Source organism: Cupressus sempervirens, chromosome 9 (genome assembly GCF_028749045.1).
Source record: "Cupressus sempervirens isolate cs-2001-9-10 chromosome 9, ASM2874904v1, whole genome shotgun sequence".
NCBI classification, from domain to species: domain Eukaryota; kingdom Viridiplantae; phylum Streptophyta; class Pinopsida; order Cupressales; family Cupressaceae; genus Cupressus; species Cupressus sempervirens.
Genome location: NC_143126.1, coordinates 438,673,773 through 438,745,861, shown reverse-complemented (window position 1 = coordinate 438,745,861; position 72,089 = coordinate 438,673,773). Strand labels below are relative to the sequence as shown.

Genomic DNA, 72,089 nt, shown 5'->3' with positions numbered 1-72,089 from the left:
TTCCCATTTATCATATGGTTGCAATTTTGGAGGCAACATTTTTTATTTGTGTAGGATGTGGAGGAAGAGTAGTGTTACTGGAAAACATGAAAATTTAATAATGTGAAGTCACCTTGAGGAACTTGTCTATGCTCTTGGCAAACATGTCATTGAAAATGTTGATCATAAATTTTTTGGCTTCTACATTTTTTTGCATAGAGCCTTCACACACCTAGTGCTCACAAATGTCTACTTAAGAATGTATATGAACTTGCAATGCACTGCCATGTGGTGAAATATGTAGAAAATCATATAATCCTTCATTACACAAGGTCTTTCTCTTGGTGTGCTCATTCATTAAGTTAAGCACCCAAATTTGCATTTCAAACCATGATTTATGTACTTTGGGCTTAAGAATTGGTACAATAGCCTAGAAAGTGCACCTAAGAAGAGATGGATCTCACATTCTTTCCTTAATAAAATATAGCATTCATTCATTATCACAAGTAAAAAATAATTACATATGAGCATCCATAAAATAATCTCATAATGTCCAAAGCTAACATCTAATATTAGTTCATCCTTTAACATTCATTAATAGTAGCACATAAACACATAACATTCAATAACATGTGAAATAAGGTATTGAAACATGCCTCAACCAATTATGATTTGATTTTAGATCACTTACTTGATTAGTTTGGAATTTTTTTCTCACCAAATATCATATAATGTTAAGAACAACTATGCCAAAAAGAGCATAAAAAGATGATTATTGTGCACCAATCATGTTTTTTTAATCGCTTTTGGCACAATTTTTTGGCTCAATCTCCAACTGGTTTGTATGTGTTTTGAAAAATTATTCTTGTACTATGAGTTAGGAAAAAGAGAAATATCAAATTTGAAAAAGATGTACATAAAAGAAAATAATTTTTAAACTTCAATTTTATAAACTTACAAAGAGAACCATAGAATTATAAGAAACTATTGTCATTTGTACTATTTGATATTATAGTTACAAGTGATAAAGTTGTATGCCTTTGATTCAAAGAGCACAAATAATAGAAATGAAGTATTGCAGAAGGTGCAAACTTAACTCCCACCCTCCCTCGCCTGCCCGCCCACCCACTTGTGTGGATGACACTGTTAAGTAGAGAATAGTTACATCCATACATACATAGATGGTTAAGTGCTACCTAACTATGTCCAAGGCATCTACACACTAGAGGCACACTTCGCCTATCAGGTTGCCTACATACCTGTAACCATGGGATCAAGACCCTTGAACTACTCACTCTAATGAATATGCAGTTTTGGTTTCTAATTGTTTTGATGTAGCTATATTTCTATAACCACTAGTGAGCTTTACTCACCTAATACAACTCTTCGCCATCATACACCCACTTGAGCAAATAAGGTAGTTTTCTATAATTATAATATTGTAATACCCTGGTGTAACTTTTGTGTTGTAGTTTATAGTTAATGTAAGGTTAACCTATATACGTCCTAACTCACTCCTTATATAGTTATGTTTAAAAGATTGTGACAAGAATCAATGCGTCTAAATAGACCAGTCAAGTTAATGCCACAATACAAAGTTTAGCCTTCTATTTTCAAAAGCCAGGTACACTAGGTACATATAATGTCTTAAAATATAAGCCTTGTGAGTTAACATATAATGTCTTAAAATAGTTACATTTTACCTAACTATGTCCAAGGCGTCTGCACATTGGAGGCATACTCCACCTACTAGGCTGCCGACATACCTATATCCACAGGATCAAGACCCTTGAACTACTCACTCTAACAAATATATAGTTTTAGTTTCTAATTTTTTTGATGTAGTTGTATTCCTATAACCACTGGTGAGCTTTACTCACCTAATAGACATATTCTCCATCATACACCCACTCAGGAAAAATAGGCGATTTTCTATAATTAAAATACTATAATATCCTAGTGCAATATTTATATTGTAGTTTACAATTAATGTAAAGTTAACCTATATATGTCCTAACTCACTTCTTATATAGTTATGTTTAAACTCTTGTGACAATACCCATGGCCACGCTACCTGTTGAGTGAGTTTTATGGTTTTCTAATGTGCCAAGATCTCCTTGTTTATATACATACATACATACATACATATACATACATTCATACATGCATGCATACATACATTTATAGATATCACAAGGGCACGACAATAAATTGTAGCGATGACAAGGGCATGACAATAAATCCTAGATCTCTACTGATCTCCATAATCCACAAGATCTCTCTTTATATACATACATACATATACATACATTTATACATATATACATACATACATATATACATACATACATACATTTATACATATATACATACATAGATATACACATACATACACACACACACACACACACACACACACACACATACATACATTTGCATATGCAATTTTATCACCTTGGAAAACTGTATTTGTTCCTGCTAGCTGATAACAACTGATTGTTCATTTCAGTATACCAAATCTAATGATAGTTCTACAGGAATTCATAATCAACCTAGCTAATCTATAACTAGACCAATTTAACTAGGTTATGGCTTGTTATAACTAGACCAATTTAACTAGGTTATGGCTTGTTTCTTTCTAAAAATATTTTCTATGATATGTTTTTCTAAAATTTCTTTCCCATTTTTCCTAGTTTGCATTATTTTTGTGTAGGACCTTGAGCTAAGTCACTTATCATGGGTTGAGTGAGTTTTACTATTTTATTATTTGGATTCTGGAATATGAGCTTTGTTTTATCTTTGGCTTTATTCAAGTCCATATTTTAATGAAGTAACAAAGTTATGTTTAGGGTGGAAAGGACTATATAATGAAGAGGAAACTTGAAAACTTGGATGTTAAAATGTTAAAATGAAAGCTATCAAGGATCAAAAACCTATGGTAGAGTTACAACATAATGTGAAGTTGATTTTCGATATTAAAAAAATAATAAAAAATACAACATATCATTCTCCATTTTTTTTTTTATTGTGGAGAGTTGTGTGTGAAAGAGGGTGGAGAGCTCTGAATGAGGGAAAATAGCTCTAAATGTTGGGGGAGATTTCATTGTTGTGCCCTTGTGATTGTTGTATTTCATTGTCATGCCCTTATGATCTCTACATTTTCTTTTCATTCCCTTGGTGGAGATTAGTGGAGATCTAGGATTTCATTGTCGTGCCCTCGTGATCTCTGCATTTCATTTTTGTGCTCTTGTGACCTCTATGGCCTCGCTTTGCAATTTAGTTGTCATGTTGTGCCCTTGTGATCTTTGTCCCCTTTGCAACACTACAACATTTTGGGTCAAATTGCAACAACAATTTGTGATGACAGTGTAATTTGTGGTGTTTGGGCTCAAATGTAGTAGTGCTTGCTCTGCAATTTTCTTCAAGGGGAGAAGTGGTACCTATGTAAATATTCTCTTTTTTCATTTCTAAACATGTATCTCTTTATATTTCCCCTAGCAGGTGATTAGAGAGGCTTCTCTTTATGTATATATGTGTGTATATATAGATACACACATATGTGTTTCTATGTATGTATGTATGTATATATACATAGATCTCTTTGTTTATATACATACATAAATATATAGACACACACATGTCTATACATACATACACATGGATATATATATGTATATAAATACATACAAACATACATATATAGAGATCACAAGGGCATGCCAACAAGATGCAAAGATTCATTTGTGATGCCAATATATCCTCCTCCACATTGAATTTTTATATCATCAGTTTGCTAGATACAAATCACTAGACTTGGTCTTCTGAAATAGTGGGACAAAGATATAAACCTCAAACAAGGGTTGCATGCTATGGTGGGGTAGGAGGAAGATGGTTGTGTGAATGGATGATCAAGCAAGTTGCAGGAAATCAAGGTGTCAGTTGCAAGTAGCTTCATTAATTTGATAAGGGAATCAACTTTGAAAGTGGGATGATCAAAATTTGTATGTCCATCCTTATGATAGATGTCTCTATCTCATAATAGAAAATTCCCTCAAATGACAAGCAAAAAATTAATAAACATATGGAAAATCAGAAGAACATTCACCTATAATATTTTTGAAGCACAAAAATATAATAAAAATATAATTTGGTGGAAAAATCCATGAGCTATATGGCTCCACATTGTGGCTATTCCACTATCGAATAGTGGAAAATCTTCATGTTAAATATGAAGATCTTGAAACTAAAAAAGATAACTATCAAAGATCTATATTTGTGTTTTAGTGATAACAAATATATAATCTAATTTTAAGAAAAATAATCATCTTAAATGTATATGATTAAATAAAATAAAAAAGATTACTAGTTGTAGCTGTATAATTCTAGTATTACTAATTATGTTAAGAAAAATGTTCAATAAAACAAGTATGAAGTAACATAAATGGATCATCTTCTTGATCCTATTATGAATTAATGCGAATGCATCCAATCATCACTTGGATGATATTATGCACAAGATCTTTACTCAATCACCAAGAGATAATATAATCTATAAGTACAATTTATTGCATACTTAGTTTGGTATGAATAATTTTGGTTAAATGCAAGGATAATTGCTTGTGTGAATTCAAGACATGAATGATTAATTTAATTTAGCACAAGTACTATGCAAGTGTGTATGTATGCATGTAAATCAGTTCACATAGTGAACTGATTTACATATATACATGCACATATGCACACAATCATCATAATTAGTTATCCTTGAATCTGGCCAAAGCTATTATATATGAACAAGAGATACATGTTTAGAAGGAAAAGAAAAGAAAATTTACATAGGTACCTCTTCTCCCCTTGAAGAAAATCACAGAGCAAGGGCACGCAGATCACAAGGGAACAACAACAAAATCTTAGATCTCCATTGATCTAGACCACCAACGTTTAGAGCTCTCCACCCTCGTTCGGAGCTTTCCACCCTCTTTCATGTGCAACTACCCACAATCAATCAAAACAAATGGGGAATGATTAATGCCATCTTTTCTTTTCTTTTTTTGTTTATAATCAATAATCTGCAATCCATAAGATTTCTTTGTATATATACATACATACATACATACATACATGAAAACAACAATGCACTTTCTAAGAGTTTACAATTGTTCAACAAAATTAATGTTTACAAGAAAATGCATTTGAAGAATAGTTGTAATACCCCAAAATTGGCACATTGCCATATTAATCAATTTTGGTTTATTCAACTATTCCTAAGTCCAATTTTACTAGGCAATTCTAATTCTAATAATCACTACTTGACCTAGGTGTCAAATGTAGAAGACCGTAATTTTCATTAATCATATTATTTATTTAATTCCTAAGTATTGACTCAAATTAGCTACACAAACCCATTGATTTAAATTAATTTAATTATAAGTGTTCTACTTTAATTAAATTAAAAGTACCTCTTTAGCTAATGTAGAAAAGAATTAAATACATTTAATTTAATAAGATATCTCCTCTTTTGAGTTATTGAATTTAATTATTCAATTAGTTAAAGTTATCCATTAATGAGGTCATATTCTATTTTATTAAATTAGATATTCATTCAATAAAAGGAACCAGTCAGCTCCTTTTATCACTCAAAAAGGACTCAGTTAACTCCTTTTATCACTCAAAAAGGACTTAGTTAACTCCTTTTATCACTCAAAGGCAACCAGTTAACTCTCTTTTCATGAGGAAGTTACCTTTATGACTGGCTCTTGTCTTCAATCTTGACCATCCATTTTGGTTAATCTTGACCGTCGATCACCTCTTGGATTCTATAAAAGAAGCTCTCCATTCCTCATTACAGAGGATGAATTTTGGAATTTGCATCGAATTTATGCTGAAATTCTTACTCACTTTTCTTACATTTGCATAACTTTATTTCTTTCATTGTAATACCATTTAGATTTTAAATATGCATCCATTTAGCATACTATGCTTCTTCATTTCTTAGATTAATAATTGCATCTCTCATCTAGATTAATTGCACTTTCATTTAGCTACATAAATCCTTTGTTCTAGAGGTCTGGTTGCCTACTTCTCATTCTAAGAGAAAAGGCATAATCCTTCTAGTTAGAAGGCAACAGGTCGCTCTGTTAGACTTTTTGAATAAACAATACAATATTTATTTCAGGATGATCTCACAGATAATGACCATGTTGAAGTGTATGTGAGGATCAGAGGCCCCCAATTTCACATATACATTTCTGGTGCCCACCGTGGGGCTCGAAAAATCAATTTTTCTAGCCTCATTTTCTATATTTTCTGCATTTTTTTATTGTTTTGTCCGTATAGGTTTCTAGATTTTCGCGTGAGAAATCTAATTTTTTGCATGAAGACCTAAAGATTTTGGCATCTTCCTCTACACTTTCTCGAGTGAAAAAGTGCATAATCACACAGATTCTTGCATAGTTCACATCATTGTTTTGTGTGGGTCTATGCATGATTTCGCACGAAATTTTGCAACAGTAATGCAGAATATAGTTTTTCAAATTCTAGTTTATCAAGCTATTTTCTGAAGCATTTTTATTTCTGATTTCTTCTTTTTTCTATAGTTTAACAGTGGTTTGTAGGACATTTTGAAAAATCTATAATAATAATTTTTTTTTTAAAAAGGTATTTTTTTGAATTTTGACTTTTGACTTTTTCATAGGTTTTAGCTTTTTTAAAGTTGTTTTATGGGTATCAAAAAGAACAAAAAAAGTTAAATTTTATTTTCCCATAGTTAAGCTTCCATTTGGCTAATGTTGTTTTTTGAAGCATTTTGTTTCTAATTTTTGGTTTTCAATAGCTTAATTGTGGTTTGTAGGACGCTTGACGAAGATACCTTTTATCCAAATACTTGAAACATGTACTGACTATGTGAATGCAGGACGCTTGTCAAAGATATGCATGACGAAGATTTGTTTCAAACCCACATAAATGTTGTGTCTTCTTTTATTGCTTTTCACACATAGTATGAATAGGGCTTGTGAACTTCATAGGGTGCAAGACAAGGGAATAGGGGAGTATGCTCTTTACCACTTGGAGGTCATGACCAAGGGTAAATCAAAAACCTAGAAGCCTTTGAAAGATGGCATTCGAGGGAGGCAAGCAAGTTAGTAGTTCTCCCAAATGAAGCCTTTAATGGAGAGATGATGATTTCCTTTTAGGGGATCAAAGTCTTGGAATAGGACAAGGTGGGATTGATTAAGCTAACTTAGTGATTAACATGTCTTGCATGTTTGGGTGAGGAAACGAGGTAGAGGAGTATGCTCTTTCCCCTTCAGGGAAATCATAAACTTTGACCCTTAGATCTGAACCACCAGTCTAAGTCAATCCTTTAGAGGGCCTACCAGAGTGATCCAACCTCCGGGAACAACCCAAGTGAGCACACTCCTTTCATCGGAGATTCCACCTCACTATAATAAAGAATCTTTATTGAGAAAAATACTCCAAAGCCATATTAATTTCCTCTTCTTCTTTCTAATATCACATATCAAGAAGAGGCTTTGTAAACTGCATTGGTCAGTGCCGACCCCAGTCTTGCTAGTTAAGAGTGTGCACTTACAGATGCTAGTGTGGGCTGCTGGCCTCAACTTCACTTGTAAAGCCACCAGGGATTAGTATGAAAAGAAGCCAACTAAAAACCTCTTAGTTAGTTGCCACCCGGTTCACTTCCAAAAGGAAGCATAATCTTTGTGGAAGGAGGGGGAAGAATCTCTCCTATAGAACTCTCCATAGGCATGCAACTAGGTGTTTGAAGGTGGTATACATGCTTGACCCCTGCCACAAGAGTGTTCATTCAACATAAATGTTATTGAGCCCTTTGAATACACCAAAAACATGGGCACCCTCTAGGGGGTGACACGGCTGTGTGAGGTGTGTGCATGCACATAAGATGTGGGACAAAGGTTTTGCCTTCTCTACCAATTTTCTATTTTAGGGATAAAAGTGTGTTTGTTATTGAGTCTTTAAACATTGTCCAAACCTATCAAACAAACTAAACCTCAAGACTCCCCCACCTCTTCGAGTTTCTTTGTCCTCGGTTGGGTTGTTTGAAACTACTGCTTGCTTCTTGTGTTTATCTGGAAACCAATTGTCTTGTTCAAAACAACCAAAATGTTGTCCAAAACTTGAAAACAGTCTTACTACCTATCTGAAATCTATCAAAACAACCAACAATTTGTCCAAAACAATCACTTCAAAATTTAGTATCTACTTGTGCTCTAAATCTAGTCTATTATCTATAGCATTTTACCTCTTTTATATTTGCAAACAATGTCAAACAGTGGATTCCTACTTAGCTAATGACTTGTGACCTACACACAAACTAGTCTTGTCTATTTCACTTTGTCTTTGGTCTTTGGTGCTTGTCATAATCTGTGTCACGATAGTCATAATCTTTGGTTGTTCTAGCCATTACTCAGATGACTCGTACCTTAGTATACAGTACTCTTATCTTACTTTGTTTTGAGACTATGTTCTAGTGTGGTCCTTGTTTAAGCTTTAGCTTTTTGTCCTTGTCTATGACTATGGAAACAAGAAGTGGCAAAGTGTTTTATCCCCAAAGACCTAGATGAGGTAGAGCTATGGTTACTAATCATGGCAGAGGTTGCTCTTTAGTCCATACATGGTCTATCTCTAGTTCATCTAGTGAGGAATCTTCACGATCTCCCTCACCTGTTCGATCATCTTAGTTCCATAGAATGTTCTCTATAAAATTCCAACAAACCAAGAATCCCTTGTATCAAGAGGATCCTAAAACTAGCAAAGGTCCCACATCTCCAAACAACATATCTGAATTCTATTTCAAAGGACCTTTCCAATCACATCATACTGAAACTAAACGCGTTCCAACAATGGTTGATTACAAACTTGAACATGGTAAACATAGCAGAAACCAAGACCAAACTAGGAATGACAAAGAACAAAACCATGACATTGATAGGGAGTAGGAATAGGTGGAAATACTTCCTAAACACATAGCAAAGTGTCATACAGACAAAAACTTTCAAAAGGTCATGGAAATTCTACTCAACGAAGAGAAAGAAAAATACTTTCTCAAACTTGCCCAAGAGGGAGCTAAGCTACCCCATCATTTTAGTGTGGAAACTATCATCACACCTGAAGAGGAAACTGAGACCACCAAACTCCAAAAACAACTAAAAATTATGCAAGACCAACTGGCTTAGATGATGCATGAGAAAGACAAACCCACGAAAACATACACCTTAGACGCTCTTTGTCTATTTCCATTTTACAAGAGCATAGACATGCCTCCTTTTCCAAGAGGAGTAGAGTTACCGAAGTATGATAAATACTTTGGAACTATCGATCCCCAAGATCACTTGTAGGAATTCAGTGCCTTGTCTATGGAATTTATGCATAATCAGATGTATCTCATGTGCTTATTCCCAAGAAGTCTAGGTGGTTAGGCTATGGAGTGGTTTTCACACTTGCCTCTTGGTATCAAAACATTTGATGAAATTGTCAACTTGTTTGTCCATCAATATTCTCATAACATTCAACACCCTATTAACATTCGAGATTTGTGTAATCTTAAGAAGAAGATTGGGGAACCTTTCTTCACATTCCTTTAGAGATGGAGACAACTTTATACTAAATACTCTCTCAAAATCCTAGAAATAGAGAAACTTGACATCTTTATGGATAACCTCCTACCTAATTTTGGGTATAGAGTCCAACTTCAAGGTCCATGTACCTTTGAAGACATGGTCACATAGGCTATTCACATAGAATAATTCATGATCAAGAAGGGTGAACTTGCTTTTCAAAAGGACACAAAACAAGGCTCCACCTCTAACAAGGACAAACCAAAGTATGTCAACAAGAACCGAGAAATTGTACATGATGGGGTTGTTGACAATGTAACTCCTAAGCTTGCTAAGGAAGCCTTTAATCTCATGGATAGTCTCAATGCACCATGAATACTGAGAAACCTCCTCCTGACAACAAGACATCTGAGAATAGATCGAGAAACTCATGGGCTACACGCCCTAAATGAGAGTATACACCCTTGGGTGAACCTTTGGATGTGGTTTACAAAACATTGCTACAACACAAGCTTATTTCACCACTGGACAACCCTTCTCCCTATGATCCGCAACCACGCCCACCATGGTGGAATGAAACCTCATTCTATGAGTATCACCTAAATAAGTGACACAAAACTAGCAACTACATAAACTCATGCCATAAAGTCCAGGACATGATTGATGCTAGTAAACTTGTAGTAGATGGACATAACAAGAACTCAGATCACAAGGCATTCAAAGAGCCTTTAACAACCAAAACTCAACAACAAGGTCAACTATGCATACTCTAATGATGACAATGTGATCAACATGGTTGAACCTATGGATTCTAAATACTATAATGTCATTACCATTAAGGAAAAACAAGATAAGGATAAACCCAAGACACCATTTGTCTTGAGGGGCCCTACTTCCAACACAATGGATAACACACCTTTGCAACATTGTGCTAATGTTGTTACCTGCTCTTGTGCCAAGTTGGTGCTCAAAGGCCTTGTGCCTTCTACTCCTGATCTTGAACAACATAAAGACAAAGCCCTTGCTAGTCCATCTGGAGAAGGTGTAAAACTCATAACGAATTCAACAGCAACCAACTATAGTGTTCTCGATATACTAAAATGAACTAATGCTCAAATCTCTATATTCGAGTTGCTAAAAATCTTGCCTATTCACAGGTAGATTCTGGACAAAACCCTCACTGAGGCAAATGTTCCTCAAGATCTTGATCTTGAGCAATTTCAATCCATGGTAGGTCACTTGACCTCACCTTATCTTATGACTTTCCCTGAGGAGGATGATAACTCACTGAGTCACCCACACAATCAACCTCTACACATTGATGTTATGATACATCAGACACGTGTTTGTCGGGTACTCATCGATAATGGTGCTAGCTTAAATATTGTCTTTGCTACTTTACTTAGACAATTGAATTATTCTGAGGACTCTATTGATCCTTGACACAAGATCACCATCAAAGCATATGACGAAGTTGAACGAAAGTCTCTAGGTCTTGTAGTCTTACCTATTTGTGTCAGTCCTATAGAAAGAGATGTCACCTGTCAAGTGCTTGACATTCCCTTAGCTTATAACATTCTATTAGGATGGTCATGGATACATGAGATGTGCATTGTGCCATCCACATTTCACCAATGCATCAAATTCCCATTTCATGGCTCTGAAGTTACTATTCCTGCCACTACTAGCTATACCTGCAATATGCTCAAAGCTGCTGAAACTTTCGTCCCTGCTAACCGAGAATCCACTGATTATCATGACAATAAGCTGAAACAAATCAAGCAGTAATTCAAACTGAAAGAAATTGGCATGGGAGAGTATCATATTGAACCAATATTGTCATTAACATCTCTTCCAGAGTCTCCTCGTCATTATGGGAGACCCCTAGAGGCAAAGAAGTCGTTTGTGCTGACATCTCAAACCAAGTATATTGGCACTTTTTTCAAAGCTACAGTTCCCCTAGAGGATGAAATTGAAAATAGAGCCATTGCCGCATGGCTTTATAGAGAAGAGACTCTAGTAGACTTAACAAAGCAAGCTCAAGAAATCACTCCTGAAAAATATGGACTTGGTCTTAGACTCATGAAGTGCTTTGACTACAAGGGAAATGGCCCTATTAGGTGTAATAACAATGGCCTAATTGATCCTATCAAGTCAACAACTCGAAGCAACAATGATACAATTGGTCTAGGATTTAAGAAGGTTCCTTTCCATTTGGACCTAATAAATTCATACCAAAACTGAGAGTTCATCTGGAAATGAGTCACAAGCCGAGTTTGATACTTAAGGGGAACAATTTGACCATGAGGATCCCTATCCTTATCCTATTCCTCATGATCTTGCTAAATTATTTGTTGAGCTAGATGACTTTGTACCATGTGTCAACACTATGGATGGTACTAGTGATTCTTCTGAGGACAATACTGATCCACACCGTGCCCATTCAGAACAAGGCAAGTCTAGATAGGTGTTACATATTGAGTACCTATGTAAAAATCTAGAAGATGAAGGAGAGTATGTCCCTATCACTATTGGGGAGTTCTATAATCTCTCGCTATGTAGCACTAATTCTAAGGAATATGAGTTTGACTCTCTTTCAGAAGAAACTATTGATAAAGACATTGACCAAGTTCATGTATATGAAAACCAAATTGAAGTGGGTGAAACATCTAGGTTTAGATCAAATGGGTCTGATCCAACTAGTGTCCTAGAGTAATCAATTACTGACATTAGTACTTAGAGGCGTTCGAACAAACTTGTGGATGAAGTCGCTGTAGGTCTCAAATTGCTGGTCCAAGCACTTAATGACTATACTATGAATGCAATCGAACCTGTCACTACTATTTCACTCACACATCCTGAGCTTATAGACTGGAACCCTAATGCATCTAGTGAAGTCCCCACATTCTAGAGCGACTATGCTCTTGCCTACTACCTAAACATTGTCAAACTTGTAACATCTTCCACCAATGAACAGAGTGTCAACATGACTGAAGTTGACATTAAATATCTTAGTCATCAAATAAAAAATAAAAAATGTAAAAGGTCCGATGGTGAAAACCACATTGTGGCAGTGTCGAAACCCAAAAAAGTAAAAACAAAAGACATATCCAAGGGTGAAAACCTCTTTGAGGTGCTTGTAGATGAGATATTTGATGCTCTTCCAAGTCACTTTCAAAAGAGATCATCGGTGCTGATAGAGCCAACACAAAAATTCAACTTAGGCACAGAAGAACATCCTCATATGATACATCTAGCACAATCATTGTCACCTAAAGAAAAGGAAGAGTTCATTACCTTTTTCTGAGAGAAGAAGATAAATTTTTCTTGGACATATTCTGACATGCATCACTTGTCCATTACACTAGGCATCAAACCAGTGCATCCTCATGTTGCATTGCTCATCAAAGCAGAATTGGAGAAACTTTTGAAACCTAGTTTCATCTGCACAATTGATTATGCTGAATGGATATCCAACATTGTTCCAGTCTCCAAGCACAATAAATCTATCACAATTTGTACTGACTTCCATGATCTCAAATTGACATCTCCTAAGGATGATTTTCCACTTCCCAACATTGATATGATAGTGGACATGACATCAGGATATGAGATTTACTCACTCATGGATGGGTTTTCTGGATATAATCAGATAAAAATTGCACTAGAAGATCAGGAAAATAGTGCTTTTACATGTGCATGGGGAACCTTCTATTGGAATGTAATGCCATTCAGTTTGAAAAATGTTGGTGCAACTTATCAGAGAGTAGTAACTACAATTTTCCATGACATGATGCATAAGACCATGGAGGACTACGTGGATGATACCTTGGTCAAAAGTGTTAAATGCAATACTCATCTGCAAGATTTGGGACCCATCCTAGATTGCATGGAAAATTTTAGTCTCAGGCTCAATCCTAAGAAATGCGCATTTGGCATCACATCAGGGAAACTACTAGGATACATTGTGTCTGCAAAAGGAATCAAGGTGGATCTAGAGAAGGTTCAAGAAATCATGGATATGCCTTCACCTCGTAACATTAACTAGATGAGAGGCCTACAAGGAAGACTCCAATCTATCTGTAGGTTCATCTCACAATTGGCAGATAGATCACAACCTTTTACAAAGACTTTACACAAGGGTGTCAAATACAATTGGAGTCAGGATTGTGAGCAAATCTTAACATAGATAAAACAATATCTTGCTAATCCACTGATCTTGATGCCTCCTATCTATGGGAAGCCTTTGATTTTGTACATTTCAAAAACTAAAACATCTCTGGGAATCTTATTAGCTCAAGAGGACAATGATAATAAAGAGAGAGCTATTTATTATTTGAGTCACATGCTAATCTCTTATGAGAAGAATTACAACATCATTGAGAAAGCTTGCTTGGTAGTTGTCTTTGCTTCCTAAAAGTTGAGACACTACATGCTTGCCCACACTACATGGCTAGTGGCTAAAATAGATCAAAAAAAGTACTTGCTCAGTAAGGTGGCTCTCACAGGATGATTGGCTAAGTGGGTCATGATACTTAGCGAGTTTGACATTCAGTATGTTGAATGAAAAGCTATTGAGGGACAAGAAAATACAGATCAGCTAGCAGATGCACCTATGCAGAGTCTTCCCCCGATGAACCTCGATTTCCTTGATGAGTCAATCCTAACACTCACACACCAAACATGGGTGATGTTCTTTGATGGGTCCTTCACACAATAGGAATCTGGAGTTGGATTACTCTTCATAATGCCACATAGATATTCATTACCCAAAGCATACAAGATTTTGTTTCCTTGCACAAACAACATTGCTAAATATGAGGCTTTGATTAATGGCATGAAGATTGCAGCTGAATAGAGAGTTGATCAGTTAGATATCTTCAGGGACTCCCAACTCATAAACAACCAGGTTAATGATGTGTATCAAACAAAGGATGAGAAATTGATCCCTTACAAATGCATGGTTGATGACCTAAAGAAGTATTTTATGCACATCACCTTATAGAAAATTCCTTGAGCAAATAACATAGTGGCTGATGCAATGGCTACCTTGGCCTCCTTGCTATAGATGCCTGACAATTATCTCTGACATGAGTTCCTGGTGGAAACGTTACACTACCCAGCCTATAATACCCCTAATTCTAGGATGATCTGTTCTATTGTAGGACAAGACTCATCTTTCTACCATCACATTTACTCCTATCTCCATAACCAAACCATTCCAAATGATCTAACTTGGAATGAAAAATGATACCTTATCTATAATGCTTCACAATATGTCATTATCGTTGACGACTTGTTTAGGAGAGGTCTCAACGGAACACTCCTTAGGTGTTTAGAACTTGAAGAGTCCAAATGCGCATTAATTGATGTTCATGAGGGCATTTGTGGATCCCACTCAAATGGCTTGATACTAGCTCACAAACTCATTAGAGCTGGTTACTATTGGCCTAAAATGGAGAAGCAGACAATCAAGTATGCCAAGTCCTGCAAGCAATGCTAGCTCCATGGGAATTTGATTCATGCTCTAGCCAGGGAGCTCATTCCATCTACTAGAAAGTGGCCATTTCAACAATGGGCCATCGACTTGGTGGGTCAGATTCACTGATCTTCTTCTAATGGACATAAGTTCATTATTGCAGCTATAGACTACTTCACGAAATGGGTAGAGGAAGTACCCCTCACAATAAAAAATGGAAAAATTGTAGTTCTTTTTATCAAAAACTACATCATATGTAGGTATGGTGTACCATCCTCCATCATTATCGACAATGGAGGACAGTTCAAAAACAAAGACCTTAAGGAACTATGCAAATGATTCAAAATCACACAACATTGATCTTCTATCTATTACCCCCAAGGTAATGGTTAGGCAGAGGCATCTAACAAGGTGATCCTCAAGATCCTCCATCGCATAGTCAGCAAATCTAGGAGGGACTGACACCTCTAGATTAATCCAACTTTGTGGGCATATAGGACAAGCATCAAGACTCCAACAGGTATGACACCCTTTGCTTTGGTTTATGGAGCAGATGTTATACTTCCAATAGAGGTCGAGATTCCTACCTTAAGAATCTCTATGAAAGGCCTTGTTACTGATGAAGATTATAGAATAGCTCGGCTTCAAGAGCTAGTCTTACTAGATGAATGTCAACAAGTGGCCTATGATCACCTATGAGCTTATCAGCAGTGAATGTCAAGAAGCTACAATAGGAAAGTTAAGCCACATGATTTCCACCTAGATGATCTCGTCCTGAGAGAAAATCCTAGGAATCAGCAACAATGAGTCCAAAAAGGAAAGTTTGAACCAAATTGGCTTGGTCCTTACATAATCACTGTAGTGTATGGATCTAGTGCTTACCAACTTTCAACAGCTGAGGGAGAAGCGCTCAAGGAGCCTATCAACACTCTCCACCTGAAGCGATTTTATAGCTAATCTAATATTAGAAGCTCTTTATGCATATCTAAATGTCCTAAAAAAATCTAAAAATTGCAAAAAGTCTTGAAAAAATCATTACCCTGGTGAAAACCTAGCAATAGGCACCTTGGTAATACCAAAAAATTTGAAAAGTTTCAAAAATACAAAAAAAAAAGTACAAAAAAAATTGAAAAACAAGAAAGTGCCATTGGTGAAAACCTAGAAATAGGCATCATGGTAGCAAAAAAAATAAAAATAAAAATGAAAGCCCTACCAAGAAGGTGAAAACCTGGCAAACAGGCACCTCTTGTTCCTAATGCTCCAACTTGCAGCACATCTTTTAGCTCCCTGTATAGTTGCTTTCCTACTTTAGTTTATTGTTTTTTGCTCATGTATCCATGGATTGATTCTTGTCATAGCTCGGGGGCAAGAATATCTTTCGCAATAGTCACTAGTTGTTTCAACTGTGTCTGCCTACTGTCGCTAGTATCACTCTTTGTTGAGATTCTCCTCATAGAATCTCTTTCGCGATAGTCACCAGTTGTTTTAGCTATGTCTGCCTACTGTCGCTAGTGTCATGCTTTGTTGAGATTCTCCTCATAGAATCTCTTTTGTGACAGTCACCAGTTGTTTTAGCTGTGTCTGCCTATTGTCGCTAGTGTCATGCTTTGTCAAGATTCTCCTCATAAAATCTCTTTCACAATAGTCACCAGTTGTTTCAATTGTGTCTGCCTACTATTGCTAGTGTCACTCTAAGTCGAGATTCTCCTCATAGAATCTCTTTCATGATAGTCACTAGTTGTTTCAACTATGTTTTCCTATTATCGCTCGTGTCACTTTTCAAGATTCCTTAATGGTAGATCTCTCTTGCATCAATCACCAGCCATTCTGGCTATGTTTGTCTACTATCGCTCGGTCCTCTTTAGGTTCTTCTTATTGAAGAATCCTCTTTGACCTCAGTCACTAGTTGTTTTGGCTATGTTTGTCTACTATTATCACCATACTAAAGAGATTTCTTTCATCTATGTTCTAGACATTGACACTTGACATCAATCCCAAAAACATGAACTCAAAATGACATACTTATTTAGATATACTAAGCATTTTCTTTGTTTGTTTCATTTTCACTTCATCATGTCTCCTTGAGCAACTCAATGATGTCATTTTTGACTAGAGAAGCAAGGACTGGGGGCATGATCTTTTCTTTGCTTTCTGTTTGTGGTTTAGTTCCAATGATATGAGGCATACATATAAATGGGGTGTCCACTATAAGAGCCTCCATCTTGTATTGGATGGTCGTGTGTACCTCGACTCCTTTTATATGAATAAATCAATGAGGTTGGTTCTTCTCCTTGCTTGTTGGAGTGAACTCTTTATGCTAAAGTAAATATTGATACTCGTCCTGCTAAGTGAACATATGGGTCACTGCGAGTGTATATGGAAACTTCTGTCTCAAGTTACAGACACAAGGGTCATTGTGGATAGAATACTTATTGATTAATTAGCATAAGAGGGATCTCCCGTGTGTCTGGTGTGTCTATATGCAAGAAACATTCTAGTCATCCTAGCATTTACGCTCTGATGCTTATGTTCACTTGCTATATTAGAAGGGACAAATGTTCTAGTCATTCTAGCTTCTTGTGCCTCGAATGCTTACATTTAATCCCGACAAAACTAGAACAAATGTCCTATTCATATTCCTATGATTGCAATGTTAGTAGGGATTGTATGACATCTGGGATTCACTATATGCTCAATGATGATAATTATTGAAGCTTGGTAACCAAACCTAGGGGTGCATCTAGTTTAAGATTGTATCTAGCATAAGATTGCATTCCATAAGCACATGGTTCGATTGTAGATCCACTTACATCATTTGCGATGAGGAATTGTTGGCTTATTCAAAGTATCATGTTTCTTCATGATTGCACAAATGATTCATTCATCACTCTCTTGGCTACTTTGATTGCTTTGAATCCAATTTCAGGATCAAATTCAAAATTTGACACACTTAAACAACTCAAAATCACATTTTAAAATTTTGGGACCAGCGTGATTGAATGCTTGTGCAGTCCATTTTTTTCTTCTGATACTTTATGAATCTTAAAATCTTGTCAAATCACACTTTCTTCAAACTTTCCAAGATTTCTTCAAATTGGCTTCTATATTTCTTCTAATCATTCTGATCTTTTATATATTTCTTCAGATCATTCTGATCTCTTCATATTTTCTTCTAATCATTTTGATCCCTTCTACATTAAATTGAATCTCATATTTCTTCTGCATATCTTTATCTACTACTTTACATCATATTTCTGGTGTGTCATCTTTTGATTTCGCTCCCAAGGGGGCAAGATGATTACATCATTGAAATAGAATTTCAAATCAATCTGAATTTTCATCACTTGGGGCATCTTGTTCCCATCTTATGTCCTCATCATTTGGGGCATCTCACCACTAGGAGCATCTTGTTTCCCTCTTTTTGGCATCATTGCCATATATCTCATTATTTCAAATCTCAGGTATCTAGAGTATCTAGACATTCTATTTGGATCCTTAAAGATTAAGCTCTATTCTAGAGATAGTCTTTTAAATGCTTATCAATCCCAAGTATCTAGATGTTTTATCTAGATCCTTAAAGATTAGGCTTTGTTCTGGAGATAGTCTTTTAAATGCTTATCAATCCCAATTATCTAGATATTTTGTCTAGATCTTTAAAGATTAAGCTCTGTTCTGGAGATAGTCTTTTAAATGCTTATCAACCCTCAGGTATCTAGGTGTTCTATCTAGATCTTTAAAGATTAAACTCAGTTCTAGAGACAATCTTTTAAATACTGTCGATCTCGGCTATCTACACATTTTGTCTAAATCCTTAAATGTTAAACTTCATTCTGATGGAAACCTTTATAATGCTTATCATTTTGGGTATCTAAGTGCTCTGCTTGGATTCCTTGGGATTAATCTTTGTTTTGGAGATAGTCCTTGAAAGCTTATCAATTGATCTTCATATCATCAATTTCAAAACCAATCTCATTTCTTCATCTTCGCATCATGCTTTCTGATTTTCTTTGAATTGAATGTGTTGCTCACACATTCATTCAAAGAGGGGCAAAATGTACCCCAAAATTGGCACATTTTCATATTAACCAACTTTGGTTTATTCAACTATTCCTAAGTCCAATTTTACTAGGCAATTCTAATTCTAATAATCGCTACTTGACCTAGGTATCAAATGCAAAAAATCGTAATTTGCATTAATCATATTATTTATTTAATTCCTAAATATCGACTCAAATTAGCTACACAAACCTATTGATTTAAATTAATTTAATTATAAGTGTTCTACTTTAATTAAATTAAAATTACCTCTTTAGCTAATATACAAAGGAATTAAATACATTTAATTTAATAAGATATCTCCTCTTTTTAATTATTGAATTTAATTATTCAATTAGTTAAAGTTATCCATTAATGAGGTCATATTCTATTTTATTAAATTAAATATTCACTCAATAAAAGGAACCAGTCAGCTCCTTTTTATCACTCAAAAGGCAGTTAGTTAGCTCCTTTTATCACTCAAAAGGCAGTTAGTCAGCTCCTTTTATCACTCAAAAGGTAGTTAGTCAACTCCTTTTATCACTCAAAAAGGACTCAGTTAACTCCTTTTATCACTCAAAAAGGACTCAGTTAACTCCTTTTATCACGCAAAGGCAACCAGTTAACTCCCTTTTCATGAGGAAGTTACCTTTATGACTGGCTTTCCTCTTCAATCTTGACCGTCTATTTCGGTTAATCTTGACCGTCGATCACCTCTTGGATTCTATAAAAGAAGCTCTCCATTCGACATTATAGAGAATGAATTTTGGAATTTGCATCAAATTTATGCCAAAATTCTTACTCACTTTGCTTACATTTGCATAGCTTTATTTCTTTCATTGTAATACCATTTAGATTTTAAATATGCATCCATTTAGCATACTATGCTTCTTCATTTCTTAGATTAATAATTGCATCTCTCATTTAGATGAATTACAATTTCATTTAGCTACATAAATCCTTTGTTCTAGAGGTCTAGTTGCCTGCTTCTCATTCTGAGAGCAAAGGCATAATCCTTCTAGTTAGAAGGCAACAGGTCACTCTGTTAGACTTTTCGAATAAACAATACAATGTTTATTTTAGGATGATCTCACAGATAATGACCATGTTGAAGTGTATGTGAGGATTAGAGGCCCCCAATTTCATATATACAACAGTCCTCTTAGAAGCAAGAACATGGTGTTGAAACAGTACAAAAAGTGCTTGACATGAGAAGTTTGCAAGTGAGGGTGTTAACCAATCTTGAAAACTTGAATGCTAAAATGAAAGCTATCGATGATCAAACATCTATGCCATAGTTACAACACACTATGGAGTTGATCTTAGATAAGGTAGAGGCAAATATTCAGAAGTTTGATAATCAAAATTTAAGGCATAAGAGTGAAGGAGAAGGAGCATATTTAGAAAGAGAATGAGAAGGAGTGACTTTAGAAAGAGAATGAGAAGGAATGACTTTAGAAAGTGACTGCACAGTAGAAACAACAACTAGACAACATAGAGGATATTACAGGGGCCACTGGATAGAATCTAGGAAAGTGTTGTTGTAGGTAAGTGATTTTTGATAATTTACATTCCAAATATCAAATGCTTATAAGAGTGTTACAAGTATTGGCACAGTCTCCCTGTGATGATCCCAAGTATCAAATGCTTATAAGAGTGTTTCAAGGTTGGGAACCACTTCACCATCCTTTGCATGGTTTAGAGGCAATATCACTGTGATAGAGGCTTCTGCAAGGGAATGAGCCTCGTGAGTATGCCATTTACACAAGTAGAATTTTTTTCTTCAACTCCTTACACTCAACTCTTCACTAAAGTTATTCTTTAATTCCATGCATATGAAGTTTTATCACCTTGGAAAACTGTATTTGATCCTACTAGTTCAAAACAACCAATTGTTCATTTTATTGTACCTAATCTGATGATTAGTTCTATAGGAATTTGTAATCAACCTAGCTAATCAGCAATTAGATCCATTTAACTAGTTATGACTAATTTCTTTCTAAAAATATCTACTATGATATGTTTTTGTAGAATTTCCTGCGAACTCTACCCATTTTTCCTAGTTTGCATTATTTTGTGGAGGCTCTTGATATAAGTCACTTAGCACGAGTTGAGTGAGTTTTATTTTATTATTATTTGGATTCTGGAATATATATGCAACTGGATCATTTTTCTGTTATGTAGCTAAGATGTAATAAACACCTTAAAAAAGATCTCTAAGTATGCATGTTTGATCAAAAGGATATATAAAGAGATACCTTTTAGAAGGAAAAGAAACCAACATTTACATACCCTTGAAAAAAATCATAGAGCTAGGGCATGGAAACAAAATCATAGAACAAGGGCACAAGATGACAACGAAATCGTAGAGCAAGGGCACAACAACCAAATCGCAGAGCAAGGGCATGCCAATGAAACATAGAGATCACAAGGGCATGACAACCAAATCACAGAGAAAAGGCACAACAATGAAATGCAAAGATCACAACAACACAATCACAGAGCAAGGACACAACAATGAAATGCAAAGATATATCACAGGAACGAAATGCACCAAGCACAAGGGCACGATGACGTTCAGAGCTCTCCACCCTCATTCAGAGCTCTCCATCTTCTTTTGTGTGCAACTCTCCATAATCAAAACAAATGGGGAATGATTTATGTTATTATTATTTTTTTTTGGTTTATACTTATGTAGGCGTTGCAATTACGACACTTATGTCGCTATTGTGACGATGTTGGGAAAAAATGCAAAAAAAAAAAGGAAAACCACCACAAATTAGATCATCATCACAATTTGACCCCAAATGTTGTAGTGAGACAAGGGATGTGAAAGGTATATAGTGCAATATGGTACAGATGGAGTTTTCCCCCAAGTGAAAAGTGAAAGGGAAGAGGATAGGATAATGGACAAGACATGATAGGTATGATAGAAAATGAATGACTAGCTAAAAGTGATGAAGACATGGTTGAATGCAAGAGTTCATCTTCTCCTTGGCCAAACCTATTTAATGATTGATTTTATAACTTAGTCAAACTTTGGCAAATAAAAAATATTTAATTCATTTGGGATGCAAATGTTGGTCCAAGTGTTATTCTTTTTAGTGAATCACATTTAAATGTTGTTGTTGAATGCTCCTTGATGAACTTGGATTTTGAATAATTAAAAGATATATGAATTAATGTTCAAATGAATGTTTTAAACATCAAGCTACAAATAATCATCATAGAAGCATGCTCTACAGTAGTTGGCTCCCAAGGATATGATGAAAGGATGGTAGCTAGTAATTTAAATTTTAAACACATGAAAATTTGGATTGAATTTATATCATGCAAGACCTCTCTAGAATGTCGACTAAACAACTAAGGAATATGAATACAAATTTTAAGATAATAATTAAGTTTACAAAATTTGTAGTTAATAATAAATAAAATATATGAATTTTAATACGAATCAAACAAAAATAAAACCTAATAAATAATAATATATATAAATGAAAATAAAAACTAATACATTAAAAAATGAGAATCATAATTATATAATTTCCTTAAGATAGTCCAAATAAACCCATAAGAATAAAATTTGACATGTCCATAATTTTGACAATTACTTAGTATTCATGCATGTTTTTGGCAAAGGTCAAGAGAGGCCAAATGTGTCCTAAGTCTATGATACTCCAATTATACTTAAAATGTCATTTTCATGCATGTTCTCATGTGGTTGCTTAAGTATAATTTTTGCTTGAATGTTCCCATGCAAATTTGCAATTTCAGGAAAGCAAAAAATTGGAATATTTTCCTACATTATTGGAGAGACTATTGTTTAGGAATTAAAAACAAGCTATAAGAGAAAAGGGAGTGCTTAAAATAAGCACCAATTCCCTATTTTAAAAACCTACACATGTCTTCATAACAAAAATATCTATTTTTTCAGTGGCCTACAATTTTGCAATTCCACTTTATTTACAACAAATAATATTAAATTTTATTCAAAAATATATTTAAGAACAATACTTAAAAATAAGCAACAAATTCTATTTTTATGAGGCCATCAACTCCACAAATTACTTCTAAAAATATTGAGCAATAATTGTTAATGAAGATAAGCCTAGCTATTACATGAGAAATGGTCTAAGTTTGCCACATGACCCCTAAAAAGACTTAACACCTTTGTGGATCACAAGTAAATGGTGGCACAATTTGCATTTTGCATTTCTTGAAATCATACTTCTATCAAGCCTTCTTCTTTCTAACCATGAGCTTCTATGGCAATGACTTTGGGGACAACCACACCCACTATGAATCAATCTAATGAACACAATTATTACCCAACTTCTCTACCTTTCTCAGTCTCTTCTAGCAGGCATTTTGCCCAAGTAAAACATGTAAAGCTTGACTTTGAGTAGGCTTAGTGATTGGTGAGTTTTGAACCCATGATCTTGCCAAATTGAAATATTTATGTTAGGAAATAGTCATTTGGGTAAAAATTAATATAGCTATTAGGAAAAGTTCTTTTGGGTGACGAATTCTAATGTGGGGCTTAAGTTCTTCTAACATTTAACTGACCTCATTGAGAAAGTGGGGTGCTTTACCCTAGAACTACCAATTCTTTTGTTGTTTAGATCGTATATTTTCCAATACTTATGTGAGCCCGTCCTTTGAACCTTCACTAACATCTCTTAAGTAATTTAAGAGCTTTTGTCACTCATAAAACATTAGTTGATATACTACAATATGTCCAAATTTTTTTTTCAATCTTACCATTCAACAATGAATTAGAAAAAGAAAAGCAATATTTTTTCAATCTTACATTGCACTGTTCAACAATATTTTAGCACAGAAAGAAAATCTTACTTATGATTTAGACCCCTTCCAATTGTTGTAATTTAGCAACTCAATCACATTAGGATGCCAATACCATAGATGCTTATGATCAATTAGAAAATTATTAGTTCGTATACCTACAATAAGCTTAAATGTTTTCAATAATTTAGTTAAAAGGGGGCTTGGAAAAATAAACAAACATTAGTTGGTCTCAAGTGAGTGTAATTAAAATCTCAAATAGTAAAATCAAAGCCAAGTGAACAACCATGAACACACACATTGGCTAATGTTCATTTCTATCAACTCAATTGATATAGAAAACAAAATCCATTCTTCTCTAGTAAATGCCATTGAAAAATAAAATCAAGGACATCAAACAAAACTTCCCCAAATAGAGTACAATTAAGGCAATCTAACTCTCTGTCACACACACACGCACATGCACACACACACACACACACACACACACACATGCACATGCACACGCACACACACACACACACACACACACACACACACACCCACACTCACACTCTTTAAGAAATGTATATTATGTTAGTTTTTTTTTCAAAAGGATGACCTTGGATAACAAATTGTATAGGGGCATTTGAAGATCAACATCCTGATTCGTAGATGCTTCAACTTGCCAACAATTCAAAAAAATAGAACTAGGCAATTATAATTTATCATAATTTTTCAATTCATTCAATTTGTATACCAAGAAATTTGTTTATAGTGCATTGTTATACAAAAAATGCAGCGAAATTTAACATATTTACCATAATGCTTTTTTCTTTTAGGCAAAGTGGGCCAAGCCACATGATATATTAGTAGGCGAGAGTAGAACTTAAGACCTCCCATATGGAGATCACCCCAATTCACTACTAGATCTTGGGTGGGCTCTCTACCATAACGTTCATTGAACTAAAAAATTGGAGCTAGATGACATTGCTAAAATTGATTTTATTCAATTGCAGAATATTAAGCCTATACTTCTTTTCATCCTGTGTAGTTACATCCACCATAGAGGCTCATCAAATTAGTAGCCAACAATGCTACAAATATTGTATTGGGTGGGATGATAATGGGTGAGATGATTTTAAAATACAAATACTATATTGGGTGGGATAAAATTGTATGGCTGATTTTAAAATTTAAAATTTCAATATCAGTTTTTGGTTTTTTCCAATTTTTATTAGTGTCTCTGTTGTCTATTAAATCTGTCATCCATATAATCTATTGTCTATTTCCATCTTAAGTGGGTGACATGTTATGATATTTTAACATACATATTAGCCATATAGACACATGTTGCTTTTTATGTCATAATAGTTTTTTCCCATGTGTTTGGCAAGGGTTCATAAATGCCAAATGTGTCCAAACTCTATCACACTCCAAAGATACTTAAAATATCATTTCCAAATTCTACCAACTCTAGTGGTGTACAACCTAAGTTAGTTTTTGCCCATGTGTTTGGCAAGGGTTCAAAAAGGCCAAATGTGTCCAAACTCTATCATACTCCAAAGATACTTAAAATATCATTTCCAAATTCCACCAACTCTAGTGGTGTACAATCTGAGTTGGCCTAGTGGTGGAGAACTTGTACTCTTGAAAGAGAGATCACAAGTTCATATCCCAATAGGGACATATGTACATCTCGTTTGTATCACAATTAGGTGCCTCTCAAAAAAGGGCAAGAGAGAGTTCCATATCATGACATACAATATGTCAAATCCAAAACCTATAGTTAATACTTATGGTGGACTATAAAAGATATTTATCTCACCTCCTCACCTCCACACCAACGACTCTCAAATAGACTATAAAAGATACCTAACTTTATCTCACCTCCACACCAAGGAATGTAAGTTTGTCACATGATCCCTGAAAACGCTGACACCTTGTGGCCCGGAAGTAAATGGTCTTGTCTTTTAAGTCTTCCACTAAGACAAATGGGCAATTGTTTCCATTCAAGAGGGCTTCGAGGAACTGTCCCCAAATAGAAACTAGACCCCACAAAACATTACTAGCCTAACCCAAAAAGTTATGAGTTCAACCAGATGGTGTTACCTTCCATGCACTATACAGTGGGCATCAGGCAAAGTAAACTTTTTAAACATCTGCCACACACGCTCGTAGTAAGATTTCATAAGTAGATAGCGAGGAGAACAGAGCACTTAGATTTAATGGTGATGGCTATGGTGGCAGTTACGCCCACATTGATTCAATCTAATGCACGCAATTATCACCCCACTTCTCTGCCTTTCTCACTCTCTTCTAGCTCAACTTTGACCAGCCTCGGCGACGGGTGAGATTTGAACCCATGATCTCGCCAAATCGAAATGTTTAAGTTAGGCAATAGTCATTTCGCTTACTTAGGAAAAGTTCTTTTGTGGTCTAGGTGGCTTCTAACTTGAACGTAGAGTGATATCTATCTCATTTTATCAGATAGGCAACTGTTTGTCATACCGAGTGTTGGATAGAAATGTCAAATAGTTGGTGTTATACTGAGTCTTGTGAGTTTTAGTTATATTTGCATGCTAGTCTAATACTTAAACGTAGGGAAGATTTGTGTAGACATAAAGAACAACATTGGCTACTTCCTGTTTAAGGGCTTTTAAGTTTAACTCGAGAAGATTAGTCATACTGCTTACAAGTTAATGTACAGTTGAAAGGCTTTTAATTTGAGGGAAGACTCCTGTAGACAAATGGGCATGTGCTACAATGGGCCATGGATGTAAGGAGCGTGTATTCAATTGAGAATTTTATTTGGGGAAATGAAGTTTGGGAAATGACTTGTAGTCGATTAGGCTAGTTAATCTGTGGGCTTTCTTGCATTTATGACTCTTTGTAGAACTCACAGAGTGCAAGGTGGTCTAAAAGTGTCATTTTAAAACGTTTGCGCAATATCTATCACTAAAATTCCATGTAACAGTTATATCGCTTTTGCACAAATAGACTAATCAGTAATCAAGAAAACTAAAAGATGACAGCCTTGCATAGATGATAGACAACTGACTCTTTTGCTCTTGCTTCTTCCAATTGTTCCAACAGCCGAAATGCAACGGAAGAACACCATTTCAGCCGTTGAAACGCGTCTCCCTTGCTAAAACTCGTTCATAGCCACGTAAAAGGCTGCCGATGCTTTGCAAGTAAATTATGTACAAATCACTGCCAATAGTAAACTTTTTATGGAGTTTAGAGGTAGTTACTGTGCAGAGATTGTCAGGAACTTTGACTGACATTCACTTTACAATTTCTTTACAATTTGTTTTTAACTGGTTAAATCTGGATTAACACTTCTTTGGATGTGGATATCCTCTTTACAAATTGTACTATTGACTAAATTTTTAAAAAATATATAAATGCAATGATTAAATTTTTTTTTTTTCAATATTTTGTGATCGAAAACAACAGAATTTTTGAAATTTTTTTGTTGTGTATAATATTTGACTTTTATTTATTTATTTTTAATCTTTCGTGCATCCAGCGCCCACTTCTAATAGTGTCCAGCTACCATTGCATTTCTATGGAATATCTAACTAATAATATTATATTTCAGTATTCTTAAATATAATTTGATATAAGATTAATTGTTAGTCTTTATACTCCACAAGATTTGATTCTTGGCGAGCTCTTTCTCAACCTTTCAACTTTAGGCATAATAGATTATAACTTTATTGGATATATCTCTATAGAATTGCGTTAATTTGTTTTGCTTCAATTGTTTTAAAATTAGTATTTATTTTATCAAAAATATAATTAACAATTGATATATATTTTAATTTTAATTATTTCTAATTTATTATGTAGTTTTAAGTATATTTTGTAATTTTTAATACATGAGAATTTGAAGTTAAAATTACATATTATATTATTTATATTTAAAATTTAATATTTCAAAAAAAATTTGACATATAACTATTATTTAAAATTATATATATTGATATATAATATCATATTATGTTTTGTATTTCTATACATATTCTCTTTCATTTCAAGTAGCATAGTGAATGCAATGTGAAGTCCACATCAAATGTCTTCAATGTCACTAGGTATGTCAAAACTTGCTAATTTTTACAGTGAACCTTTATAGGTGACTAAAGAGCTTAAAGATAAGATTTAAGCATTTGACAATTGACCATTTACATTTTCCTTTTGATCTTTGAGGCACAAGTTCGATTTGTGCGAGCTTATTATTATTAATCATTGTATTTGATCTGGAACGTTTTCCATTTCAATTTTAACATCCCCATTGTAGAAATTTAGTTTTCATCCATAATTGATTGCTTATATTTCAATAATTTATTGTGCTAAGGTAGACTATTGGTAATACAGTATTTACTTTCAGCTGAGGCATGAATGTTTAGTCATTTAGCTCTTGTTAGGTCTCGTTTATTTATTGTTATTTGTCATCAGATATGTATGGGCTAATTTTTCAGTGTGGGAATGAATAAGAGAATAGCACGCCAGATATGTATAAGCAATTCATGGTTGTTGCAGATGGGTAAAACGTACCCATCTCTTCCATCTGAGAATGGAGAATACTATTCGGAGAAGCCGCCAATTCCTTTGCTGGACACAACCAAATATCCAATTCATATGAAGAATCTGTCGAGACGAGTAAGAGGTTTAGATTGTTAAGCAGAAAAGTTTTGATAAAAGATGCAATTCTTTTTATTTCATTACGAATAAGAGAAGATAAATATACATGAGAAATTGTCTTTCATTTTGGTGGATTTTACTTTACAGCATCTCATGAACTCTTCATCTAGAGTCTATTGATAAAATATATGTTTCTATTTTGACCTTTGTCAAATTTTAAAAAATTGTCACTTGGGTCAAAAGTAAGTAAAAGAATGATAAATTTCAAGCTTTACTATTTCAAGCATAATTTATTCAACGAAGAGTACATTGAGCAATTGGGTGGACTCATCATCATCCTACACAAGCAACGAACATTGTTACTTAAGTCTGCTTGAGTTGTCTTGCTGTCCCATAAGCTATTTTTAGCCTCGTAGACGTTAAAATTTTATCTATCTATCTATCTATTAGGATGTCATACTCTTAAAACTTCTGACTAGCTTTGTCCTACATTTCAAATTTTCAAAAAATTAGAATCAAAAGTTATGCTTAGAGAATTTTTCAAATATTTTGATTTTTGAAATTCAAAAATTTAAAAAGTTGAAAGTGAACTATTTTGCAGGGTGATCTTATATCCCTCGACTTTTTTTTTTGTGAATTATAAGCTGAGTATATTTTATTAATAAAAAAGGTAACTATTCATCAAAAAAAATTGGAAAGTTAGAAAAAGTCCCATCAAAAGAGTCAAACATCAATTTTCTAATTTTTTAGATAGAATAAACCTTGACTCCTCAAAAGTTAACATCATAAGTTTCCACAATCCATTTGAAATGTGTTTAGTTATATTTCTGGTTTCGATTGTGTAAGTTTTTTGTTAACATCAATATTTCTGATCACACTCCACTAAAAACACTTACACAATCATTCTAAAAATATGATCATTAAATGTGATCCCAAACTTTACGCTAAAAAAATCTAGACAATAGAATCCAGAAATATAAGTGCACTTCTCAAAAGTTACAAAATTAGAATTGTAACTTTCACGAAATGTTTGCCCCTAATTTCTCTTTTCAGTTAGGTAAGTACCAGCCGAAAACTATAGAAAACACAATGGAAGCCAAGGAATCGAGCAATGGGTTTATGCCTGTATTTGTTCTACATATATGAATGTGGAGACACGGGAGCATCTAGACATAAGTGACTGCAGCCATTGCAAGATATGGACTAAAAGTTTGATCTCTCTGGGTTTATCAGGATTAATCGGTACCAATCTATTTGTTGAGCGGAGAAGGGGAGTCTAGCTCATTATGAGATCTGCCCGCTTCATCTACCTCTATTATCATCTTCTCGTGCTTCTTGTTAATCGTTCCTCAAACATCAAAATTTGAAAGCGAAAGTTTCAACCAATATAATAGCAACATATTGTTTCATTGAATCTGGTTCGAAGACACTGTGCAGTTCATCTATTTGACAAAATACCTCAAATTCAAGGGATTTCGTGAACGATGTCAAAATGTTTATTCTCTGTATACTTGCAAACCAGAGTTGGAGATTTCAATATAATCTGCAAAACAATCTGCAAAATACCATAGAGGCGTGAATTGTTTGATAGAATGCTCCCCAGAGATTATTGTCTTCAAATGCAAAATGGGAAGTAATGTGATTGCATGGAATGCAATGATTGCAGCATCACCTAAAGCGGTCAAGTATCAAGAGAAGTTTTGGTTCCTATTGAAAGCACGCTTCATGTTTGATAGAATCACATTGGATTAATGCTCTGTCACGGTTTAATCGTCGACATGGTGTAATGTCCCCATTTTAGCAGTTGACCAAGTGTGTGTGCGTTAGCCTTGTTCTACATGGTCCCGAGGGCTAACGAAGGGTTTAATCGGATCTTGGAGTGTTTTGGCCTAGTCATTTCCAGTTTGGGCCAAAACGAAGTTGATTTATTCACTTTCAGGCATACTTACTGTTTTTAGTAAGTCGGCAGGATACAGTGTAGGTCAATTTTGGTGATTGGATTCAATACTCCTCGGTGAGAGCTTTCCGATGAGCTATCACTCGCATTATTCAGAGTCCGATTGCTAATACATTTTAATGCCTGAAGTTTTATTAAAGTAACGTCTAATTTAATTGTAAAATATTAAAGTGTTACTTTAATATTTATTTTATGGTGATGTGTACCCAAGGGAGACATAAGGGGTATTTTAATATATGTTTTATATTACACATCTTTATCCCACATTGCCCATATGAGTTGAGCGGACCCGTGGGAATAGAATAAAAGGAAGCATTTGTAGCTTCATTAGACAGGTTGAATATGAGAAAAAATTGGTGTGTGAGTTGTAGTTCCGTTCTTGGCATTTGAGGACGTCTATCCTCTCTTGTAACATTCCTTGTAACATTCTAAACGTCATTCCCTTGGGGTTTGGCTTTTGGAATTCTTTGTTATTGGCTTCATTATCAGGCAGTTTAGTCGCATTTCCGGCTACAGGCAGATTTGATATTTTGCTCATATCTTCTTCACTACTTGTCCGACGCTTATGCCGTTTGGAGGGAATGGTATTATGAAGGTAGTGGACTGATTGGAGGACAAAGTATTGTAGCAGCAAGTTCCTAAGCATGGGCTGGAGTATTATGACAATATTGCTGAAGTAATTAGCGAGTTGATAAATCTGCCATGTATTTGGTTTTATGAATTCTGAAAATAACAATTTATTAGCAGCAGTTCATTTCCACTTTGCATATTATTGTAGTTTCTTTCTTGTTTATGTTGTATGATACCAATTCCATGCACGAAACACAACAAACAAATAAACATTTGATTTCCAGAGTTATAAGGGGTTTTAAGAAGTTGAATGCAAACTGTTTGACATAATTCCTTTCAGCAATTTGGTTTAGTTTTTGGGACATCCAAGGGTGTCCATTACAGTGGTATCAGAGCTATAAGTCCTGCCATCCTGTGGAGGTCTTATAGGGAATTTGGAACAGCCAGATAGAGGAAAAAAGTAAGTAAAAAACACAGGCTAAGCATTTATGTTTGAGCATGCGACAGGGGTCTTATAATTTCCGCGATACCAGAGCAAGACAAAATAGGATTTCAAACTTGCAAAGCAAACAGTCTAGTACATCCATGCAAGGGGACATTGAATTCAACCATACAGACACAGAGGAGATATTCTGTGATCAGGACAATAATATGGGTGATCGAGATGACAGGAATACAGAATTAGGCGGAGGCAGAAATGCTGGTCTAGATCAGGGGGAGGTACTGTTCCGACAGTTACTGGATACATTAGAGCAGGGGCAGCGTATGCAGCAGGAGCAGAATAGGCGAATGGACATGATGTTGCAGCTCATGGCTAGACAGATGGGTGTCAATATTAATCCAGGTGATGCCAACAACAGAAACAATAACAACGAGGGAAACAATAACAACGGGGGAAACAATAACCATGAAGGCCAAGGCAACAACAATGGTCCTGAGAATAACATTAATGGTAATAATGGACACGGCAACAATGGGAATGAGGCTGATAACTTTAGACACGTTGCACGCCCAGCACGGACTGCAAGCTCGAGACCTCTTCTACCCACTTTTCCACCCAGAGATCCGGTTCAACCAGTAAACGAACCGCAGATTACCGAGTTACAGGATCAGTTCAGGAGGGACTGGGAGGCTAGTGGACCAGAGTTTCAGGCGGATATTTCTCTTAAAGATCATATGGACTTGAGGATGAGACACATGCCTAAAGCAGGAGGGAGGAATCAAAACTTTGAGCTGAGGAAGAAAGTTGGAAAACTTTCTTTACCTTATTATGATGCTTCAGGGAAGATGACTGCACGAGCTTGGGTGCAGAAGGTAGATACATACTTGCAGCTAAATCCTATGCCTGAGGAGGAGGCTATCAAGTATGCGGCTATGCACTTGGATGGCGTTGCACACGAATGGTGGCATCATGGCATGGTGACTTTGGGGCATAATCAAATTACATCCTATGAGGAATTCACTGAAACATTGATTGGGAGATTTGACACTAAGGATCCTGAGTTACATTTCAAGGAGCTAGCACAGTTAAAACAGTCAGGTTCTGTGGATGCTTACATTGCCGAGTTTCAGCGCTTGTCTGTACTTGTTACTGATATCTCTCCTAGGAGATTGGTGGTGTTATTTTGTGATGGTCTTGCTGATCCATTACGAGGTTGGGTGAAGGGACATGATCCACTCACGTTAGCTGAAGCAATTAAAAAGACACGAGATTTAGCCCCTTCAGTATACAAAGGAAAAAACCATTCAACAAGATTCTTCCTACCGCAAGGACAAAGACAAAAAATCATTTCAGAAAGAGTATAGCAAACCCAAAGAAGGATCAAAAAGACTAGACAATGAAACCTTGAATGAACTTCGAAAGAAGAAGCTGTGCTTCCATTGTAGAGAGCCTTGGGACTTATCTCATAAATGTTCTCTCAAGGCTAAGGCAAATCAAATGGAGTATTTTTCAGCAGAAGAGTCAGAGTCAGAAAGGGAGGATCAGCACTCCGATTCAGATGAGGGTAACACTATAGAGGAGAGCAACATTCCTAAGGATGATAGATCGTTGGCACGCTTGACAGGGGCCCAAAAGGCAATCACATTTAAGGTCAGGGGTACTATCCAGGGGCAGAAAGTGATATCTCTTATTGACACTGGGGCTACACATAACTTCATAGATGCACAGTTGGTAGCTAGGAGAGGGTTATAGACAGAGGAGCATGATGGGTTTAGAGTCATGGTGGCTAACGGTGATAAGTTATTATGCACTCGGAAGATATCTAATCTTCGCATCAGGTTTGGAGATGGCTACGAGTTGGAGGATGAGTTCTATGTTGTGGACATGGGAGATTATGATGTCATCCTCGACATGACATGGATGGCTTCACTAGTTGAGTTCACACTCAATCTAGCGAAATTGGAGATGAGATTCCAGCATGAGGGCAGAACTGTGGTACTTAGAGGGCTTTCAGATGGAGGTTGCAGAGTAGTGTCCTTGAGGAGAATGCAGAGACTTTTTCGTCATGATGACATAGAGTGGGCAGCAGAGTGCCACATTATGCCAACTTCACCAGAGCCACAAGAAAAGAGTCATCCACTAGATGTCCAAAAGATACTTGATAGACACGCTAAAGTATTTAGCGATATTCCTCATGGGGTTCCTCCTGACAGAGGGATGGAACATGTTATTGAGCTCGAGGAGGGAGCCAAACCAGTTATGATTACTCCTTATCGTCATCCTAAGAAACACAAGGATGAGATAGAGAAGGCGATTAAGGATTTGTTGGAGATGGGGCATATCAGGCCCAGTAAGAGCCCTTTTGCTTCAGCAGTAGTATTGGTAAAGAAGAAGGATGGGACGATGCGCATGTGCATTGATTACAGGGCACTGAATAAGAAAACAATTAAAAACAGGTATCCCATTCCTAAGATTGATGAGCTGATTGATGAGTTGCATGGGGCATGCTTCTTCACCAAAATTGATTTGCGATCCGGATACCATCAGATCAGGATGAGAGCAAAGGACATTGAGAAAACAGCCTTCCGATGTCACTATGGCCACTTTGAGTTCATGGTTATGCCATTTGGTCTAACCAATGCACCTGCTACATTTCAAAGTTGTATGAACCAGGTATTCAGGAAGCAACTGAGGAGATTTGTCTTGATCTTCTTTGATGACATCTTGGTCTTCAGTAAGACCTGGGAGGAGCACTTACATCATCTAGAGGAGGTGTTATCTATTCTAGAGAGAGAGTCATTGTATGCCAAAGAATCTAAATGTGAGTTTGGCATGACTGAGCTCCTTTACCTGGGGCATATCATTAGTGCAGATGGCATTTGGGTTGATCCCGAAAAGATTAGAGCTATTGTAGAATGGCCTACTCTCACAAACCTTACACAGCTTAAGGGATTCTTTGGTTTATGTGGTTTTTATAGGAGGTTTGTTAAGGGATTCTCACAGATTGCTACACCCTTGACAGATCTTACCAGGAAAGGAGCCTTCGTGTGGACAGGGGCAGCACAGAGGTGTTTTGAGCATTTCAAGCAGGTAATGTCTTCATGTCCAGTTCTAGCTCTACCGGATTTCACGAAGCCTTTTGAGCTTCATTGTGATGCATCGGGTGATGGGATTGGAGCAGTATTGATGCAGGAGAAGCATCCCATTGCATTCGAGAGTAGGAAGCTCCGAGGAGTTGAGAAAAGTTATTCTGTCTATGATCGGGAGATGTTGGCCATAATGCATGCATTGGCCAAATTTCGATCATATTTGGTAGGTGGACGTTTTGTGATCAAGACTGATCACAACAGTATTAAATACTTCATGAGCCAGCGTGATCTTAATGACCGGCAACAAAAATGGGTGACTAAATTGCAGGCTTATGACTTTGACATAGAGTTTGTCAAAGGTAAGAAAAATGTGGTGGCTGATGCCTTATCTCGGAGACCTCACTTATGTGCTCTGGTAGAGATTTCAGGAGATTGGAGAGATCGGATTATAGCAGAGTATGTCGGAGATGCTTGGGCTTCTGGATTGATTTCAGGTACCATACAGGATGATCGCTATGAGGTGATAGATGGATTGATCAGAGTTCAGGACAGGGTTTATTTGATTCCGTCATCACATTTGAGAGAGGCGATACTGAAGGCATTTCATGATGCACCCACAGCTGGACATCCGGGGGTCTTCAAGACCTACAGGCAGATCCGAGAGCGGTTTTGATGGAAAGGGCTCAAGGATGATGTTCAGAGGTATGTCAGGGAGTGTGTGGTTTGTCAACAGAATAAGGGAGAACACACATTTCCTGCAGGTTTATTACAGCCCTTGCCCATTCCTGATAGGAAATGGGAAAGTATTTCGATGGACTTCATCACTGGTTTACCACGAGTGCAGGGAAGGGATTGCATCTATGTGGTGGTGGACCGCTTGACGAAGTTTGCTCACTTCATTGCTATTCCGTCCACTTACACAGCAGCACAGGTGGCAGATCTTTTCTTTAAAGAGATATTCAGGTTACATGGGTTGCCCAGATTCATTGTCAGCGACCGGGATAGTAAGTTTATGAGTGTTTTTTGGCAAGAGTTGTTTAGGTTGTGTGGTACAGATCTTACACCTAGCACTAGTTATCATCCGCAAACAGATAGGCAAACAGAGATTGTGAATAAATGGGCGGAAGGATATTTGAGGAACTATGTAACTACACAACAAAAGGCTTGGATCAGATGGTTGCATATGGGAGAGTATTGTTATAACACCACTTATCATATGTCCATCAAGATGACTCCTTTCATGGCACTCTATGGTTATGAAGCACCTAGCTTCATGGATTTAGTTTTGGGGGACAGTAGAGTGTCCAAAGCCAAAAACTTATTGCAGGATAGTCAGGACATCCTGAAAGTGCTCAAAGAGAATATACAACAGGCCCAGAATCAACAGAAATTGTATGCTGATCAGCACCGAATAGAGCGCAGTTTCGAGGTAGGGGATATGGTTTACTTGAGGCTACAACCATATAGACAGTCATCGCTCAAGAAGAGTGGAGCTGAAAAGTTGAAACCTAGATTTTATGGTCCCTATAGGGTGATTCGCAAAGTGGGCAAAGTCGCCTATGAGCTTGAGCTTCCAGAGGGCAATCGAGTGCACAATGTGTTTCATGTGTCTAGGCTTAAGAAAGCCATTGGTCAGAGTGTAGTGCCTTCTGTAGATTTACCCCTTTTGGATGAGGAGGGGAAGCTTGTGTTAGTACCTGAGGCTATTCTGGATACCAGAGAGAGGAAGCTTAGAAATAGGATAGTGAAGGAGTATTTGGTTAGATGGAAAGATCTGCCGGAGGAAGATTCTACATGGGAGAGTGAGCAGGTTATTCAGCAGGCTGGACTGAGATTGCTTGAGGACAAGCAATTTCAAGGGGGGCGGACTGTAATGTCCCCATTTTAGCAGTTGACCAAGTGTGTGTGCGTTAGCCTTGTTCTACATGGTCCCGAGGGCTAACGAAGGGTTTAATAGGATCTTGGAGTGTTTTGGTCTAGTCATTTCCAGTTTGGGCCAAAACGAAGTTGATTTACTCAGTTTCAGGCATACTTACTATTTTTAGTAAGTCGGCAGGATACAGTGCAGGTCAATTTTGGTGATTGGATTCGATACTCCTCAGTGAGAGCTTTCCGATGAGCTATCACTCGCATTATTTGGAGTCCGATTGCTAATACATTTCAATGCCTGAAGTTTTATTAAAGTAACGTCTAATTTAATTGTAAAATATTAAAGTGTTACTTTAATATTTATTTTATGGTGATGTGTACCCAAGGGAGACATAAGGGGTATTTTAATATATGTTTTATATTACACATCTTTATCCCACATTGCCCATATGAGTTGAGCGGACCCGTGGGAATAGAATAAAAAGAAGCATTTGTAGCTTCATTAGACAGGTTGAATATGAGAAGAAATTGGTGTGTGAGTTGCAGCTCTGTTCTTGGCATTTGAGGATGTCTATCCTCTCTTGTAACATTCTAGACGTCATTCCCTTGGGGTTTGGCCTTTGGAATTCTTTGTTATTGGCTTCATTATTAGGCAGTTTAGTCGCATTTTCGGCTACAGGCAGATTTGATATTTTGCTCATATCTTCTTCACTTCTTGTCCAACGCTTATGCCGCTTGGAGGGAATGGTATTATGAAGGTAGTGGACTGATTGGAGGACAAAGTATTGTAGCAACAAGTTCGTAAGCATGGGCTGGAGTATTATGACAATATTGCTGAAGTAATTAGTGAGTTGATAAATCTGCCATGTATTTGGTTTTATGAATTCTGAAAATAACAATTTATTAGCAGCAGTTCATTTCCACTTTGCATATTATTGTAGTTTCTTTCTTGTTTATGTTGTATGATACCAATTCCATGCACGAAACACAACAAACAAATAAACGTTTGATCTCCAGAGTTATAAGGGGTTTTAAGAAGTTGAATGCAAACTGTTTGACATAATTCCTTTCAGCAATTTGGTTTTTGGGACATCCAAGGGTGTCCATTACACATGGTCAGCGAATAGTTTGACTGAATGTTTATACTCGCAGAATCAATGGTCATTGGTGAGGGAATCCGAACCATTAGAAGATATGTCGACAGACAACCTTCATCGCTAGCTTCCGAACTAGAGCCAAGGAACGAATTGCAGCGACTGAATATCAAAGAGGGATGGTTCCGAATTATTGGTGTTACGCCTTGGACAAAAGGAGGGGCGCACAACTGTTTGACGAAATGTCTGAACAATAACATACCACATGCGAAGTTTTTGATTGCAGATCATTGGTGAGAAAAAAATTGTAGTTTCAAAGTCATGTATGTAATTGGAAAGGAGTCTCCGATTTATCATAAAGGAGCTGCGGTGATAGGGGAATAAGTGTTGAGAAAGGTACCGCTGAAACATTCTTCTTTCCTGCGTGCCAAAATGTGTGAGCATCGATGGGGAGTTTGGGATCATCATTTGGACATCAGAACATGTTAAATGTTTGACACAATGCTCAAGAATGAACAGTGCGATGTGAAATAAACTATAAGTATAGACTTCATGTTTGAGGCATTACAAGATGCCTTGTGTCAAATTTTCAATGTCTAAATGAAATCGGTTATTAGTTCTATATAATCTTATCGATGTTGTTTCGATAGTTGGTCATCTTGATGAAATCAGGTAATGCTATTCGTCACTGAATTAATAGCTGGTATAGCTATGAAAATGGGTCGGTTCACCTATACGAAGAGAACCTTAGTTGACGTTAAATTGGAACTTTGAGAGAAGGTATGGACATTTATCAAAATGATTGATAGAGAGAGAGAGAGAGAGCAGCGACATGTATAACAAAATGCCTGGATGATTATAGAGAACGACATTTGTTAGTATTTGTTGTCGCAACGGAGGTTTTCTGCGAAATATTTACGTCTGGAATGACTTGCTTAGAGAAAGGCATGTGAATTAATTCACAGAATGCTTCAAAGCAGCATGGTCCCGAAGCGCATTCATTTTAAGAAATACACAAAATATGAGAATCAAAGGAGTTTCAAAAACTGTCAAATGGAACTTGCAGGTTCGGAGGGCTGCCTTTGATAATGTCTCCCAATATTAGAAACAGGCAATGCAGCTGAATGGTTTGACAAAATTCCTTCATTATTATTGCATTTGTGCACAAATAAATTTGTTGACCAGGCCCAAGTTCATAAAGGGGCATTCCTATTTCAATTTAGTATTGGTGTCTAATATAGGTGGCGGTGGAGAAGTAAGGAATACCTGGATCATAAGGCATAAAATCTTTCCTTGGAGTCTAATAATAATCGGTGTACAGGTAACATGCGGATCATAAGCAAATGCAAGGCTCACGATAGCAAAACCAATGACTTCCTTGTGCTTTCAAAAGTCAGGATCTCAAGTTCTCATTTTGTGCAATTGACTTGTGTCACTCATCCTAATTCATAAGTTAGGATTTTGACTTTTATTTTGTAATAGTCAGGATTTTAGCTTTAATTTTGTAAAAGTTAAGAGTTGGTTGGAAAATACACGAATAACTTCCAGACTCTAATTTGGGGGTTACTAACCTGAAATGGGTAGTCACAAGGAGGTTATCTTGTAAGCTTATAAATACAAGGCCAATGTGAAGCAAAAAAGGGGGACTTTTGAAAAGGGGAAAACTCTGGACAATTTTTTTTGAGCTTGCATTAAGTACATAATTGTCTTTGAAGTTGTATATCTTTAAAGAAATAACATGAATGCATTTAGTCATATGTCTTGAATGTGTTTACCAATTATTTTTGCTTACTTCTCATATGTTGAGTAGGTAGACCCTTGTCTAATGGTGCAATCATATGGCCTTTCTAATTTATGCAATTGATATGATGAAAAACATTTATCTCATGATATCTTGATGTGGATGTGCTAGGGTAGTTTATTTTTTTCGTATGGTAGGGTCTACTATCCAATTTTTGTCATCATTGCATTTTGTGCTAAATAACCCCTTTTTCATCTGTTATCCGTTGTGAGATCCCATTTGGTATTTGTATGTCTATCATTGGGGTTTCTATGGTTTATCTTGTTTAGTTTTATGTTTGTCCTTTTTGTACTTTCAGGTGAGAAGAACACAAAAATACCAAATACACCTATCATACGAGGGAGCTGCCCCTCTCAAATGCAGAGGAAGATTGCAATCTGATAGTGATTGGTTGCAGTCTCTCCAACTGTTGGCACATTTGTCACTATTCACAAGGAAAGCAGAGTTAGTTTTGAAAATTATTCTACAGTAACAAATCTGTTTACCAACAACCTTGATGCTCTTTTTAACTTGTGGGTCTATCTTGATTGTATGATAATTTCAGGATTTTTTTCTTTAATTCATCCACTGTTTAGTTCATTGCCTAACCTTTTATTGCAACTTATTGGAGCTAGGGTTCTGAGCCCAGAATGCCAGCTCAATGATTATTTATCTATATCATATTCAAGTGTAAGGTTTAAACTTTATATGCACTGATAAAATTATTGCCTAATGATTTGTAGGAGCTCAAGCAACTGGCAGATGAACTTCGTTCTGATGTAATCTTTCACATTTCAAGGACTGGTGGGCATCTTGGAGCCAGCTTTGGTGTCATTGAGCTCACAGTTGTCCTTCATTATGTTTTTGATGCTCCTGAGGATAAGATACTGTGGGATGTTGGCCATCAGGTAACTCATCGTCTACATATTTATGACTTTGGCATTTGCAGCTTCTTTATAACATATTTTATTTGTGTTTGGAAACAAGAGATAACACGATAGGTTGGAGACAAGAGATTTCATGTTCTATAAGATAACTTCAGCTAACAGTAGCTAACAATAACATTAGGAAGAGGAAAGTTTTCTTATGCGAGTGAACCATTATTATGGGCCTTTTCTCTGGAAAGACAACTTTTGCAGTTATGTTTACTTTTCTACTACATCTGCATAGCAGCTTAGATGAAAGGCCCTCCTATATGGATTGGATAAGAAATTCAAGAGCCCCTTGATTTTGTCTTTGTCTCATGTAATTTTGTCTTTGACTTATGTATCATCACCTGCTACTTCATTTAAAATTGGTTTTTGTAGTTGGCAGCTAGACACAAAAACAGTGACTTAAGACCAAGAATTTGTTCTATTTTTGGTGTAGTGACAAAATCTGTGGATGGGTTTGTTTCAAATCCTGCCAGGTCTGGATTAATCAATTTGCTGGATTTGTCTGATTCATCTGGACTTTTATTTCTAATAGAAATTGGATTGTGTGTATTTTTCAACTTATTAATGTTTCAGATCACATTACATGATCCATCATCAGAATGAGAGTCTATTTCAATATTTTTCCGTGCACCATATCGATACATATATTTTACATTAGTATTGGAGCCAAAAGTTTATAAGTTGAGATATTTTTCTGCTGTTTGCTCCTACTCTGGCAAAGTTGGATGTTTTTTCTGTTGTTTGCTCTTACTCTGGCAAAGTTGGTTTTAAAGTTTGTTATGGAAAGATAACATTTATAGTTATCCCTTTTCGTGTACATAATATTTCTATTATTGGGTGATATGTTGGAGTCTATTGTGTTTGACTCAAGTTTGGAGAACTATGTGACAAAGTGTAATATTGCTATGAAACACTTTACAGATACCACCAAAAGTATCAAATTTGTCAATAATTGTGTCATTGAAAGTTGACAGCGCATTATGCATTTCTACAGGCTTATCCTCACAAGATTCTTACTGGTAGAAGAAATAAGATGTCCACATTGAGACAAACCAATGGTCTCTTGGGTTTTACAAAACGGGCAGAGAGTGAATATGACTCTTTTGGTGTCGGTCACAGCTCGACTAGTATATCTGCTGGACTAGGTTAGGTTATGATCATTGATGAGCTATATAGACTTGATAAACTTGTATATATGAGGAGCTTTAAAGTAGGGAGCTTTGATAGTAACTGTTGTATTGCATGCAGGTATGGCTTTTGGTCGTGACTTGAAAGGAAGAAAGAATCATGTGATTTCTGTCATAGGAGATGGAGCCATGACAGCAGGGCAATCCTTTGAAGCTATGAACAATGCTGGATATTTGGACTCAAACATGATAGTTATCCTGAATGACAATAAACAAGTTTCCCTCCCAACAGCAAATCTTGATGGTCCTACATCCCCAGTTGGTTCCCTCAGCAATGCACTCAGTAGGCTGCAATCGAGGAGGCCTTTGTGTGAACTGAGAGAGGTTGCAAAGGTAAACACACAATTCAAGGGCAGCACTCTTGAATGTTCATATCCATATAGAAGTAGGCAATAGCAGAATATACCATTCTTTGTAAAGTTCATTAAGAGACAATTTTTTGTTAAAGAGATAATGTTCTGATTTTTTACCCATTAAAAACTCAACACTCCTCTAAAACCCTATGAAAAATGAACTAAATCACATTCCTTAAGGCAGGAGAGTGAGCTATATTTTTAGCAAGGTTGGACAGTTACGGGGGTACATGGGTACTTTGGATACGGGTATGACTATTTTTCAAGATAGTAGATGGGGTATGTGGATATGCTTAAATTTTTTTAATATAATTTTGATATATTATCAAAAATGTGAAAATATGAGTAATGACTAATGAGTCATGAGATTAAGCTTTCAAAACAAGAAATCTGAAAATGTGAGTCATGAGTCAATGTAAATGCCGATAACGAAGAAGGCAAACATTAAATATGAACAAGAAGATCATAAATCATATTGCAAATGATAAACTTCTAATTCTAACTTGAACTTTGAAAATCAGAGAACGTTTAATAGTTTACTGTTTGCCAATATTGTATCAAAGTTTCAAATGGATTACATACTGAATTAAGCTTGATAATCAGCAAGCTGATATGCAAATGAAAAACTGAAACAAAAATCAAGCATCTTAATCTATTTGGTAGTTTTTTCAATGTTTTGCAAGGGGGAAATGTTTGTGACCAGACGCGGTGTTACCGGCTGCAGGGTACATACCCAAGCAAGTACCTGATATGGGATATGTGTACCAGTACCCAGTATGTATACCAGGGGTCTGGGTACATGTACCCGTGCCACCTTAATGTTCCCAATTCAGAGAGTGTGTGTATATATATGTGTGTGTGTATGTATATATATATATATATAACATCCTCTACATTACCTTGAAATACTAAGCCCAATTAACAATTTGAACAAATAGTCAACTTAAATAACTGCATTGCTTCTTTGATCTGTCATGCTTGATATGTGTTGTGGTAGGGTGTGACAAAACAACTTGGTGGTCCAATGCATGAACTGGCAGCAAAAGTGGATGAGTATACACGATGTATGATAAGTGGTTCTCGTTCCACACTATTTGACGAGCTGGGGCTTTATTACATAGGTCCAGTTGATGGTCACAACGTTGATGATCTGACCACTACCCTCTGAGAAGTCAAATCAACACACACAACCAGCCCAGTGTTGATCCATATAGCTACAGAGAGAGGCCGAGGTTACCCATATGCAGAACGTGCGCCTGACAAGTACCATGGTATAACATACAATCATATTTGCAGGCTCCTTAGAAAGTGACTTGTTTTGAATGCATTTCTTTTAGTGGCACAACTGTGAAGGATTTCGATCTGATCCATTTTTTATTTTCTTATAGTTGCTTCATTTCTCTTCTGAGATCGATTGTGTGAAGGTTTTCAGCATCAACGTTTTGGATCATAGTACATGATCTATCATCATGATCCATCACTTTTTCAATTGCTTGCTCTCGTGCATCCTGATGATGGATCATGTAGAATGATTTGAACGTTGATGCTAAAAACTATTGCACAATAAATCCCAGAAAAGAAATTCAGCATCTAATATGAATTGTGGAAATCTCTTGTAGTTGTTACCAAGTTTGATCCTGCCACTGGCAAGCAATTCAAGGGGAAGGCTGCAACACAACCCTACACAACTTACTTTGCTGAGGCCTTGATTGAAGAAGCTGAAGTTGATGATAATATTGTGGGGATACATGCAGCAATGGGAGGTGGCACTGGGTTAAATTAAAATATGTTTTTAATACGTTTTCCAACCAGATGCTTTGATGTTGGCATAGCAGAACAACATGCTGTGACATTTGCCACAGGGTTAGCTTGTGAAGGCCTGAAACCTTTCTGTGCTATAAACTCTTCTTTTCTGCAGCAGGCCTATGATCAGGTTCTTCTGAATAAGTGACAACTCATTTCCTCTGTCTTTCTCTGAGTATATATCCTTGCAATTTGTTATCATTGCAGAAATATCTTACATTTGTGAGCGCTTGGCAGGTTATACATGATGTAGACCTACAAAAATTGCCTGTGAGATTTGGGGTGGATAGAGCAGGGCTTGTTGAAGCAGATGGCCGAACTCATTGTGGAGCATTTGATGTGACTTATTTGGCTTGCCTTCCAAACATGGTAGTCATGGCACCTTCTGATGAGGCTGAATTGTTTCACATGGTAGCAACTGCAGCTGCTCTAGATGATCAGCCTAGTTGCTTCCGATATCCATGTGGCAATGGGGTAGGTGTGCCATTGCTACCTGGTAACAAGGGAGTGCCATTAGAGGTGGGATTCTGATCATTAACATTTTCATAAGGCACAACATTTGTTGAAGGTTTTGCAAATGGGGTTGCAAGCAAAGTGGGCTTAACTATGGAAGGAACTTTGTAGTTAAGCACACTTGAACTGGAGTAGTACTAGGATGGGTGACCTCCTGGGAAGTCCCAGTGCCTCACCTCCATGAGCATCACCTAGATCCAATGAGTGCTAAGTGTTCTATTCATTCTTGTGAGAGATAGGTTCATGTGAACCACTATCATGAAATATGAGCCAATGAGCTTGACTCAAAAAATTACACAATTGAATCCGGATAGCAATATTACGATATGAATTCATATAATCAAGAAAAAGTGATTCTTTTGTTGTCTTTGTTTGTTACCGATTCTAATCACATGTTTGCAGGTGGGGAAAGGTAGAATTTTAAAAGAAGGTGATCGGGTAGCACTTCTACGTTATGGCACTATTGTTCAGAGTTGCCTTGCTGCAAGTGCTTTGTTGGAAGAGCAATGCTTACCAGTGACAGTTGTAGATGCTAGATTTTGCAAACCACTTGATCGTGATCTAATTCAATCTCTTGCAAAAGAACATGAAGTATTAATAACAGTTGAAGAAGGAACAATAGGTGGTTTTGGATCTCATGTTGCTCAGTTTTTAGCTCTAGACGGGCTCTTGGACAGGAAGCTTAAGGTAGTTTCATTTTGGTCCTTAAGAATGGTTCCTTCATCCATTTTCAAAAAATTTTAATCAGGACTGATTTTGGAGGAAGTGTTGTCTTAAACTGGATTGTGTTAGTTATGCTTCAATACCTCAACTGTTGAGTTTTAAATGCACTTTTGTGATGCTTTTGCAGTGGAGACCAATGGTTCTTCCAGACCACTACATTGAGCAAGGAGCTCTAATTGATCAAATGATTGAAGCTAGGTTGACATCATCTCATGTTGCAGCATCTGTGTTGACTATTTTGGGGAGAACAAGAGACGCTCTGCAAATGATGTCTAAATAATGCTAAGTATTGGGCATCCCAATTTGAGCTTGACATATTTGAAGCTGCTCTTCATAGAAATGCATGTCGCATTACTCAGGGCTCGTTAAAACTAATGTAAAGTAGTGTATTTTATTAAAAAAAAAGTGTTGTCCTTATCTATAACATTTGGAGCAGACGGCTTAAACATTACACACTAAAGCTTAATTCCTGAATAAAAAATGTTAAATAACTAATATTGACTTTTTCTTCCAAACTTAATTTTTCTCTTAATATACAATATTTAAGAGTGGCTTGATTAGAAGGCCTAAGATCCTGATGGAACGAATATTGATCTTCCACCAAATATTCCTAGCCCCTTATTGTATTTTAACAGTCTGCAAGAGATCTGTTCATTGTATTCTAGCCAATCGCAAGTCTATTGTTTTAACTATAGTAAAAGTTTCAACACTATGGAGAAAGGAAAAAACATTGTTCTAGACTTTTAGACTTCTAGTTGCATAAAAGTTAAAACCATGGCAGCGTTTCTTTGATTTTTTTATCAAGAAATCTCCTCTTATCTCTTCAGAGAAGAAGTGGGCGGCAGTTGTTAATAATGGATATCTTCTTTTGATAGTCTTATCACCTGTGCATTTTGAACCTGTGAATAAGCATTGCTCTGAAGACATGGCCTTTATTGGAACAAGACAATTGAAAGTTTGCTTGTCATTAGTATTGATGCAGAATCAGAACAAGTATATAAAAGATTTTATCAAATTCCCTCTGCAGGTAAATACGTTATTCTTCATTCAGTTAACATGGAATGAAACACAACGTGAATGATCAGAGCATGTGTCTAAAGTTTAACCATAAACAGACTACTTAGTGCAAAGTAACGAAGTAATAAAAAGTAAAGGAACACCATAATCAGCTGCACTATCATTCTTGTTCATAGTTGCATGTGTTTTATAGTTATGTTTCTGCAAGCTCCTATTTCAAGGTTCCTCTGAACATCTTCTTAGAATTTTTACCATAGAATTTATAAGGCTTTACAGACTAATTCGACCTAAAGGAAATTATAAGTAGTTGTCACCATCATCATCATAAATTCTAGGCTCTGGACTACACTACACTTTGCTGTCTGTTGTCACAAGATTGCTCTACAGACAACTTGAAATGTTTATCTCTTTTTCTGGAGTCAAAATATTTTCAGGCACTGCTGTTAAGGGCCAAGTTAATTAATGTGATGACAATTGAGAAAGAGAATTAATATAAATATTCAAAGAGGATCCGCATTTGTGCAGTAAAAAATGCAAATAATAGTCATATAAACCTTGAACTACCAACTTACAAAAATGAAACTGGCTTTAGTGAAATGCAAATCTTAATATTTTAACAAACCCTTTTATGATTTACATTTAACGAAAAAAAAATGTAATTGGCAAAAGGAATTATATAGTTTTAAGAAGTTATCTTTTGAAAAACAATTCTTAAAGTAGGTGGAACTCTATCAAGAAGTCTTGTAATCTTCAAAAAGGTGTCGTTCTAAAGTGGACTTTTTTATTTTATTAGATTATTAATACTTTAAACTTTTAAAGTCTAATTTATTTAATTATTGGGAAAATGGTTAATGCATATTGTTTCATTAAGTTGTCTTATAACTCTAAAAAAATATAATTAGTAAGATCACAAACTCTTGAACTATTTTCAAACAACAACTTATATTGAATTTATACCAAATCTTGTTCATTCTTCAAATAGCAAATTTCACTATATATGCTTATTTTTCAATACTATCAAATATTAAGAAAAAAACATATCATAAAAAGCACAAATTCTTAACTAGAAATCAGTTTGAATTATGAAAATCCTCTAATCTTTAATGCACAAACTTCCAATAATAAAGGTTCAAATTATCATATCTTCAAAAAAAAATCTCTAAAAAAGCATTCAATAGACTCTAATCCTCAATACAATCTAAGTTGGCTTCATTTGATTTGTTTGAATTTCCCCTTCAAATTATCGTTGGCTTCAACTCTACAATTTCTAGCTATGACAATTAGTTTTACTCTATATCATTCACTTTTCCTTTTGGTTGTTTCCATTTTTTCATATTGATTCATAAGTTATGATACATTTTCATGTTGCGAATAAATTTTATTATCTTCTGCATTTTTTTGGCTTTTTTCTCGAAAAGAACTAAAACCTTTTTTCAATTATTTTGGAATCACTGCTACAACAGTAAGAAAGTGACAATGAAATGACTTGAATGAGATGCAACTGAATTACTCATTACAGATCTCTGTTATGCTTCATGCTAGATCCTTCTTGATCGAATATTACTTCGCTTCTCCACAAGGATATCCGACCATCCTTCAAGTTCGCTCACACTCTTGCCTTCTCAATCAATCAAAACACTTGCATACTCTCACATACTTTAGAATCTTAACTTGACCTTATATTTATATCATTCAGATTATCAAGTCAACTCAATTACAACTTGCAATGACCAATAATCATTACCACAGTTAGTTGGAATCAATACTTGAAATAATTAAACTTCATATTCCAAATCAACAAAATCCTTCATTGGCCAACCCTACTCGGTAAGCACTGATCCTAAAATGATTTCCTATGTTAACCAAGAGAAGCTTGGTTAACACTGCGACCTTGCAAAATCCTTTGGCAACTGAGTGAACTCAATGAACACTGATTTTGACCAACTTTTATTTGTTAACTATGAGAACTCAATTGACGCTGCTTTCTACCATAATTTCATTTGACGCTCGAGTGAACTAGGTAGACACTACCTTCATAAAGTAATTTCAAGGAATGCTCGGTAGATAAGAAAAATTGCCTTGCTGACCAAGTGAGCTCAGTAAGCATTGACTGCCAACTAATATGAGATTTGTGTAACATCAAAGACAACACACAATTTAGACAATTGTATCCAACATGGAGAACTCCTTTTATGCATCTAATGATATTGTATGAATCCCCTTCCAGCCATAGGTTTTTGACTCCTATCTCCAAAGCCAATTTAGCAATGTGGAGAGCAGCATTGGCTTCCGCATAGTGGTTTGTCTGATTTCCCAAGGGATAGGAAAGAGTAGCAATGTCCACACCATGGCTATTTCTAACAATGCCCCTGCATCTTGAAGGACCAGGGTTACCTTTAGCCGCTCCATCGAAATTGGCTTTATGCCATCCTTCAGGAGGGAGTTTCCACTTCACCTCCTTTCTTTTCAATCTCCTATCCTTTTCCCTTTCCTTACTCTTACCTCCTTCATCAATATCTCCCCCCTTCCTTATAACAAAATTTTCTCTCATAGTGCTATTGATTTTATCCACAAGCACATAAGAAGGAGCCTCCCTATCTCTAAAAATTTGATTGTTTCTCTCCTTCCAAACTCTTTAGTAGAAGTGGGGCAAAGTCCATAAGCTAATACTATTTGATTTTGTGCCTTTATTGCATGCTATCCCATTGACAAAAGAAGTCCAAAACGTTTCTTGGCTTGCACTAGCTTACCCCATAGTTCATGGTGAGATATTCCCATACCTTCATTTAATAAGGGCAATGGATTAAAATTTGATTAACCATCTCCAAGTGATGCTTACAAAGAATACATCTATTAGGGATATAATGATCTTTTTTGGCCAAATTATCCAAAGTAAGAATTTTATCTTAAAGCATCAACAAGAAGAAAATGTTAATTTTAGGGGTAAGGCCAGGCAACCAAGCCTTAGCCCAAAGAGGTTTCTCCTTTAGGCTCCAAAGGGAGTTGTACCCTAATGCCACCGAGTATGATCGACTAGGATTACCCTCCCATATTAGTTCATCCTTATTATTATTCAAAACCAAAGAATTTAGTATCACCATTATTGGCTTAAGATCATTCAAAATCAAAGATAGGTCTCTCCATCCCTAGTCTATTCTATAGTCTCTTACTTTCATTTCGAACAACCTTATATAGGTATTGGCCCAATTATCATAAGTAGGGTTATTAATGAGAGGCCCTTGAATTAGCCAATTATCATGCTAGAAGAGGATGTTCTCTCTATTTCCCACTTTCCATTTGGCCTTAGAGTTAGCTAGGGTTCTTGCCTTTAAGATCCCATTCCAAATAATCAAACCATTCAGGATGTCAAAGTCATTTAGTAAATACCTTAGAGATGGCCTCCTAATATACTTCTCCACCAAAATGTTCCTCCATTCCCCAGTACTATTAAATATACACCATACCTACAAGTTTTCATTCCATTTTTGCAAACTGTGACACGCCACAACTACGTTGGCCATAGCATCAGTGGCCCCATTGGCTTCCCAAGAGGTGTGGCTTATAAAATAGTCCTCAGCTAGAAGTGCATTATTGAGATGCCTAAGTTTTCTGATTTCCAACCCTCCATAGCACTTGGGAAGACGTACATTATCCCAGGCCACTAGAGGGTATCTTTTATGTTCCTCTAGGCCAAACCACAGAAAATCTCTCTGGATCTTTTCCATTTTGTCAACATGTTTTATCAGAATCCCAAAGAGGCTCAAGACATACGTTGGAAGATTCTAAAGAGTGGACTTCACTAGAAGACATTTTCTAGCTTGGCTGAGGGTGGTACCTTTTCATCTTGCCAGCTTCTTACTAAACGTATCAATAATCCCATTCTAGAAAAAGTCTGGCAGCTTAGTCCCCAATGGAAGACCAAGATAGCTCGAAGATAGGTTTCCCACCCCACACCCAAGAATACCAGTAATCTTCCTTTGTCTATCAATAGGGGTGTTGATAAAGAAAACTGAGCTTTTTGCCCAATTAATTAGCTGGCCTATTCCCCCAATATACAATTCTAGTAATCTCTTCATCGATTTAGCCTCCTGAACTAAAGCTTCTCCTCCCATAATAATAGCATCCTATCTTTTTTTTCTGAATTGATCTCCCTATACACTCAGCCATGATAATGAAAAGGATGGGAGGCAGGGGATCTCCCTACCTTAACCCTCTTGATGGTTTGAAGAAATTAGATGGAGCCCCATTAATCATGATAGCTAGCGAAGAGGTAGAAACAAGTTGGGAGATGAGTTTACATACCTAATGATCAAAGCCAAAAGCCTGGAGAACTAAACGAAGGAATGTCCAATCTACCTAGTCGTAAGCTTTGGAGAGATCCAATTTGAGGAGAAGGCCCTCCCTCTTCCCAGCCTCCAATGAATGAATGACTTCATGAATCATCATAATAGAATCTAGGATTTGTTTGCCAGGGACAAAGCCCATCTACTGTGAGAAATGGTCAAAGGAAGAACTTTGAGGATTTTGGTCTTCAAAACTTTTGAAATGATCTTGTAGAATGAATTGCAGAGACTAATGGGCCTGAATTGGTCCATAGTATCCACCCTAGGGATTTTGGGGATAAGAACAAAAAAGGTGGAGTTGAGTTCTTTCAAAAGATTCTTGGCTCCAAAAAATTCCTACACTGCCTTAACAACATCCACCTTAACCACCTCCCAATAAACCTAGAAGAAGAAAGTAGGAAAACCATCTGACCCTAGGACTTTATCAGCTAGGAGAGAAAATAGAGCTTGTTTGACTCCCTGATAATTTGGTATCACCCTCAACGTAGAATTATGGTGAGGTTGTATCAAAAGGGGAAGAGATGAAACAATTTCCTTCTGGTCCTCCACAGATAACATTAGATCCCAGGAAAGAAGTGAAGAGAAAAAATTAACAGCCTCAGTAAAAATATCACTATCATTAGTCAAAAGAGACTGGCCCTTCTTGATGCCTGTAATCCTATTATTTGCTCTATGCTTAAGAGTGGAAAGGTGGAAAAAACTGGTATTTTGATCACTCTCTTTAAGCTAGTTAATTCTAGATCTTTGTTTCCAAAATTTCTCTTCTCTACTAATAACATTATGAAGATTAGAGAGAATTGACATTTCTATGTTCCTATTATGATCATTATATCCTTCCTATTGTGTTATATCCTGAATACTACAAAGCTGATCAAACTTCTCCTCCTTGGCTTGGAAAATATGACCAAAGTCCTTGTTCCAAACTTTGATATTACGTTTTACATTTCTTAGTTTCTTGGCAACCCTGAACATTGCAATCCCTTCCACCTCAATGTTCCACCAAGAAGAGATTTTAGATAACAAGTCCAGGTGAGATATCCACATCTTTTCATAATGAAAAGAAAAATTCTACCTGGTCGCAAGAGGTGCTATCGAACGGGAAATAGGCGAATGATCAGACCCGACTCTAGGAAGAAGGGAGAGCTTGCAAGAGAATGAGTTTAACCAATCAGGTGATATCAGAGCTCTATCAATGCATACCTAAATACAATCAATCCCCATTCGCCTATTGGACCAAGTGAAAACCCCACCAGAAAGATCAACGCCCAAGAGAGACAAACTATTAGTGAAATTTGAGAGATCCAACTTGCTATCCAAGTCTAGGGCCAAACCCCCAAAATTTTCCTCATCAGAAAGGGGAGTATTGAAATCTGCCATTATTATTCCTTTGTTAAGGTTGCAATTCTAAATTATAGAACAAAGCTTGGTCTAATAATCCTTCCTCTCCCACTTAGAATTAGGGGCATACACATTTAAAGGAAACCAAGAATCTTTGCTATTAATTACCTTCATTATAAATGGTGGTTACTAAGAAATGCTTATTATTGTAGAATGTGGGCAGTCCTCTAGATGCTCCCTTAGAATTTGTGGCCTCTCCATCCATGCTATTACTAAAGGAAATCTTACCACCAGATCCTTCTTCATTTTAGTTTCTTGGATCAACATAAAATTAGGTCTATGATCTCTAATCATGTTCCTTACTACCTCTTGTTTATGGGCTACATTTAGCCCCCTTATATTCTAGGATATTATCTTCATTTCTTTTTAACAGAGCACTCCTTGATGGTTCTTTGGCTCCCATCAACCAAATTCCTTCTAGCCTCCTCTTGAATGGTTTGGCTTAAACTCATTTTACCTGGTCTCTTTGGTTTAACCCCCACATTAGCTTTAACTCAACTCCTGGTCACTGCTAGTGACACAGGGAAAGGGTATCTACTTCTCTTCTGCTTAACCTTGGTCCAAATCCCCTTGTTTTTATTTGAGAAAATATCAAGCCATTCCTCCATTCTTGAAATCTATCTAGGTCCAGAATCCTAGTTCCCAAATTAATGAATGTTGAATGATCCCCCAGAGGTGATGAGGGAACCCCCTTAGTACCCTGAGGCACTTGAGTTTCTTGCACTATCTCCTCTTCATCTCTCAATAATTGCTCCTCCCCCATCCCCCCTGGGGAAGAAGTTTGAAAAATTACTTGAAGGGAAGAATCATAATGACCCCTCTTCCCTTCAAAAGTTGGTTTGATTTTCTCCTTATTAAGCCCTTTTTTTCCCACTAGTTGGTCCTCCCTCCATCGCTTTGATTTGGGGATCATCTAGATCTGAGACCTTCACATCTTTTATAGGGATCTCCACCACTTTGGTTTGAGAGTCAGTCAGATCTTAAGCCTTTGCATCTTTATCCACCTTTTTGATTTGGGAACCATCTTGATCAGAGACCTTCAATTCTTTTATAGAGATTTCTACAATCACTTCATGATTCTCGGGGCAACTGGTCTTAGGACCCTTGATGTTCTTCTGCTACCAAACCTTTTTCCTTTCCTTTTTGAATTTGGAAGAATATATTTTCCTTTTCTTTTCCTCTTTAGCCTTAGGGCATTGACTAGCATTATGGCCTATTTTTAAACAATGAAAGCAAGAAAAAGGCACACTCTCATAGTCCAGCTTCTGAATATGTATTCCCAATTTAGAATGGAAGCTTACTATCTTTGGCATATCCACCCCCTCCCCAACTCCAATACAAATATGAGCATAGGTTAACCTTCTTCTAGAAGTTGATATAGGGTCTATGGAGAGAAGCTCACCAAAAGAACTAGCCACTCCCATGAACAAATCCTCATTCCAAAACTCTAGCAGAAGCTTTGGAAGTCTAACTCAAACTGGAGCTTGCACAAAAAAAGAATCATTCAAGTCCAACTTTGATGTACACTTCTTCTAGACAAAATATGAGCATCCTATTACCTAAGTCCCTTCTGTAATGATCCCATCTTTTGGCCTTCACGTTCTCCAAAGTCTAAGTGGAGGATAAGAAGAAATTAAATTAATTTCTTATAAAGTCATTCAATTTAAAGGTGACTTATATTTAATTAATTTAATTATTAGTTACAAGGGAGTAGCTTCTACGATATGTATTTATTATTGGAAGGACGGAAGCCTCTCGTGATTTAATTAATTATTGCCAGGGAGAAGTGTTAATGTTCACTCTTGGGATAGTACTATGTTCGACATGGATACAACATTGTCTTATGACAATCTGATGTTGATCATTCACCTGAGTGGAGTTGGGCTCAGTTTTCACCATCTACAAAGATTCAATTTTGTGTTGCAGTAGTTGGAAGGAAGAGGTTTCACAGATCTTCTATGGAGCCACCTTCTAGTGACATCCAGACTTATACTTCATCAGCACAAGTTTTGAATGCTAGGCTACAGGGGTTGGTCCTAATGATGCAGATTTGCAGTTTGTTTAATGTCCATATGGATATCACACATTACTTCAATTGGGATCCAGGTGGAGGTTGGAGTCCATTATGTTACTTAATTTCTTGAGGACAAACAATTTCAAGGAGGGCAGATTTGTAATGATCCCATTTTTTGGCCTTCACATTCTCCAAAGTCTAAGTGGAGGATAAGAAGAAATTAAATTAATTTCTTATAAAGTCATTCAATTTAAAGGTGACTTTGTATTTAATTAATTTAATTATTAGTTATAAGGGAGTAGCTTCTACGGTATGTATTAATTATTGGAAGGACGAAAGCCTCTCATGATTTAATTAATTATTGCCAGGGAGGAATTTCTAGGGTACACATTAATTATTGGAAGGAGGAAGCTTCTAGCTCTTGCAATTAATTAATGTTTTAGTTCCTTCCAGAAGGATGAAGAAAAGGATAAATAGGGCTGAAAGTCTCATTGCTGATCATCAGATTATTGTATTAGATGATTATGACTTGCATTTGATAAGATCTTGGATGTGTGAATTACACTCCCTTCTTTTGGCAATAAAGAATGTTCATTCTCTATTTTAACATTCTAGACGTCATTCCCTTAGGGTTTGGACTTTGGAATACATCTCTTTATAATTGATTGCAACATTTTCAGCATTAATATAATTTCAGCCTTGGTTCAGCTTTTGGGCATTCCTGGGTGTCCATTACACCTTCAAACAATATGTTTGAAAGGTCCTCGTTGCAAGAAAATTTGAAAGACACAAAATTTTGGCCATTGCAGTGACTGTGACTTGACCTTTAAGATTCCATTTCTTCTGCATGAAAGATCTAACAATGTTTATATTTGGCCTTTGCCCAAAGAACTTACCCACCAGGGTAGAAGCCATAGAAGCAATGTTGTGGTCAACAAGCTCAATTGGAATAGTAATTGCACAAGTACCTTTTTCTGCCCCAGGGAACACTTTAATAGCTGGAAAAGAAGACTTACCAGTTGGTTTACCTCCAAATAGGGAAGACCATTTTGCAATCTTCACCCCAAGAAGACCTTCCTTGGGAACTAGAGGTAACTTGTCCGGAGCCTTTCTAGGGGCACATGGGTCCCCGTCTCCATTCTCTATCGATTCTTCAACCTTTGAATTTCCCTAACATTCTCCATCCTCTCCTTGCGATCCGTGACCCAGACCATGATTTTGATCCCGACCAACTAGAGGAATCCCACCCAAAATGTTAGAGTAATTATTTGTTCTAACTTATTAATTAAATCACTTTGATTTAATTAATTAAGTTGCCTATTACTCTAGTTTTCTTAAGCTATCTTGTAGGTGCATATAATTAATATTTTATTAATTATATTGTGCAACCCTAGCTTTTTTAGGCTTTAGTTTCCCTTTTCGGGTTTCGTGATTCCTTTATAAGGATTCACCTCTTTGTATTTTATTCATTCACTTATTGGATTATATGTGATATTGCTCTTTGCATGTCCATAAGATGGATCTAGCTTTTTGGCCTCCATGCTTTTTCCTTGCCTCTGTTCTTTGCTTCATCCATGTGACAAGTTTATGCATGCAGGTGTTCTTGGGAGATTAGTTTTTCACCTAATCTAACACAAAATAGGTTTCAAATTTTGAAAAGCCATAATTCCCCCTCTACTTTCGCTCGCCATCCCTTAATTTTTCTTTCTTCATTGTTTTGATTCCTTGTTTGTACCAATTTTGGGTTCAAATCAATCAAATCTTGTAAAATACAAAAGATGACAAGAAAGCATAAAAATATGCCAGAATTATACTATTGTAGCTCGGGACGATCAAAGAATGATAGCAATGACTATTTTTGAGCCCCAATGGCTATGTAAGATTGAGTGCATGATTTATAAATTGAGTGCACGATTTATAAATCGAGCGCCTAATTTTTTAAACAATCGAGTGCCCAATTTGTGCAACGGTTGAATTGGAATTAGGCACCCAATTTTTTAATTTGACAACTAGGTGCCTGATTCTAAAGCCATGGGTGGGAATTTTCAATTGGCATCAAGTTTTTCCTTGGGGAAAGACATGGTATAGGCTTGGTGGGACCAAGCTTGTGCCTTAATCTATCAAAATTTGACTAAGGCAATTATTCAACAATTTCAAGCATTGTCACAATATTTAGAGAGTCTTCCTCATCAATTTTTTTGACAAAATGAAAACTCATTACAACTCTTAGTGCCCAAACTTTAGAAAACTAAATTTTATAGTGTTATGATTTTATTTATTATTTTTACATTAATTATTAATAAAAACCATCACCTAAACGTAAAATAGTAAGGTTTACTAAAACTTTAATAATTTTAATTTTTTTTGATATTTCTTAAATTAATTTATATGTCATCAATCTACACATAGTTCTTTTGAAGTTAAAAAAATGGAAAAAGTGAAATTTTGATAAAATTATGGTGTTTGTACATGAGAGGTTTAAAAAATTAGCTAAATCATCAATTAAAAATTAATTTTAAAAATTTAATAAAAAGTTAAGCAAAAAATATTATCATCAATCTTTGGTTTGTCAAGTAACTTCCTTTAAGAGGATCCACAAAAAATTATTTATTTGTGTTAAAATATGGTGTTTGTACATGAGTGTGGTATGGTCCTGAAACAAGCATTTTGAAAAAGTGGTTTTTTAAAGATCCATAAAAAAAATGTCATATAAGTATTCAAATAAATTACATATTCAAAAAGTAGACTTTGAGCACTACAATTTCTATTACTGAACTTTTTTGATATTCAAACTAAAGTGCCTCAAATTCTAACATCTTTTGACAAGAAATTTTGAAAATAGGAAAACACTCCCACTTTTTGGCCAAAAGTGAGACCCAACTTCTTGCACTAGCCCTTTTAGATTTGATGATGTTCTACATACATTAATATGTTGTCTTCACACATGTAGTGTCATAGTGTAAACATTTTGTTGGTGAAGAGGCCACCAAGGATCAAACCCTAGCTATATCATTTATTCGAAGGCCTTGTGTCTTTGTTGGGTCATGAAGCTTATAGGTTTGAAAATAAATAATGTTGGGATGAGGTCTCCTATTTGTGACCTCACCTATTTGTACTTCCAAGTCAAAAGTGTTCTGCATAGAGTTAAAGAATGTGTCATGCCCATGTCACTTGTCATGTTTAAAAAAGTTCTATACATTAATTTATAGAAAAAATTACTACTTATATGAATAGATAAATATTGATTTACACAGACTTACATTATTTTACTTAAAATAATTTAATTTACTCTATACACAAAAAATATAATACATATATAATAGATAAATCTTAGTTTACATAGACTAACTTTATTTTACTTAAATTAATTGGATCTCACACACATATACTTGCTCACATAACCCACATAGGCATATACACATACAAACACAAATTTATGTGTTCAAGGGTTATTTTATTTTACTTTAGAACTATTTTACTTTTGAATATATGTCTACATGATAGCCAATTCCTTGTTATCTTTTATATAATAATAGTACTTGTTGTGTTCGATTAAGGTACAAAAACAAAGATTTTTTTCTTATTTCAATATTTTATGGAGTAATATATGTTGTGTAATGTGGTTGCATCTCTTTGTGATGTCATCAATGTGTGTGTGTGTGTGTGTGTACGTGTACGCGCACGCACGCACACACACACACACACACACACACACACACACACACACACACACACACACACACACACACACACACACACACAGATCATTGCTCAAATAAGATTATTTGATCATTTTACAATATGACAATTAATTTTTTTTTATTTAGAAAGTTCAAATTTTAAATGCAAAGTCTTGTTGAATTTTTTCTAGGATGATTAGATTTATATTTGGTGTGCATTGAAATATTTCTTCTTAGATGAAAAGAGATGACTTCGATCAAAATTATGACTTATAATATTAACAAAAAAATCAATATAAATATTACAATAAAAAAAAGAAATAAAGAAAGTAATGATTGAACACACTATCAAATTTAATAGAAAAAGATAGATACTAGCTATTGACATATCTACTAAAATTAATTTATCAAAATAAAATAAAAATATAAGGAAAATTAATAACAACATTGACAACATTGAACATAACATCAGCACAATAACTACATCAAGAAGTTTGTTGAGAGTATCAATTCTAACCGATTGAATGTCATGAAGTAGTTTATATAATACTAACAAATTATGAAGTGAATCAAAAGCCTTACCTCCCATCTCATTTATCATAAGTCACAATCATAGTAATTGTTGTGTTCAATTTAAAGTACAAAAAAAGAAGATTTTTTTCTTATTTCAAAATTTTATGGAGTTTATGTTGTGTAATGTGGTTGCATCTCTTTGTGATGTCATCAATATATATATATATATATATATATATATATATATATAGAGAGAGAGAGAGAGAGAGAGAGAGAGAGAGATCATTACTCAAATATGATTATTTGATCATTTTACAATATGACAACTAAAAATTTTATTATTTAGAAAGTTCAAATTTTAAATGCATTGTCTTGTTGAGGTTTTTTTAGGATGATTAGATTTACATTTGGTGTACATTGAAATATTTCTTCTTGGATCAAAAGAGATGACTTTGATCAAAACTATGACTTATAATATTAACAAAAAAATCAATATGAGTTACAATAAAAAAGAAATAAAGAAAGTAATGATTGAACCATCTCGTTTGCACACTATCAAACTTAACAGAAAAGGATGGATACTAGCTATTCACATATCTACTAAAATTAATTTATCAAAATAAAATGAAAATGTTAGGAAAATTAATAACAACATTGACAACATTGAACATAACAATCGGCACAATGACTACATCAAGAGATTTGTTGAGAATATCAATTATAACCGATTGAATTTCAACCAACTTTAATAAGACAATGTTTTCTTCTTTGACGACTGCGACTAATGGAGGGAATAGACTCCACAAGTTTGTTTGTGCCTGAAATATCTCATATCTACCTTGAAAGCGTAGAACAAAACATAAATACTTGTATAAAGACTCTTTATCCACACTTTGTCAATGTTTAACAATTTTTCATTACAACTCATTGCCATTTCTAACCCTTGAAAACAATGGAATGTGATTGTGCTTTAAAGAGAAAATTTATTGGGAACCTCTAAATATCTAATATAGAAAAGGTCAAAAGTTTCTCTAAAGCTAAGAAAAAACATAAGGCAAAAGTCATTTTCAAAGTAATAATTATGATTCTTTAGGAAGAGCATGTTGAAATTGTTAATTCGTAGATATTTACTTCAATCTATTTTTACAAGGGAGAATTTAAGTAGTACATTGGTAACTAATTCTAATTGTCTTCTTTGCTTATATGTGTAGTCTATTTTCTTCTAATTTTCAATTATTGGAATAGTTGCTTTAAGAAGAGGAAATAAGAGACTTTCAAGAATATAATAGAAGTCTATCCAACCAAAACCCACTTTTAGAGAGGTTCTCTACTTCCTTTTCAATCACCTACATAGTTATTTCCTACTATTGCTAAGAAATACTTGAATCCTTTTTTAATAATAAAAATGAATGTCATCTTTAATTTTAAAATGCTTCTCCAATTTTTCAATAGAAATTTTCACATCTTATTTCCTTCAAACCTATAATTTTCTTTTGATGTTTTGTTGTTTAGTTGAGATATAGTCAAACTTATATCTGATAAACAAGCTATCATTCATCTCCTTAAAAAATTTCTAGACACCTCCTCTTCATCCTCTAATAAAAATCTAGTTAAAAAAGGCTATACATGTTCCCTTTACATACCTAGATCAAATTATCAAATACTAGAAATGAAGTAAAAACTATAAGGGCAATATTAAGCTTTGAAACTAAGTTTGTATTTATCTATATAGTTTTTATTGAACATGGAACAATCATCTAATACTAATAGAGAAGAATATGTAGATCAGTTAGCCATAAAAAATCTAATATTTATCTAGTATCTCAATGTTAGGCTTGCTTAGTTCTAGGACCTACTTTTGAAGACACATCTTTATACGTTGATAATTCTTTGATGGTTATTCGAACTATGGTACACCAAAATTATTGAAATGGAAATCCTTCATAATTTATATTTTGATGTTGGGACCAAGTGTCAAAAGGATCCTAATGGAATGGAAGAGACATTTGGCGAGATTCACTTATACAAAAGATCTAGCAAAAGTGAGAAGTAAATCACCTAAGCTACATGTCATTCAACAAAACTTTCACAAGAATTCTTTTTACTTGTGGCTAGGCTAGAGTAGTTTTTTTGTGGTATAAAAATTAGAAGAGATGGAGTGAACAAAAACCTATGGCTAGGCTAGAGTCAATAATTGAATTCAAATTTATGGAGGTCCAATATGCATGACTATACACCACTAGTTTTTTTTTTTATGGTTGGAGTGAAGTTATCTAATTTAGATTGTCCTACATTTCCATGGGAAATGAATGGATTGAGTATAGTTCTTTACAAGTGTGTACTTGGAAGTTTGATGTATGTTAAATGGTATGGGGTAGACTAGGTATTCTGAATTTGTGAAAGTCTTTTCTAGATATATGTCTAATCTTAGTAGAGTTCATTAGAATGAAATAAACAAAGTTTTTTGGATATTCAAAGGATATCTTAGAGCATTCTTTTTTTATCAAGGAAATTTGATAAGAGTCGAGGTTTCTCATAATATTCATGGTTATGTGGATTCAAGCTAGGTAGGTGATAATTATAGTAGATGTACCTATCCTCATATGATTACCTCATTTTTGGGGCAATTAGTTGGACTAGTAAAGGGTGTGATGTTGTCATTTTTCTTACCAATAAAGTTAAAGTATCTGACAACTACTCAATATTACAAAGGAGTCATTTTTATTAATGGATTGTGTTAGGATATTAGAATAAAATAAGGAGAATTAACAGTTTATTGTAAACACCAAAGTACAATCTATCTAATTAAGAACCCAACTTTTACATCCTATACCAAACACATTGATATTTAGTAGCATCTTGACAGAGATATACTTGAGGATAGTATGGTGAAGTTGGTTAATGTATAAACTTTGATGAATGTTGCAAATTCTTTAACTAAGGTCATGAGCACATAGAAGTTCATATGATAGGCATATGCACCAAGTTGTGTTACCAAAAAGATGACACTTTTTTCTTTTTTCTTATGAAATCCATAGTCTGCATGAACCAAACCACATGCTTGGGCAATTCAAAAAGGTCAAGGTAGTATGATTGCACTATAGCATGATTGTGTTGATGGAATTTTTTAATAAAACACAAACCCACAACTTATTTCCTCATTCCACGGAATTTATTTTCATTTTCTCCATTTTCTATAGCCCCAAGGACAATGTACGTGCTATTTCTTGTTGATAATGTCCCCTCCACATGCTAGCAATGTCTCCCCATCATCAAAATTCACAAGATCAAAGAAGAGGTATGGATTTGAACCCTTGTTTTGTTAAATTATATGTTTTTTTTTTTCCAATTTTTATTCAAGTTAGCATAGTTTATTGAAATACTATTGTTTATATGTAAGGTAGTGTTCAAAATGCTCCACCAAATCCACCTACAAACAATCAACCAATCCAACAACCAAACCCTCAACAAAATCAACTTGAACAGCCACCTTCTCCATGACCTCCACCAGTTCAAAGACCTCATATAGGGACTCAAGATAATTTATTGAATGAAATAGAAAGAGGAAAAATAGAATTAGAATCAATTATTAGGAGGTTAAAGGATTCACTTCAAAACAATCCTAGTAGGGTAGAATTGGCAACATTCTTTGAGACTATTGTAACCTAAATTTCTTCTATTAGTGGCTAGTTAAATATATGGAAGAATAAAAGATAAGAAAAAAATGATATTATGTTATAAATTGTCATATGTTGATGTTAAAAAAAAAGGAATTACAAAAGATGATATATGTGCTTTGTTTAAAAGGTCGAGAGAAGAAGGAACCATAAGAACTACTACTAAAAGGTTCCCCATCCACTAGTGCATAAATGAGTATATAAAAAACAACTTCTGGGATAGATGGTGGATGGTGTTTGTAGCCCCTCCTTGCAATAATCATGAGGTCTGATTGTATTTTCAAATGCTCAGCTAACGCAAGAAACTATCTTCAATGCTAGAGAGAGCTCAACATGCACTATCTAGTAAAAATATGATATTTTTTGTAACATCAAATATGATACATAATTAACCAATTGTATTCAACAATATCTCTCTTTGGCATTGTTGGCAACACAACATGTCATAATACAATGAAATTTTTAGAGAAAGACAATAGTAAGGAAAATATCCTTAGTTTCATTCTGATTCTCATCCATGAGAACTCCCTCTGTTAGTGTGAACTCCCTCTGCCTTTATTTTCTCCCTCTATCAACAAACTTTGTCTTGAACATCCTCTTCTGATAGAAAACTCTCCCTCTTTGATATTAGACCAAGTTTTTCTTCTTTGACATCTCTTTCCCTCTTTGACATTTTCAAGCAAAATTTCTATGAAATGATAGACACACAAAGTTTTCCCTCTTTGATATTTTATGCCAAAGACAATATTTTGTAAATATCAATATAACTTATATATTGATTCATAAGCAATCTTCCCTTTTCAATACTACATCAGTAGACTAATCTTCAACTATGTTATTGTTGATTCATCACTAAACTTTATTCAGTGAGCTTTAGATATGGGAATGACCCCTAACTTACCTCTTAGATACAAAAATACATCCTTAGGTAATTGCTTAGTGAATATGTCTGTAATTTGTTCTTTAGTATTCACATATCCCAATCTTACCTCTTTATCTTGCACCAATTCTCTTAGAAAATGATATCTGAGAGCAATGTACTTGGTCTTGGCATGCATCAAAAGATTCTTTGATATATTAATTGTACTAGTCTTATCACAAAAGATAACCACTGGATCCTTGAGTTCTATCTTCATAACTACCAACGGTTGCTTGAACCAAAAAAAAATTGGAGCAATTAACTACTATTGCCACATATTTTGCCTCTGTTGTAGATTGAGAAATACAATTCTTCTTCTTAATTTTCCAAGGCACTAGTCTTTTACCAAGAAAGAATGCTCCACCACTGGTGCTCTTTCTGTCATCAATACATCCTATCCAATCAGTATCTGTGAATGCTTTCAAATCCAAATTGCCTCCTTTTTGTACCATAATCCATAGTCTATAGTACCCTTCAGATACCTCATGATTCTTTGATTGCCATAATATGGTTTTCTTTAGGATTTGCTAAGAATCTTGCCACCATACCAATTGCTAATACAATATCAAGCCTTGTACGTACTAGATAATGCAATTTTCCAATCATTTATCTATATGTGGTTTGATCTACCTCCTTGGAATCATCATTTTTGGAAAGCTTATGTCTAGTAGACATAGGTGTTCCAACTAGTCTTGAATCCTCCATTCCAAATATTTTTTGTATCTCCTTGATATATTTGGATTGAGTAATGTAGATACCATCTTTTTTCTGTTGAATTTGTAATCCAAAAAAGTTTTTTTATCTCTCCAAACATGGACATCTCAAATTCTTTACTCATCTCTTTTTAAAGAGATTTGCATAAATCATCATTTTTAGTAAATAAAGTGTCATCCACAAAGATTTCTTTCAACACAAATTTCTTGTCTAGTCCTCCTTTGATATATAGGTTGTTGATATCATTTGTTCTTTGAAAACCAATCTTTATCAAATAGTTATGAAGTCTTTCATACCAAGCTCAGGTAGCTTGCTTGAGACCATACAATTCTTTGTGCAATTTGTAGACCATATGCTTTTTGCTAGGATCCACAAAACCTTTAGGTTTTTCTATGTAGACTTCCTCTTCAAGAATACCATTCAAGAATGTAGATTTCACATCCATTTGATAAATTTTAAATCCTCTATATGCAACATAAGAAAGTAAAGTTATAACACCTTCCAATCTTGCAATAGGAGAAAAAATTTCACCATAGTCAATACCTTCTTGAAAATAACCTTTGCATACTAACCTTGCTTTGTTTCTGGAAACTTCTCCATCTTCATTCAACTTATTTATGAAAACCCACTTTGTGCCAATTACATTTTTATCCTTGGGTCATGCCTTCAATCCAACTTTCATTATCCAAAGCATCTTTCACTGATCTAGGTTTAAATTCAACAAGAAAACATGTACCTTTCAATTTGTTTCTTGTCTTTGTTCCATTTGACTTATCTCCAATAATTTGATCAGGTGCATGGTGTCATCTGACATATCTTGCTAACATAGGTATTTTGGAATTAGAACTTGTTCCACTAGTATCCCCATGATCTTCTATGTCAAGCTCAGGTCCCACTATCTATGACTTGGGTCCTTCAGACTCAGGTTGCACTAGTTGTAACTCAAGTGCTTCTAGAAATTTTGGGGACTTGGGAGGTGAGGCCCTTTGATTTCCAATTAGATTTGTCAATGTATCAGGTTCATATTAAATAAAGCTTTTTAATCCTCAAGTTCTTTATTTCTTTCTTCTTCATTCTTTTCTAAAAACTCATCAATTCTCACATGTGCACTTTCTACGATCTTATGAGTGGCTAAATTCAAACATTTATATGATTTACTTCTGCAGGAATATCCTAGAAATATGTCTTCATCACTTTTGACATCAAATTTACCTTTCCTAGATTCCTTTAAGATATAACATATGGTACCAAATACTTTCAAGTAACTTACATTAGGTTTTTAGTCATATCATAGTTTATAAGGAGTTTGATTTGAGTCTTTCTTCAACTATACTTTGTTCAAGGTATGCACTACAATACTAATTTATTCCTTCTAGTATTTAATTGCAACATTATTTTCTATCATCAAAGTTCTTAAACAATCCATGATGGATCTATTCCTTCTTTCAACTATACCATTCTGTTGAGGTGTACTAGGGACTGATACTTCTCTTTTAATTCCTCTTTCAACGCGAATTTGTTGAACTCATTAGAGATGAATTTACCACCTATATCCGATGTCAAACATTTTAATTTCTTTCCAATTTCTTTTTCTACTCTTTCCAGATACCATTTAAACTTTTAAAAAGCTTCTGACTTCTCTTTCAGATACATTACAATTATTATTTTAGAATAATCATCAACAAAAAGAATAACATACTTATCTCCACTATAGCTTTCTATTCCAATAGGTCCACATAAGTCTGTATGAACCAGCTCCAAGAGTTCTTTAGAATGATAGTTCTTGCTTTTGAAACTTGTCTTGCCCATCTTACAAATTTGACAATTTTTTCATAGGCCCATATTAGGTTTCCTTAGGCTAGGAATACCTCTCACTATTTATTTTTCTTATCTTTATAAGATTATCAAAGTTCACATAATATAACCTTTTATGTCATAACCATCTTTCTTCTACTTGAGCAATGAAACATAAACTTTCACTGAGATCTAGATAGAATAGATTACCTTTGGCTTGTTTACTAGACCCAACCATATTTCCTTTTCCATCTAGCATCTTGGCCTTCCCATTCATGAATTCTACCTTGAATCTAATGTTATTCAACTGTGCCATACTTCATAGATTATTCTTTTTTTCTTCAATCCAATAATAATTATTACATCTAAGTTCATTGGTTAGTGAGATACAACCTTTTCCTTTTATGTAACAAGATACATTATTTCTAAATCTCACACTTCCTCCTTCATAATGTTCCCTATGTTCAAACTTCATTTTTTCACCAGTAATATGATGTGAGAAACCACTATCAATAATCCATGTATCATTTTTGCTAACATAAGAGATAAGTGCCATTTTATCTCCTTCATCATCAGATTCATCTTTTACAACAATATAGACCATTTACCATCTTTAGTACTATCTAAATTTTAAGCCATAAAATAAGACTTCTTACTTTTTTCCTTGAAGTTCTTGAAATCCTTCTTGTGTTTGTATTTTCTATGCTTCTTTTCATCTTTTTCTTCTTTAATTGGACATCTTGCAACAATGTGTCCAACTTCATCACAAGAGAAACATATCAAAGGAATTTTACCTTTGTACTTTCCTTTGCCTTTAGGATACCTTCTTGCAAGTAATGCTTCATTGGCTTCAAGATCACTATTAGAAATGTCTTCCTCTTTACTTTTAGATTTTTTGTTGTTTGACCTTTTTGTTTTCTTCTTGAGTGATGCCTTGGAAAATTCTAAAATCTTGGGCTGATACAAGAAACTATCTTAGTAATCACTAACATTTGAACTTGGAAAATTCTAAAATGTTGGGCTGATACAAGAAACTATCTTCAATACTTGAGTGAGCTCGGCATACACTATCTAGTAAATATATGATATTTTGTGTAACATCAAAGACAATACATAATTAACCAATTGTATTCAACACTAGCAATAATAGATACAACTTGTTTTAAAGACTCATTTTGATTCTTTATGTTTTGCATACATTCCTAAACTTTTCATCACTTTTCTCATTTTAGACATTTTAATTAGTTACAACATTAATTGACATTGAAACCCAAATTTCTTATTATAAAAATTGTCTATGTAATATATTAGCATTTGTCCTAATCTACCTTCACTAAACCAATCCATGCAGATTATCTATCACATAAATAGAAAAATGAAAATATTCATGTACTTCAATATCATTCAAACATGTTTCTTCACTACTTGGTGTTTTGATGTCTACATTCATATTGTTCTTTTCAATTAGCATTTGATTTTCAATGCTAATTAGAATTTGAATCTCATTTTTCATTGTTTCTTTGTATTTATTTTTGGCTTAAATTTAGATTGGATTTTTTTGTGCACAATCATTTGTCAATCTATTCTAATGAAGAAAATCTAAATTATTTAAATCATGACCTACCTCTCAAAAAACACCAATTTCATTATGAGAATAAACTTTAGGGTTTAAAGACACAATAGTATTGAATGTTTGAAAAGAATGTGCACCTGAGTATCCTTGTATTGGGTTCTCTTCTTTTACCTCTTCATCCATCATGGTATCCTCAATGTCCTCTTCTAAAACAATATTTGAAATTGAAGCCCTAACATTGCTCAGCTCTCTAATTCTTCATCTTCTCTCTCGCTAACGTTCTTCTTCCTTCTTTTTGTTTGTTGCAATCTCCTCATCTATAAGAACATTCATTTTCTTCTTTCTTAATTATTTTTGATTAAGAAAAATAGGTTTTACAAAGATCCTAAAACCCAAAATTTCTTACATAACAAAGGGCTGCAAATTAACAAAACAAGCCAAGCAACATAACGATGGCCAATAGAAAGGTTGGAACAAAAAATAGGTGAAAAGGCAAAAAGAAAAAGACCTATAGAGACTACATAAACCAAGGAAAGAACTTGAAAATTATTTATTTACTCCCCTACCTTCCTTTTGAGGTCCTAGATAGTCTTTATTGCTTCATAGGCTCTCTAATTCTCCTCTACCATGAGCTTCTAGCTTTTTTAACAAGTCCAATCCAAGTGGATTTGAGTTATGCCCATTATGGTGTCCTCTTCCATCTTGTCTTCAACATTTTCCTTCTCATCCTTCTCCTCAAAAAAACCCTTGGCTTTTAGCTTACCACCAAGACTAACAATGTTTTTATAGAGAGAATTTAGAATATTGAGCATCTGATTAGCCCTTTTATGGTTGTAATTCTCTAGATTTTGCATCCTTTTTTCAACCAACTTTAATCAATCCCCTTGTTCTGTTAGGATCCCTTGCTCATTTGTCTTTCCTTGGCTCTCATCTATCCCATTCTATCTTTTAGCTCATCTAACTCACGAAAAAGCCATTTAATAGATCAAAAGTTGTCAATCATTTTTTTTACATTATTGAGAAAATTCATACCCACCTCCCTCACATTGTCTGTGATGGCCACCAGTGCTAGTTCTATTAGTTCCTCTAATTGGATCTAGCCCTATTTTTCTTCAAGGATTTGAGGATTCATAACTTCTCTCACAATCCCCATTTTTGAGGTTCTAGCATTGAAATTTCTCCAAGCCAAATGCCTATCTTTTGTAACAACCTCACCGCTTCCCTCCTCCATTTTCTCCTTTGCCTACTCCTATGGAGGAATGGGAAGGGGAGGGGACATAGATATCTCTAGACCCATATCATTTTTCCCTTCCAGAGGCATGTCCTCCTCTTTATTCCTCTTCTACTTCTTTTTGGGGTTAGCAGCCAACTCCTCTGTAATCTTTACATCCTCCCCCTTTTGCTCATCCTCCATGTCCATATCTTCTCCTTCCTCATTGTACTCTTCTTCCCCCTGACCAGCTATTTTGGGAACATGACCCCTAGGGCTTTTCCTGTAGGGAACTTTACTTGGAGTAGGAGTATTCTTGTCTCTTCCCCTGGTTTTCTTTCCTAATGAATGATATTCTTCCTCCTCCTCTGAGCTCAAGCTCTAGATTTCTTTTGTGTCTAAGGAGAAATTGGTGTTCCCCATCTTCTCTGAAGCAACCAAAACATGAGCTAGAGATTTGCTCCTAGATTGAGCTTTAAAATATTCATAGAGAAAAAGAAGTAAACCCTCATGTAGGGTAGGGTTAGCACTGGGTTTTTCTTATACCCTGAAATATTCTTGTTCATAGAAGAATATAGGTAAAAAGGAAAAGAAATCTTAGCCCCATAATGGAAATGATTGAGCAAAACAAAATGATGGGTTCTAACACTATGTCCAAAGAAATAAACTTGATGATGAACCTCAACACATATCTCCAGAGCTTCTTGATCGAATCCATCTCATACTAAGTTTCACTCTTCACTAGCTCCTTCTTCTCATCTATGTTCTTGGCAAAATCCTTTACTACATTCACATATTTTTTTTTATAATCTTTGTAGAACTTCAAACCCTCATCAAGTATTTTTGTGACATGGGAAATGACCTCCACATTTACATGATGCAACACCCCATCAATCTTAACCCTACCATCTTTCCATGACTCTACCATGACAATAGTAATTGCTGAATCATACCCATGAAGCTTGGTGATGTAGTTTGCAATGCCACCCTTTTCAAGTTTCTCCTAGACCTTGGTTCTTTGTTTCCATTTGTTTGCCTCTCCCACCGATTCTCTTTTGCTTCATTCTTCCACCTTCCCAATAGTCTGAGTGATACCCATTCACATAAACATAGTCCTCTCCTCTCCTTCCTCTGTCCTCTATTTGTTCAGATGAAAACTACTTTTTCTTTTAATTCCAGTGAGATGGTAAAGAAAATGAAAAACCCATAAAGCATGGCAATTAGACACTGAATGTGTCATCCACAAACTCCTCCTATATTTTCCATAAATGCATTAGCTTTTGCACATATTTACATTAGTTGCTATAATTAACTAGGGATTTCACCTCTACCTCCCTAGATCCTCTCCTAATTGATTAAGCCTTTTGTGACTAATAGAATATTCCCTCCAATGTTCCATATCACCATCATTTCTTTCTTGACTGCCTTGTTGGCAAACTAATCAAGTACTGAGTTAGACTCCTTATACTTGTGGTTGACATGAAAACTCAAAATTTCCAAGTGTTATACAGATTTCTTCCACTATATTTGCAATGGTCTAGGCAAGTTGAAGAACTCCTTTTATGCATCTAATGATATTGTATGAGTCCCCCTCTAGCCATAGTTTTTTGACTCCCACCTCTAAGGCCAGTTTAGTAATGTGGAGAGTAGCACTGGCTTCCACATAGTGGTTTGTCTAATTTACCAAGGGATAGGAAAGAGCAGCAATGCCCACACCATTTTTATTTCTAATGATGCCCTTGCATCCCGAAGGACCAGGGTTACCTTTAGCTGCTCCATCAAAATTGGCTTTATGCCATCCTTCAAGAGGGAGTTTCCACTTCACCTCCTATCTTTTCAATCTTCTGTCCTTTTACCTTTCCTTACTCTTACCTCCTTCATCAATATCTCCCCCCTTCCTTATAATTTTTTTTCTCTCACAGTGCTATTGATTTTATCTGCAAGCACATAAGCAAGAGCCTCCCTATCTCTAAAAATTTGATTGTTTCTCTCCTTCCAAACTCCTTAGTAGAAGTGGGGTAAAGTCCATAAGCTAATACTATTTTATTTTGTGCCTTTATTGCATGTTATCCTGTTGACAAAAGAAGTCCAAAACATTTATCGGCTTGCACCAGCTTACCCCATAGTTCGTGGTAAGATATTCCTAGACCTCCATTAAATAAGGGCAATGGATGAAAATGTGATTAATCATCTCCAAGTGATCCTTGCAAAGAATACATCTATTAGGGATATAATGACCTATTTTTTCCAAATTATCTAGAATAAGAATTTTATCTTGAAGCATTAGCCAGAAGAAAATGTTAATTTTAGGGGTAAGGCCAGGCAACCAAGCCTTAGCCCAAAGAGGTTTCTCCGTCAAGCTCCAAATGGAGTTATGCCTAATGTCACCAAGTATGATACACTAGGACTACCCTCCTGTATCAATTCATCCTTATTATTATTCAAAATCAAAGAATTTAGCATGACCATTATCAGCTTAAGATCATTCAAAATCAAAGATAGGTCTCTCCATCCCTATTTTGTTCTATAGTCTCTTACTTTCATTTCGAACAACCTTATATAGGTATTGGCCCAATTATCATAAGTAGATTATTAATGAGAAACCCCTAAATCAACCAATTATCATTCCAGAAGAGGATGTTCTCTCTATTTCCCACTTTCCATTTGGTCTTAGAGTTATCTAGGGTTCTTTCCTTTAAGATCCCATTCCAAATAACCAAACCATTCAAGATGTCAGAGTCATTTAGAAAATACCTTAGAGATGGCCTCCTAATATACTTCTCCACCAAAATGTCCCTCCATTCCCCTATACTATTAAATATACACCATACCTACTTAGCTAGAAGTGCATTATTGAGATGCCTAAGTTTTCTTATTCCCAACCCTCTATAGCACTTGGGGAGACATACATTATCCCAAACCACTAGAGGGTATCTTTTATGTTCCTCTAGGCTAAACCATAGAAAATCTCTCTGGATCTTTTTTATTTTTTCAGCATGTTTTATTAGAATCCCAAAGAGGCTCAAGGCATAGTTGGAAGATTCTAAAGAGTGGACTTCACTGGAAGACATTTTCTAGCTTGGCTAAGGGTGGTACCTTTCCATCCTGCCAACTTCTTACTAAACTTGTCAATAATCCCATTCTATTAAAATTTTGGCAGCTTAGTCCCCAACAAAAGACCAAGATAGCTCGAAGGCTGGTTTCCCACCCCACACCTAAGAATGCCAATAATCTTCCTTTTTTTATCAATGAGGGTGTTGATAAAGAAAACCAAGCTTTTTGCCTAATTAATTAGCTGGCCTATTCCCCTAGTCTAAAAATCCAGTAATCTCTTCATCGATTTAGCCTCTTGAACCAAATCTTCTCCTCCCATAATAATATCATCCACAAATTGTTAGTGAGTGAAAGAAACATGCTCTGAAGAGGGCTTTATTCCTCTCAAGATCTCTTCCTATCCATTTTTTTTAATCGATCTCCCTATACACTCAACCACGATAATGAAAAGGATGGGAGATAAGGGATCTCCCTACCTTAAGCCTCTCAATGGTTTGAAGAAATTATATGGAGCCCTATTAATCATGATAGCCAGTGAGGAGGTAGAAACACATTGGGAGATGAGTTTACATACTTGATGATCAAAGCCAAAAGCCTAGAGAACTAAACCAAGGAATGGCCAATCTACCTAGTCATAACCTTTGGAGAGATCCAATTTGAGGAGAAGGCTCTCCCTCTTCCTAACCTCTAGCAAATGAATGACTTCATGAACCATCATAATAGAATCCAGGATCTTTCTGCCAAGGACAAAGCCCATCTACTACAAGAAATGATCAAAGGAAGAACTTTGAGGATTTTGGTCTTGAAAACTTTTGAAATGATCTTGTAGAATAAATTGTAGAGACTAATGGGCCTGAATTGGTCCATAGTATCCACCCTAGGGATTTTAAGGATAAGGACTAGAAAGATAGAGTTGAGTTCTTTTAGAAGATTTCTGGCTCCAAAAAATTCTTGCACCGCATTAACAACATCCACCTTAACCACCTCCAATAATCCTTGAAGAAGAAAGTAGGAAAATCATCTGGCCTTGGGGCTTTATTAGCTAGGAGAGAAAATAGAGCTTGTTTTACTTCCTGATAATTTTGTATTGCCCTCAACATAGAATTATGGTGAGGATGTATTGAAAGGGGAAGAGATGAAATAATTTCCTTCTGGCCCTCTACGGATAACGTTAGATCCCAGGAAAGAAGCAAAGAGAAAAAATTAATAGCCGCGGTAGAAATATCACTATCATTAGTCAAAAGAGACTGGTCATTCTTGATGCCCATAATCCTGTTGTTTTCTCTATGCTTAAGAGTGGAAAGGTGGAAAAACCTGGTATTTTGATCACCCTCTTTAAGCTAGTTAATT

At 35.4% G+C, this 72,089-nt stretch overlaps 1 pseudogene across 1 annotated transcript; it reads left to right on the top strand.

Moving 5' to 3' along the window:
• Positions 1-28,267: 28,267 nt before the first annotated feature.
• On the top strand, positions 28,268-45,328 carry LOC149539184 (putative 1-deoxy-D-xylulose-5-phosphate synthase, chloroplastic; annotated as a pseudogene). The gene is made up of 9 exons (XR_016356170.1): positions 28,268-28,536; positions 40,063-40,227; positions 41,249-41,399; positions 41,503-41,774; positions 42,792-43,065; positions 43,414-43,727; positions 43,835-44,116; positions 44,513-44,797; positions 44,961-45,328. The product of XR_016356170.1 is annotated as a putative 1-deoxy-D-xylulose-5-phosphate synthase, chloroplastic (transcript).
• Positions 45,329-72,089: the final 26,761 nt, after the last annotated feature.